The 61,200-nt window shown below is 36.9% G+C and overlaps 1 protein-coding gene across 1 annotated transcript; it reads right to left on the bottom strand.

Annotated features, from left to right (window-relative positions):
* Nucleotides 1-732: 732 nt before the first annotated feature.
* On the bottom strand, nt 733-31,445 carry C8H11orf58 (chromosome 8 C11orf58 homolog). Its single transcript, XM_036859563.1, has 5 exons — nt 31,235-31,445; nt 26,186-26,269; nt 6,020-6,080; nt 3,946-4,055; nt 733-3,216 (listed from the first exon to the last, which is right to left on the bottom strand). Exons 1-5 carry the CDS (start codon nt 31,295-31,297, stop codon nt 2,986-2,988), a joined length of 549 nt encoding a protein of 182 aa, XP_036715458.1. The 5' UTR covers nt 31,298-31,445; the 3' UTR covers nt 733-2,985.
* Between the last annotated feature and the right edge of the window lie 29,755 nt (nt 31,446-61,200).

The raw sequence follows: 61,200 nt of genomic DNA, 5'->3' as shown, positions 1-61,200 counted from the left end.
CAGATGAGGAAAGGAGACTCAGATTTAGTTATGCCCAAGGTCACTGAGTTTATCACTAAGTTGGCAGAGCTGGGATGTCACCTAGAGCATTGAAGCACTTCTCCACAGGTGTCAATTTAGGTGGAAGTTCAGGGAATTTCTGCCTGATAAAATCTCTTTAATGTAAGCCAGAAAGCAAGGACATAAGAGTGAAGAAGAAAAGAGAGGGTCACAAGTTTGAGAACAGGGGTTTTCAACAGTTAATAACAGGAAAAGAGTTGATGAAACAGTAAGGATAACATGCAGTGTTGTTAATTAACACTTAGTAATATTGATTTGTACAGTTGGTGGCCTTTCACCAGAAATAATCCATAGGAAATTGGATACATGTAGGGCTGTATTTTCCAGAAAGGTTATGACACTGGGGAGGGTTATTTGGGATACTGAGAACAATGACACTGAATTGACATATCACTTAAAAATCTGGACAGGGCTTATGGAACTGGTGAAAACAGACAGATAATGACCTGATTTGAACTTGTGTAAAGGAATACAACTGTTATGGTCAGAGGTGAGGTTTCTACATTTGTGATTTCAGAGGTAAAGTTGTTTTGGGATATTAAAAGTAGCCAAGATGTGGCTGCTGTGGAGACAGAGTAATGGAACTAAAGCCCCGTAAGTGGCCACTGATGTCAACCAGGTAGTTGCAATTTATTTCCTCAAAATTTACTGAAAGAATATGACCTATCTTTCTGCTCTCAAACTGTTGTTTAATCAGAACAGCAATCACTTCAGACTTTCTTCTGTACCTGCAATTCATCCGGATTTAAAAAATTAGATCTGAGAAGAGGATTTTTACCTATTAATACACAAAATTGGAATCTGTGTTCCTGAAAACCTTTACAATAGAAAGATCACTGGATCACTGGTATAGTCAAGCACTTGGGAGAAGTGTATTTCAGGTAAGAAATTATCAATAGTAGGAAAAAGTTGCCACTCAACTTTCCCCTCAATAGCATGTTTCACTGCACCAAAAAAAATTGTGTTTTCCCTTCTGGTACTTCAGTAGGGATAACAAAATGCCATGGCATCTCTCTTCCTTTAATCCACCCACCACACACACACAATTTGATAAGGAAAAACAAAAACAAAAACCAACCCAATGTTCATGCTTAAAAGACAGCCATGATATTTAATGTGGTGCTGGGACACTAGGCCACATGGACCAACAGACCTAAATTTATTCCAACCCTGAATTTTGTTAATGTCCAATAATATATGAATTGGAATGAGAATTTCTCTCTCTGAAGATGAAGAAAAAAGGTCTTCCAGTGTAGTTATTTTAGAAGGAGGCTCTTCTATTTACATATAAGAACCAAGACTTATAAATAACCAAGCATATTTAAATAAATTGATGAAAATACCTTTTAAAACATAATACTGGTCTCTCCCTCTTCCATTCTTAAACATATATCAGTCTTCACTTTCTACTTAAATTAGTTGTAATAAGCAACCCTACAGACTAGCTATTTGACAATCAGTGGCCAAACTGAAATTTGAACAAAGCCAAACTTGTTTAAACCAGATACTATTTGTTAAATGTTACACATTCTGCTAGCCACTGACTCAGTATTTTACTATATAGTGTAGCACCTATTATAAAACAATGTGAGAAATAAGAAAAAATGAAATGTTGGGGGTCTGATATATGAAAAAAATTTCAGGATGGATTGCATAATCCAGAAATCACTTGTTCTATTTGCTACATTCCTCGAACATTCTAAATTTCAAAATGACACAGGAATTAAAAAAAAAAAAAATCCAACACATTAAACATATACTTAAGTATCTAGATGTGTAACAGTTCAGCAAACAAAAAGGTTTAACTCAAAGTCTTTGAACATGTCAATTAAACATTAAGATTTTGAACCCAATTACTCAAAGATCATTGACTAGCCCATAATGCAGTTTGTGTTAATCTGCTGTACAAATTAACCACATAATAACAGTCAGATCTTACTCCAACAGAAGTGGCGATAAAATCATATAGCAATACTCCTTTTTGTAATTAGATAATCAGGATAACAGCACTGGGATAAAATGAAGAGAATTTCTTGTTTCAGCTTCTTGTTCAATAAGCCTATTCCTCATTTTCAGACAATGAGGATAAAGGTATCACAACCACATATGAGAAACTGCTTTCTCTTTATTTAGGTGTTAGGAAGAAAATTAACTTTGGTCACATATTACCTTAAAAAAAAAAAATCCAGTTTTACATATTCCTAAATAGATAGGACCAAATGATCAGAGAAAAAATTTCTTCTGTAAAAATTGGCCAATTTTATCAAAACTCTAACATACAGTGTCATTCAAATTATGTAAAGACTGCTTGCGATCATAACACTCCAAATATATGACAACTGCAACTCCATCCTAACCGGTGTGAAAAGTATTTGCTCTCATGTTGCTTTGGTCCAAAAGAGTAGAGCTGATTCAGTAAGAGTAAACTAAGTACCTAATCTTTTGCCAGCATTAATTTAGATTGTTACTGGCAGCAGAAATATCCATGAATAGTTCTACTATAAGAGAGTATAATAAAAGAATATTTTTATGGACACATCACAGTACCAGATAAACTTGTATAAGAGAGAAACATGAAGGAACAAAAAAAGATAAACAGCTACCACACAAAAAATACTGTTTCCCCCATAACTGTATTTGAAGGGGTAAAAAGGTAGTATTAGAAGTTTGATGATGCTAACATGAAAGGAAGTTGAGTATTGTATTTATTTCTTATTTTATACAACTCTTACTGTTTACAAAAATGGTTATAGTCATGCCCATAAAAGTGTAACCCATGGCATCTGAAAGCAAACACTCTTTGTAATTATTTAAAAGGGCCTTTTTAAAAATTATAATACAAAGGTCTGTGCTCTATAAGCAGTCCTCCACTGTGCATTATAACAATAAGGCTTACTTTTAATACAAAGACTAAGTGTTTGGGAGTTATGAGCCACTAGATTTAACAAACATCATCTTATAGTTGCTTTTTGCATCTTTTTTGTTTTTGGGATCCTCCACTTCATCAGGGTGCTCAGTAGCTTGGAGTTCTTCAGCAGATTCTTCTTTCTCTGACTCTGAATCACTTTCAGAGTCATCTGGACTTTCAGGATCAGGTGAATCATCATCATCATCATCATCTCCAGCCACATCACCTTCTCCATCATGATCATCTACCTAAAAACATCAATCAACAGCTATTAAAATACATTATCCAGTACAAAAACTGGAAAAGACCCTAAAATTTTTGTCTCACTCCCTAGCCATTACATTAAGTTTAAGATCAGAGGCTGCCTAGGGAAGAAATGAGGACTTGGGCACCTCCATGTGTTTTATACACTGGGACCTGAGTAGGATTTTGGTTTAAGAAAGGGCTCTGAAGACCACACACCTTCTCCCCTCCCCCCTAGTTTGAAAATAATATATTATTATCTTCCTGATGGAAACATTATTTTAAGTAAATAAGGCAAGTTAACCACTGATCCATGGGAATATTTAAAGTTATCAATGTTTTGCATATTACATTACTTTGGAGTAATGGACCAATAGTTATTATATGTAAAGAGATGACGTAGGAAACAACCAAGAAAACTCTCCTGAACCGGTATTTACATGAAATATTTCATGTACCTTGTATGTTGTTCATGCCTACTTAAGATGTGCCCTAATGATTATCTAAGCAGAATTTACATTAAGCTAGTATCAGAAAACATATTTCTAAAACTCTCAAAAATATCTATTCTCATTATCTACAAAGACCTAGTTTGGCATGTAAAAATATTTTAAGTAACTGCATAAAGAAAGCTTTCTACATAGGATTCTTGATTGCTAGAGTAATTTAACACAAATAAATGATAATCAAATTGGAAATTATCTTCCCACTTAATGAAAATACGTAATTACTACCTCACTGAAGCCAAGTCCACAATGTCGTCGATATCTTCCTGATAATTTACTGTCCAAACTTTGTTGATATTGAGACTCCAGTTCTTCATTAATTTTCTTGTCTTCTTCCCCTGTATGTCCAGTGTACTTTGATTATGTTTCAGTCAAATTAATAAAAATATTTGATTACACAAAAAGCCCACAATACAGATGCTATTATATTCAGGGCTGATTTCTCTAACTGTGACTAATTTTACAGTGAATTTTGTGGATGGGTTTATAAACCATAGGTAGTTACCCAATAGATAAAATAATTGAAGGATGTATTTATGATTACTTCTTTAGTAACCAACCCCCTGAAGCACAAGTTGTTTATTAAAGATGAAAAACTTAATTTTTCCCATGTAATAATTCAAACCAGATACAGGAATCTCAGAACTGCTTAAGTTTACATATTATAAATATTAATTACTAAGAACTTTGGGCATGATGTTTTAATTTATTTATAGTCTGATAATGGTTCTCCTGAAGGTTTCCTCCTAGTCATGTAGAAAAAATCCTCCAACAAACAAAAGCTTCTGTCTTTCAACAGAAATAATGAAAAGGCACACAATTCTGTTCAGAGAATGGCTAAATAAAATGACCTTGGAATGGCTTCCCTTTATGCCTTTCTTTGCATATCAGTTTACTGCACCAACATAAACTTATTTGTAATTTTACCATGCAACATTTGATATATAAATTATTTTTAACATATATTCTGTTATATGTTATGAAGCAGAATACTAAACAACCACCTATATATAAACTTACCACCCAAGAAGTATAACATTACCAATACCACTGAAGCTTTCTGTACATGACATTTTAATTTGTAAATACAAGAAGAATTTCATATTTTAAAAGAATGAATGCAACAGTTAAATATATTTCTATTCTGCCAAAGCTCAGGGACTCTTTTGCCTTTTGTAGAAGTGCAAATCAATTTGAAATAACTGTTCAACACCGGAAATATAAAACGCATACTAATTTCTAAAATGTGCTACATATTCTAGGTCAGTATAAAGTTAATTTAAATGATATAATTAAAGGTTTTCTTAAATATATCTAGGTCAGGGCTTCCCTGGTGGCGCAGTGGTTGAGAATCTGCCTGCCAATGCAGGGGACACAGGTTCGAGCCCTGGTCTGGGAGGATCCCACATGCCGCGGAGCAACTGGGCCCATGAGCCACAATTACTGAGCCTGCGCGTCTGGAGCCTGTGCTCCGCAAGAAGAGAGGCCGCGATAGTGAGAGGCCCGCGCACCGCGATGAAGAGTGGCCCCCGCTTGCCACAACTAGAGAAAGCCCTCGCACAGAAACGAAGACCCAACACAGCCATAAATAAATAAAAATTTTTAAAAAAACCAAAAAAAACAAAACAAAACAAAAAAAACAACTTTCTTTCCTTAAAAAAAAAAAAAAAAAAATCTAGGTCATTATGCCCTGTTATTAATAATGTCTAAGATTAAGGCCAACTTTAAATGGGATAAAACTTTACTTTTCAGCAGACTGAATTCAAATCCAAATTCTAATTCATTTTCAGTTTTTATTTTTAAAGTTTTTTCCCCAAAATTAAAAGAAAAATTAATTTCTTCAGGCTTTCCAATGAGTTTATACTCTTCAAAGATTTCAGAGCAAAACTCAGTGAATAAACTAAAAACCAGTATAATATGCCAACTATAACTGTATATTAAATAATTTACAAAATACATGTAAACTCTAGATACTACAGTTGGCAAGATGAGGCATAAAACCTCACTACAATTAAAATACTACATGTTGTGAGTTAGTAAAAATGAAGACAGAAACTGGTCAGTTTCTTGGTTAGAATATCATATTGATGTATATATACTCTCAAATCTTTTATGACAGTATATACTAACTGTTACATGATATATGTAACATGTTTACATATACTACATATATTTCTAATATTTATTAGTCATTAGAACTAATCAACAATTATAAACGGAAGCTAGAATATCCCAAAATATGTACAAATATTTCATATTCCAAATTTAGCACCTCCACTTTAATTATATTTTACTTTCTTACCTGTTCGGAAGTGAGATGTGGATTTGTGATCTCCTATAACAAGACGACCAGTATGTTCTTTCTGTAAGAAGGCAGGAAATTTATTAGACTTTGAGACCACTAATTCAACATAATTATTAAGTGTTTACTATGTGCCTGACAATATTCCAGGCTTATGGGATACAGTGAAGAAAAAGAACTAAATTAAGATCCCTGTCTTTATGGAACTTACATTCTTGCATGGATAGGGATGGGGAGGGGACACAAAATCAGTAAGTAAATTATAGTATGTCTGAAGGCAGTGTAATTACAATAAACCAAGCAGAGGAAGGGGATAGAAAGCATGTAGAGTTCAAGCTGGAATTTTAAATGGGATAAATAGCTAGAAAAGTGGATCAATCTAAACATTTTCTTTCCTAAAATGCCAGTTAAATGAGTTGCTTTAATTTTTCCACCTTCTCTTTCTGATGTCTCAGGCATATATCATGGAAAGAAAGCAAATGAGATTATTTAACTGAATAAAAATAATAGATTTATAATGAACAAAGTGATCGAAATTTAAAATATAAAACATAAAAATAACCATTACTATTTAACAACATACCACAATCAAATAGCTAGCTCATTACTTTTGACTACAATAAACACCCACTTTCAAACTATCAAAAAGCACAGAACTTAAAACAATGTAGTTCTATAAAACATAAAAATAAATCTCACTCAAAGTTACCAACTAATCAGCTTACATAATTACTCTCAATTTATCAGTTCCAATCCACTTTTCATGGTTCATATTTAGTTTTGAAACCGAGCAGGAGCCTGTGGGGCTCCTGGGCATGGAAGCCTTTCCGTGTCCCCAGTTTCTTGTTTATAGGGAACAGACTCCAGCCTCCATGACACTCCCTGAGTTCCAAAGGGCAGATTCGAACTATTGCTAAACAGGGAAGGGAGGTGATGCAGAGACAAGGGAGGAGCAGTCAAGAAACAACAGTGTAGCCTTTGGATAGGGTCCTGGTTCTGCCTGAAGGGAAACACATAACAATGAGTTCCTTACAGAATGAAAACCCCCAACAAATGTAAGATGTTAGCATTCTTTATTCCAGATTAAAGGAACCAGAGAAGCTCTTCAAGAGACCATCTGAGGCCAGATTAAAGGAGTCACAGAAACTCATCAGACCACCTGAAGCCAGGCCCTGCACACACCCTGATCCTTATCAGCAACCCTGCCTTTGAACCACTGCTATAAAACTCCTCACCAAATCCCTCCAGGTTGGGACACACAGTTTTGAGAGGCACTGAGTCTGCTGTGTCCCCTGCTTGCCTGGCAGAGCAATAAAAGCTGTTCTCTTCTACTTCACCCAAAACTCTGTCTCCGAGATTCAATTCCATACTGGTGCACAGAGGCCGAGTTTTCGGCATCAATTTCACAAGGTAAAGAAATAAATTGTTTGGGAGACTGGCCAAGATGGCAGAGTAGAAAGATCTTGAGCTCACCTCCTCTCACGAGCACACGAAAATCACAACTATCTGCAGAACAGCTATCGACGAAAAAGACTGGGAACCACCAGAAAAGATCTTCTACAACTAAAGACATAAAGAAGGAACCACAACAACCTGGATATAATCAAATTCCATACCCCTTGGGGTGGGTGATCCACAAACTGGAGAATAACTACACTGCAGAGGTTCTCCTACAGGAGTGAGAGTTCTGAGTCCGACATCAGGCTCCCCAGCCCAGGGGTCTGGTACCAGGAAGATGAGCCCCCAGAGCATTTGGCTTTGAAGGCCAGTGGGGCTTAACTGCAGGAGCTCCACAGGACTGGGGGAAATACACTTCACTCTTCGAGGGAGCACAAACAAAATCTCACATGCACCCGGACACAGGGTAAAAGCAGTAATTTGATGGGCACCTGGGCCAGACCTACCTCCTAGTCTTGGAGAGTCTCCTGGAGACGCAGGGTGGTGGGGGGACTGTGGCTCACCCTAGGGACACAGACACTGATGGCAGAATACTGGGGAACACTGTTGGTGGCTGACATCTTGGCTCATTAGTTCCAAGACCTTATCCCACCCAACAGTCTGTAGGTGCTAGGGCTGGCACGCCTCAGGCTAAACAACTAACTGGGCAGGAACACTGCCCCACCCCTCAGCAGACAGGCTGCCCAGAGACTTACTGAGCCCACAGCCACCTCAAGATATGCCCCCTAGACATGGCCCTGCCCATGAGAGGACTAAGACCCAGCTCCACCCACTAGTGGGCAGACACTAGCCCCTCCCTCCAGGAAGCCTGCACAAGCCTCTAGAGCAGCCTCACCACCCAGGGGGCAGACACCAGATGCAAGAAAAATATGATTCCCGCAGACTAAGGACCAAGTCTGCCCACAGCAGGCCAGACTGTACCCGCTAGCAGGCCAACGCAACCTTCAGGACACCCTGGACCCCATAACCAACTGTGTCAAGAACCACCTCCTAACCCCAAATCTTATATGTGCTCTGGGATCCAGGGGCCCTGCAGCCAGACTCCAGGAACCAGCTCTGACTGCCCACTTGTCCCCAGAATCTGGCTTAACCTGCAAATGGGTGGGCAACAGCCCCAGAGTCTTCATGAACCTGGCTCTGACCACCCAGCCAGCACTAGCCTTGGGGCCCCCTAGGGTTCTGCAAGCAGCCACTTCATGACCAGGGCCTGCTAAACAGCAGCCAGCAGCATCCGCACAAGGCAGGGCCTGGCAACCAACCAGACTAGGGGCCAACCAAGCCCACCAGATCACCCACATAGTCAGGCCACCACAACAGAAGGACCCACACAGCCCTCTTAGGAGGAGACTCTAGAGCATATAGCTTGGGTGGCGAGAAGGGAGTGCACTGCTGGGATGCACAGGACACATCCTAGAGGGCCACTTCTCCAAAGTCAAGAAATGTAACTAACCTACCACATACATAAAAATACAAATAACAACTTAGACAAAATGATGTGGCAGAGGAATATGTTCCAGATGAAGGAACAAGATAAAACCCCAGAAGAACTAACTGGAGATTGGCAATCTACCTGAGAAAGAGTTCAGAATAATGATTGTAAAGATGACCAAAGAATCTGGGAGGAGAATGGATGCCAGAGCAAGAAGTTAGAAGTTTTTAACAAAGAGTTAGAAAATTTAAAGAACAACCAAACAGAGATGAAAAATACAAGAACTGAAATGAAAAATACACCGGAAGGAATAAATAGCAGACTGAGTGATACAGAAGAATGGATCAGTGACCTGGAAGACAGAGTACTGGAAATCACTGCCACTGAACAGGAAAAAGAAAAAAGAATGAAAAGAAATGAGGACAGTTTCAAAGGCCTCTGGGACAACATCAAGCACACTAATGTTAGCATTAAAGAGGTCCCAGAAAGAGAAAACAGAAAGAAAAAGCCTGAGAAAATATTTGAAGAGATAATAGCTGAAATATTCCTTAACCTGGGAAAGGAAACAGTCACTCAAGTCCAGGAAGTGCAAAGAATCAAGGAACACACCAAGACACATTGTAATCAAGATGACAAAAATTAAAGATAAAAGAGAGAATATTAAAAGCAGCAAGGGAAAAGCAATAAATAACATACAAGGGAATTCCATGAGGCTATCAGCTGATGTTTCAACAGAAACTGCAGACCAGAAAGGAGTGCCACGATATATTTAAAGTGATGAAACGGAAAAACATACAAGCAAGAATACTCTACCTAGCAGAGCTCCTGTTCAGATTTGATGGAGAAATCAAAACTTTTACAGACAAATAAAAGCTAAAAGAATTCAGCACCACCAAGCTAACTTTAGAACAAATGCTAAAGGAACTTATCTAGGTGAAAAAGAAAAGGCCACAACTAGAAACAAGAAAATTAAGAAATGAAAAAGCTCACAGGTAAAGGCAAACATAAAGGTAGGAAATAATCCACATGCAAACTAGTAGGGAGGTTGAAAGACAAAAGTAGAAAAATTATCTGTATCTACAATAAGCAGTTAAGGGATACACAAAGCAATTAGATATAAAATATGATATCAAAAACAGTAATTGTGAGGGGAGGAGAGTACAAACGCAGGATTTAAAAAATGCATTTGTAATTAAGAGAGCAGCAACATAAAACAATCACATATACATATAGACTGCTCTACAAAAACCTCATGGTAACCACAAACTAAAAATTTATAATAGATAAACACACAAAATTATCCACAACACTAGAGATAGTCATCAAATCACAAGAGAAGAGAACAAAAGGTGAAAGACCTACAAAAACAAATCCAAGGGGGCTTCCCTGGTGGCGCAGTGGTTGAGAATCTGCCTGCCAATGCAGGGGACACGGGTTCCAGCCCTGGTCTGGGAAGATCCCACATGCCGCGGAGCGACTGGGCCCGTGAGCCACAACTGCTGAGCCTGCGTGTCTGGAGCCTGTGCTCCGCAACGAGAGGCCACGATAGTGAGAGGCCCACGCACTGCGATGAAGAGTGGTCCCCGCCTGCCGCAACTAGAGAAAGCCCTCACACAGAAACGAAGACCCAACACAGCCAAAAATCAATCAATCAATCACTCTACACTTCCAAAAAAAAAAAAAAAAAAAATTAAAAAAAAACAAATCCAAAACAATTTTGGGAGAGGGAGCTGTGTAAGAGGAAAGGTTCTCTAACCCTGGGAACCCCCTTCACCAGCTGGGAAAAATCAGCCAGGATAGAAAGTGAGCTTCACTGGCTCAGAGGACTGCAGCAACCGGCTTTAGGCAGGCAGAACAAAGAGACCAGCACTGATGGTCCTGGCCACCTCACTCTACTTACTCCCCAGCCTGAGATGTGTGTCTGCTGGTGCGAGGGGGATGGGTGCTAAAACTCAGGCTTTAGGGGACAGACCTGGGGAGAGGACCGGGGTTGACTGCGCGGAGACAGCCAAAATGTACTGGAGTATGGCCCGGGCCACAAGGTGTGGGCAGGATGCCTGGGTCTACCATAGAAGCCCCACTGGTAATGTGCTCATGAAGGGAGGGTCAGGACCCCACCACAGCAGCCTCATTCTCCTTGTGCTCACAGTGGGCACAACTCTGACTTTATGAGCTCTGGTAGTAGACAAGCCCTGGTGGTTGCCTACACACAGAGGTGGGGCTGAAATATGAGCTGTGTCCAGCCAGCAGCTTTGAGACTTTGGCAGATTTATGCCTCTGGTGCCTTTGTAAGCTCAGTACCTGGGGGACATCCAAGCAGATTATTGGTGCTTCTGTGGTTAGGGGGGGTCCAGAGTTAGCAGCTGTGGGTTTTGTAGGCATGTGCATGCGGAGGAAGGGCCGGGGTCTGGGCTAATTCCGTAGCTCCCATGGTGGGTCCAAGTGCCCAATTATGGTGGGTCCTGGTGCCTGACTTTGGCAGATATGCACTGGTTGCTTTCTGATAACTGCGCCTGAAGGGCATCTGGGCCAATTGACTGCATTCCCACAGCTGAAGCGGGGCCAAGAGCAGTGCCAACAACAGTGTACTTTGTGAGTACTCATGACAGGTGACAGGAGACATCACAGAGCATACTTTCCAGTGGACAGCTCCTGGGAGGAATACCCAGGGGCTCCTCTCCCAGTGGGAGCACTCCAGTCCCATCTACCTCACATTGCACTTTAGCAACAGATCTGAGAGCTTTTACTCCAACACCCCTGTTCAACATCCAGTGCAGGCTCTGGTCACCACAACACCAATCACACCCCCTATCAAGGGGATAAGGGCAAGCACACATTGAGGAAAGACGTGGCAGTCATCCATACTAAAAACAGCCTTTGCACCAAAAATATTAGACTCATTCAGGCTACACGGGGACATTCCCACATAAAAACAGCCCTTTAAGACCACAGTAGATAACTGTTTCTCCTAAAGTCATAGAGTCAGAGAAACATAAGTAAAATCAAGAAAGACAGGAACTGCTCCCAACTAAAAGAACAAGAGAAATCCCCTGGAAGTACAAATGATGAAACACCTCTCCAGTCTACTAGACCCCGAGTTCAAACAGAAGGTAATAAAAATACTAAAGGAATTAACAAAGACTATCAACAGAAATGCAGATCACTGTAACAAGAAACTAGAACTATAAAGAGGAGCCAATTAATATTAGAAAACTCATCTGCCGAGACAAAACTTGAGCTAAAGGCAATAAATAGCAAACTAAATAATGCAGAAGAACAAATAAGTGATATGGAAGATAGAATAATGGAAATCACCCGATCAGAACAGCAGACAAAAACACAAGTGAAAAAAAAATGAAAGCAATATACGAGACTTATGGGATAAAATAGAGCGAGTCAATCTACACATAATAGGATCCCAGAAGGAGAAGAAATAATAAAGGGGACTGAAAATGCATTTGAAGAAATTATGGCTGAAAACTTCCCAAACCAAAAGGAAACAGATATCCAGGTACAAGAAGAACAGAGAGTCCAAAACAAGATGAACCCAAGCAAACCTACACCATGACATATTATAATTAAAATGGCAAAAGTTAAAGTGAGGATTCTAATGGCAGCAAGAGAAAAAGATTTACTTACAAGGAAACCCTCATAAGTCTATCAGCGGACTTCTCTATAGAAACACTGCAGGACAGAAGGGAGTGGCAAGATATATTCAAAGTCCTAAAAGGGAAAAACCTGCAACCTAGGATACTCTATGCAGCAAGATTATCATTTAGAATAGAAGGAGGATAAAGAATTTCCCAGACAAGTGAAAACTAAAAGAATACAGCAATACAAAACCTAAACAGACATTTCTCCTAAGAAGACAGACAGATGGCCAATGTGAAAAGATGTTTGACATCTCTAATTATTAGAGAAATGCAAATCAAAACTACAGTGAGGGATCACCTCACACCAGTCAAAACAGCTATCATCAAAAAATCCACAAACAATAAATGCTGGAGAGGGTGTGGAAGGAAGGGAACCCTTCTACACTGTTGGTGGGAATGTAAACTGGTACAGCCACTATGGAGAACAGTATGGAGGTTCCTTAAAAACCTAAAAATAGAGCTACCATATGACCCTGCAATCCCACTCCTGGGCATATATCCAGAGAAAAACATGGTCCGAAAGGATACATGCACCCCAATGTTCACTGCACCACTGTTTACAATAGCCAAGACAGGGAAGCAACCTAATGCCCATCGACAGAGGAATGGATAAAGGAGATGTGGTACATGTAAACAATGGAGTATTACTCAGCCATTAAAAAGAAGGAAATAATGCCATTTTCAGCAACATGGATGGACCTAGAGACTGTCATACTGAGTGAAGTAAGTCAGACAGAGAAAGAGAAATCTCATATGATACTGCGATGTGGCACACATATACAATGGAGTATTACTCAGCCATAAAAAAGAATAATGTCATTTGCAGCGACATGGATAGACCTAGAAATTATCATACTAAATGAAGTCAGACAGAAAAAGACAAATATCATATGCTATCACTTATATGTGGAATCTAAAAAAATGATACAAATGAACTTACTAACAAAACAGAAACAGACTCTCAGACTTTGAAAACAAACATATGGTTACCAAAGGGGAAAGGGGGGAGGGGAGGGATAAATTAGGAGTTTGGGATTAACATATACATGCTACTATATATAAAACAGATAATCAACAAGGACCTACTGTATAGCACAGGGAACTCTACTCAATATTCTGTAATAACCTATATGGGAAAAGAACCTGAAAAAGAATGGATATATGTATAACTATAACTGAATCAGTTTGCTGTACACCTGAAACTAACACAACACTGTAAATCAACCTTACTCTAATATAATATAAAAATTAAATTAAAATAAAAAATAAAATAAACAACAAAGTCCTACTGTATAGCACAGGAACTATATTCAGTATCTTATAGTAAACTATCATGGAAAATAATATGAAAAAGAATATATATAAAGTACAGCAAAGTATCACTTTGCTGTACGCCAGAAAGTAACACCACATTGTAACTGAACTATATTTCAATAAAAAAATATATAAGTAAACAAAATGAGAAAAAACAGAAAAGAAACAAAAGCAGTTCTAAGAGGAAAGTTAATAGCAATACAAGCTTACCTCAGAAAAGAAGATAAATCTCAAACAACCTAACCTTACACCTAAAGCAACTAGAGAAAGAAGAACAAATAAAACCCAAAGTTAATAGAAGGAAAGAAATCATAAACATCAGAGCAGAAATAAGAAAAAAATAGAAAAGATCAATGAACTAAAAGCTGATCCTTTGAAAAAATAAACAAAATTGATAAACCTTTAGCCAGACTCATCAAGAAAAAAAGGGCTCAAATCAATATTAAAAATGAAAAAGGAGAAGTTACAACTGACATCACAGAAATACAAAGGATTGTAAGAGACTACTACTACAACCAATTATACACCAGTAAAATGGACAACCTAGGAAAAATGGACAAAATCTTAGAAAGGTACCATCTCCCAAGACTGAACCAAGAAGAAACAGAAAATATGAAGGGACTAACCACAAGTATTGAAGTTGAAACTGTGATTTAAAAACTTCCAACGGACAAAAGTCCAGGACCAGATGGCTTCACAGGGGAATTCTATCAAACATTTAGAGATGAATTAACACCTATCCTTCTAAAACTTCCTGCAGAGGAAGGAACACTCCCAAACTCATTTTATGAGGCCACCATCACCCTGATACCAAAACCAGACAAAGATAACACAAAAAAAGAAAATTACAGGCCAATATCACTGATGAACATAGACGCACAAATCCTCAACAAAATACTAGCAAACTGAATCCAACAAAACATTAAAAAGATCATACACCATGATCAAGAGGGATTTATCCCAGGGATGCACGGATTTTTCAATATCTGCAAATCAATGTGTGATACACCACGTTAACAAACTGAAGAATAAAAACCAAATGATCATCTTGTGAATGAGAAATGTGGCCTGCTACATCAGTAAACAAAGGATACTGTGGCCATCAAGCCAGCAGCCACCCCCTACTGTGCACCCTGAGGGGATTCAGGATGGTGAAAAGCATGAAACTGGCCCTAGATAGTTAAGGTGTATATCAAAGGAATGATTTCAGTGAGTCCAGACTCTTGAATCTTCCCACAGGTGGAAAAGTGTTAAATTCATTAACTTGACATGTTTGGTTTTCCATAATTAACAGTTTCTTTAATTAACAGTAATCCTTTGATGTTTCGACTACCTAGTTTTTGATGCAAAATGCGTATATATCCCGGCTCCTCCCTTACCTCTTTGGAGCAGTCCCTCAAAGCAATATGAGAGGCTGACTTTAAGTCCTCAGGAAATTCGCCAAATAAAACATAATTCTCAACTTTTAGGTTGTGTATTTTTTTCAGTTGACAGTTTTGGTGACCAGGAAGGGACTCAGAGCAGACATCTCTCCTTTGCCTGAACTCTACAAGGAACTGGGGCCTTGGTACCAGCAGAGGCCTGTTGTGCCCATCCGGCTCCGCAGAGAGTCCAGATGAATTTGGGTGAGTCTCTCCTGGTTCTTGGATCTCCCGATTACCGGCTGATGATCCTGAGTTTTATTTGGCTGTGTCTAATAGGTACCTGGCTCCCAGCTGAAAGATATTGGGGAGTGGCCCCTGCTAGTTGAAAGATACTAGGGGAGCCCAGCTGAAAGACACTGGGAGAAAGTGCCCGCTAGCTGAAACATACTAGGGTAACTCAATTGAAAGACACTGGGATTTCCTCAGTTTGAAAGATACTGAGCAGTCTCAACTGAACGGTTGGTTAGGTAAGAGGTTTACCTGACATTTTCCTCAAATTGGCTATCTTGACAAGAATGTGTCAGGATAAAAGTGCACTAATAAAATTTTATGCCTGAGAAATTCAAGGTCAAATGGGAAACAGATTCTCTCAGAGAAATGAGGGGTGTCAGAAAGCCAACCTCCAACTAACACTCCAGCCAGATTCATGTACGTACAGAGCTCATACCTGCAACTAAATAAAGGAAATCTTGCCCTGAAAATGACTAAATGGAGCTCTTGTATTGTATACGCAGCTATGTTAGAAAAAGTTGGCTTGATAAAAACATATTTTCAGAATTCTGATGTTAAAAAAACAAAAGCCCTTAAAGGGGGAACTTGCATTCCTCCTCCTGTGTCTTTGAGATGTAAATGTTTTATCTGATCTTCAGGCTGTGTGTGTGTGTGTGTGTGTGTGTGTGTGTGTGTGTGTGTGTGTGTGTGTGTGTGTGTGTGTGTGTGTGTGTGTGTGTGTGTGTGTTTTGAGCACTTGGTCTCTGTCATCCAAAAGGCACACATATGGTGTACATTTAGCAGCCAATCGAACAGACTGAGATTCTGAGCAGGCTTTTGTCTGAATTTTTGCCATCTTAACCTGCACTGCATCAGCCTGTTTAGTGAGGGCCTTTACTTTCTTAGACTATTTTTGGGAGTAAACTTTCTGGATCTGTTTAAGTCGCATCCTTCACACTCTCCTGTGGGGAAGCCTCTTGCATCCTATTGGTTTAAGTCACTATTAACATATATCTCATTAATGGCCAAATGACAGATCCTTTAAATTGGAGAATCTTCTAAATTGGTAAATTTTTAGAGAACTCTCATTATAAACAGGTGTTTTATTGATATCTATGGGAAAAAAAAAATTAAAGGTGGGAAAAAAATATATAATGGTTAACCTAAGAACTCCTTTAGTTTAAAACAAACCAAAAAAACTGGTTTGGGAAACCTTATTGTGGTTTCTGCTTCCCCTCAATGGATCTTACACATGCTAATAAAAACATTAGAATAATTAATATTAATTAGGTTGATTAACAGAAAAATAAGAGAAAAAACTAAAGGGAAAGTCTAGAGACTCTTTCCCCACAACGTAAACCTTTTAAAGGAACTTATCCTAAATGGATAAAGAAATCTTAAGATAAATGATTATTTTAAAATGGGATAAATACAATGAATGTTAATGGGATTAAACAAAACGTTTTGATACAACATTACCTAAGGTTCAATGGGCCAAATGGAACCCCCCCTCCATTGTATTGGTCCCCAATACTAAAGGACCCCAAGCAAGTCTGCTCTATTTACCCCTGTTTAAAATATATATATTTAAATGGTGGAAGAAAATTACACTGAGGTACCTGACCAACAATTACTTGGGGCAACAATTAGGCCAATTAATCAAGTTGACAAAATGGCCTGAGTCAGTTGGCTCAACCCCTCACTGGGGACCCCAGAGCCTTTTATACAAAATAGATAAAATGGTCAGAGAATAAAAGAAAGGAAAGCTTCTAGGACTCCTTGTAATACCAAGACTTGTTGATTGGGTCCTAAGAGAAACTAACATCAAAGGTGTAAAAGTTGGCAGAATTGAGATGAAAGTTTATAAAAATTGGTATTTATGTTCACCAATCTACAGAATGCTAATATAAAAGACAGTTCATAATTGCTTACTTCTTAGCATTCACTAGAAATCAAAGTTTTTAAGGGTTGAGAATTCTAATTTAAATATGAAATTAAAGCTACTAGAAATAATACAGAAAAACAGTTCAGTACACTAGAAAATTAAGAAGTGTGTTGTGAACAAAGAAGGTATGAGGAATGGATTTGCATTTTGTTAAGGGAAAAGAAAATAATTTTGTCCTAGAGCTAGTTGTTTCTAGATGAGAAAAGTAAGAGACAAAATAATACGGATATAGAAAGTGATGGAAGGATTGTGGAAAAGGAACCCTGAGAAAAGAATTTTATACACGGTCAGTACTGACTAAACTCAAAATGAATGTAATAACGTAAATGGATTTTGTTATTAAAAGTAGGCTAGTACACGACTGGATTTGGTTCCTCTGTTGAAAGAACAAAGGTTTCTTAGAACACTGCTTTTGACAACTGATTGTGTGAGTTTTCTTTGCCTTTAAGTGATCTATATTTGCTTTTGAAATATTTTGTCACCGTGGTTAAGTATTATTTCACAGTGACATATGATCCTATTTGACCAAGTGTTGATATTTTTGACAAACTTCCCAAATATCAAATTCTAAAGTTCTTGACCTCCAGCTAACTCTGGGATGCTTCAAAGGAACCAAGACACCTCAGAGAGCAATGTCAAACTAATTAGCTTATCTGGTATGATGTTATTCAGTTGGCCAAAAGTTCATTCGGTTTTAAAGTAAAAACAAAAGACCACATTTTTCATTTTCACCAAGAACTTTATTTTTAAAAAAATATTTAGGGACTTCCCTGGTGGCACAGTGGTTAAGAGTCCAACTGCCAATGCAGGGGACACAGGTTCGAGCCCTGGTCCGGGAAGATCCCACATGTCGCGGAGCAACTAAGCCCGTGCACCACAACTACTGAGCCTGCACTCTAGAGCCCACGAGCAACAACTACTGAAGCCCATGCACCTAGAGCCCGTGCTCCGCAACAAGAGGAGCCACCGCAATGAGAAGCCTGTGCACCACAACAAAGAGTGGCCCTCCTCACTGCAACTAGAGAAAGCCCACGTGCAGCAACGAAGATCCAATGCAGCCAAAAATGAATAAATAAATAAATAAACAAATATTTATTTGGCCGTGTTGGGTCTTAGTTGTGGCACACAGGATCTTTAGTTGTGGCATGTGGGATCTTTAGCTGCAGCATGCGAACTCTTAGTTGGGGCATGTGGGATCTAGTTCCCTGACCAGGGATCGAACCTGGGTCTCCTGCGTTGGGAGTGTGGAGTCTTAGCCACTGGACCACCAGGGAAGTCCCACCAAGAACTTTACTGAACAATGTATTCACTGTTTTGTTCCACTACCTTCTGCCATTTTTCAGGCAACTTCATAATTCCATCTTCCTAAAACTTTTTATCTTTTTGAGCAAAGAACTGTTCCAGGTGCCTTTTACAGTCTTCCAGGGAATTGAAATTCTTTCCATTAACAGAATTTTGTAAAGACCGAAATAAATGGAAATCCAAAGGTGCCATGTCTGGTGAATATGGCAGATGAATCAGAATGTCCCAGCCAAGCTGTAACAGTTTTTGCCTGGTCATCAAAGAAAGACGCAGTCTTGCGTTATCCTGATGGAAGATTATGCATTTTCTGTTGACTAATTCCAGATGCTTTTCGTCGAGTGCTGCTTTCAGCTGGTCTAACTGGGAGAAGTACTTTTTGGAATTAATCATTTGGTTTTCTGGAAGGAGGTTATAATAGAGGACTCCCTTCCAATCCCACCATATACACAACATCACCTTCTTTGGATGAAGCCCAGCCTTTGGTGTGATTGATGGTGGTTCATTTCACTTGCCCCATGATCTCTTCCGTTTCACATTATTGTACAGTATACGCTTTTCATTACCCGTCACAATTTGTTTTAAAAACGGAACATTTTTGTTACGTTTCAGCAGATAATCGCATGTGGAAATATGGTCAAGAAGGTTTTTTTCACTTAACTTATGAGGAACCCAAACATCAAAGCGATGAACATAACCAAACTGGTGCAAATGATTTTTTAGCGCTTGATTTGGATATTCTGACTATGTAGGCTATCTTCCATGTGGTGTAACACTGACTGTTCTCAATTAATGTCTTGATTTGTTTGCTGTCAACTTCAAATGGTCTACCTGACCACGGAGCATCATACAGCGAGAAATCTCCAGCACAAAACTTTGCAAACCACTTCTGACACATTCAATCAGTCACAGTACCTTCTCCATACACTGCACAAATCTTTTTTTGCATTTTATTTTTTTTAAAATATTTATTTATTTATATATTTTTGGTTGTGTTGGGTCTTCGTTCCTGTGCGAAGGCTTTCTCTAGTTGCGGCGAGCGGGGGCCACTCTTCATCGCGGTGTGTGGGCCTCTCACTGTCGCGGCCTCTCTTGTTGCGCAGCACAGGCTCCAGACGCGCAGGCTCAGTAGTTGTGGCTCACGGGCCTAGTTGCTCCGCGGCATGTGGGATCCTCCCAGACCAGGGCTGGAGCCCGTGTCCCCTGCATTGGCAGGCAGATTCTCAAGCACTGCGCCACCAGGGAAGCCCCTTTTTTTGCATTTTAGTTGCGTTTCTACCTTTCTTGAAATAATAAAGCATAATATGCCAAAATTTTTGTTTTTCTTCCATCTTCAATATTAAAATGGCTACACAAAAATTCACCAGTTTTGATAAAGTTTTTTTTTTTAAATGCACACTGATATGACAACTGTCTCAATACAATCTAACAAAACTGTTTCGAATGAAGTTAAAGACAACTAAGCGCTACTGGAGACAGCCTGTGGAAAAACCAAACGAACTTTTGGGCCAACCCAATACTTGCAAAGCACTGCCAAGTAACTAGTGATGAACCTTATGTTATATTGTATGTATAAATGTCATTAATACAGATATTCCAAAATTTATATGAAATTACTAAAATCTGAGATACCCTGGTATAATGTTATCAATCATAATTCTAGTTATTATTGAAATATCCAAGTTCCTTGTCAACTGCATTGTAATCAGATCTTTAACCATGCCATTTTAAGTCCTGTCATTTATAAATAGTCATTGTTTTATTCTGATGCTTTTATAAAAGGAAGATCTTCAAGAAGATTCATAAAAAGGACTTTTTAACAAATATAAGTTTCTGATAACTTTTAGATCATACCACTGAACTGGTATGACAAGAAATGTCATGTTGTAAGAAATGACAAAACTAATGTAAAACCTGACTATTTCATCCAAATCAACAGGAATTACATGGGACTGAATGAATTTATAAATATGATTTATAACTTTATGACTTTTTCGGGGAAATATATTGGCTTTTCCTCTTTGTTTTCCAGAAAAACTTTTCCTCTATTATGCTATGACCTACAAGTTGATCAAGTATTCTTTTATAAACAAAAATAAAACATATTTTTTCCTCTCTACCTGATCCTTCCATATTTGGCTTCTCCACCTGGCTCTCCTATGGACTTGATGGTTTACTGTGACCAGATTACAACTAGTTATACTAATCACTGTCTTTTTTAAAAACTTTATTTATTTTTTTATACAGCAGGTTCTTATTAGTTATCCATTAATCATTGTTTTAATTTGTTCTCTTTGTTCCTGAATTGTTTATGCTCTGTGTCTCTCTCTGCTGTACTATGACCTTATTAATGTTACTGACTATATTAATTATCCTGTCTAGTTTATAAGATTGTCTCTTACCCAATGTGTAACCAGGTCTCCAAAAAAATTAATGATGGCTAAAGGTCTTGAAACAATTGATCATATACACACACACACGCAAATATATATATACGTATATAAAAAACTCTACACAGGATAACTGTAACAGTTCAACTCTCGGTATGGAAAGAAGCAACAAGAGAAAACATTTTCTAGATCATAGCAGACTAGTAAGATAGGTGACCCAGAGAATTTTAGATTATTAACAGGTCCTAATCCAAAAATTTGAGTGGCCTATCAACAGAATCTTCGCCCGATCTAGGAATGAGCCTTCCTAGCACTGTGGGACAAAATTGGTCATGAAATGCCTCCCAAACGTTGGTTGAATTTATGATCAAGGGGAAGCACTGTGAATGAAAAATGCTGCCCTATCAGTAAACAAAGGATGTTGCAGCCATCAAACCAGCAGCCACTACAGCTACCCTCAACCGTGCACCCTGTGGGGATTCAGAATGGAGAAAAGAAGGATACTGGCCCTAGATAGTTAAGGTGCAAATCAAAGGAATGATTTCAATGAGTCCAGTCTTGCATCTTCCTACGTGTAGAAAAGTGTTAAATTCATTAACTTGACATGTCTGGTTTCCCTTAACAGCTTCTTTAATTAACAGTAATCTTTTGATGTTCCAACTATCCGGTTTTTATTGCAAAACTCCTATACATCCTGGTTCCTCCCTTACCTCTTCGGAGCAGTCCCTCAGAGCAATCTGAGAGGCTGTCTTCTAGGCTTAAGTCCTCAGAAAATTCACCAAATAAAACATAATTCTCAACTTCTAGGTTGTGCATTTTTTTCAGTTGACAATCTCAATAAACGCAGAAAAAGCTTTTGATGAAATTCAACATCCATTTATGATAAAAACTCTCCAGAAAGTGGGCATAGAGGGAACCTACCTCAACATAATAAAGGCCATATATGACAAACCCACAGCTAACATCATACTTAATGGTGAAAAGCTGAAACCATTCCCTCTAAGATCAGAAAGAAGACAAGGTGGCCCACTCTTGCCACTTTTATTCAGCATAGTACTGGAAATCCTAGGCACAGCAATCAGACAAGAAAAAGAAATAAAAGAAATCCAAATTGGAAAGGAAGAAGTAAAACTGTCACTGTTTGCAGATGACATGACACTATACATAGAAAATCCTAAAGATGCCACCAGAAAACTACTAGACCTCATCAATGAATTGGGTAAAGTTGCAGGATACAAAATTAATATACAGAAATTGGTTGTATTTCTATACACTAACAATGAAATATGAGAAAGAGAAATTAAAGAAACAATCCCATTTACCATCACATCAGAAAGAATAAAATACCTAGGAATAAACCTACCTAAGGTGGCAAAAGAACTGTACTGTGAAAACTATAAGATGCTAATAGAAGAAACTAAAAATGACACAAACAGATGGAAAGATACACCGTGTTCTTGAAGTGGAAGACTCTGTATTGTTAAAGTGGCTATACTTCCCAAGGCCATCTACAGATTCAATGCAATCCCTATGAAATCACCAATGTCATTTTTCACAGAACTAGAACAAATAATTTTAAAATTTGTATGGCCCCAAATAGCCAAAACAATTTTAAGAACAGAGCTGGAGGAATCACACTCTCTGACTTCAGACTACACTACAAAGCTACAGTAATCAAAACTGTATGGTACTGGCACAAAAACAGACAGAGATCAATGGAACGGGATAGAAAGCCCAGAAATAATCCCATACACTTATGGTCAATTAATCTATGATAAAAGAGGCAAGAATATACAATGGAGAAAAAAACCACTAATTTCAAGAAGTGGTGCTTGGAAAACTGGACAACTACATGCATAAGAATGAAATTAGGACATCCTCTAACACCATATACAAATATAAACTCAAAATGCATTAAGACATAAATGTAAGACCATATACTACAAAACTCCTAGAGGAAAACACAGGCCAAACACTCTTTGACACAAATTGCAGCATTATTTTTTTGGATTCGTCTCCTAGAGTAATGGAAATAAAACAAAAGTAAACAAATGGAACCTAATTGAACTTAAAAGCTTTTGCAGAGCAAAGGAAACCATAAGCAAAATGAAAAGACAACCTATGGAATGGGAGAAAATATTTGCAAATGATGCAACCAACAAGGCATTAATTTCCAAAATATACAAATAGTTCGTATAGCTCAATACCCAAAACAAAACAAAAAACAAAAACAACCCAATCCAATTAACATACGAGCAGAAGACCTAAATAGACATTTCTCCAAAGAAGACAAATAGATGGCCAACAGGCACATGAAACAATGCTCAACATCACTAATTACTAGAGAGATGCAAATCAAAACTACAAGGAGGTATCACCTCACACTGATCAGAATGGTCATCATCAAAAAGTCTACAAATAATAAATGCTGGAGGGGGGTGTGGAGAAAAACGATCCCTCCCATGCTGTTGGTGTGAATGTAAACTGGTGTGGTCACTATGGAGAACAGTATGGATGTTCCTTAAAAAACTAAAAGTAGAGTTACCACATGATCCAGCAATCCCACTTCTGGGCATATTATCTAGAGAAAACTAACTCAAAAAGATATATGTATCCCAATGTTCATAGCAGCAGTATTTACAACAGCCAAGACATGGAAGCAACCTAAATGTCCATCAACAGGTGAATGGATAAAGAAGAAGTGGTATATACACACACACACACACACACACACACACATATATAATGAAATACTACTCAGCCATAAAAAGGAATGAAATAATGCCGTTTGCAGCAACATGGATGGACCTAGAGAGTATCATACTAAGTGAAGTCAGACAGAGAGACACAAATATTATGATATCACTTATATGTGAAATCTAAAAATTATGATACAAATGAACTTATTTACAAAACAGAAACAGACTTACAGACATAGACAACAAACTTATGGTTACCAAAGGGGAAAGGAGGTGGGAGGGATAAATTTGGAATTTTGGGTTAACAAACTACTATATATATATATAATTGATAAACAACAAGGTCCTACTATATAGCACAGGGAACTATATTCAAGATCTTGTAATGAACTATAATGGAAAAGAATCTGAAAAAGAATATCTGTCTATCTATATATATGCATAACTGAATCACTTCGCTGTATACCTGAAACTAATACAACATTGTAAATCAGTTATACCTCAATTAAGAAAAAAAAAAACCAACTGAAAAAAAGGGGAAATTGTTCACTAAAACTGAGTGAAAGTGAGATTAAATTTGACTTTGCAAAGCAATCTTAACCAATTATCTGTGAAGATATATAGTAAATAACAAATCACCCTATTGTGAAATCATGACACATTCTCCATACCCAAAGATGATACTCCTGAAAAGGTTCAAGCATTAATGCTTATTGCCTTACATGTTATTAGCACAAAAGCCAATCAACAATTCAGTAGTTTGCTCCTTTAGATTGCAGAAGACACCTCATAACAAGATTTGAATATACATAATGGCATCAAGTTATTCTAAGATGATAGTATTGCACTGGTCTATCATACTTTCTCAGTTGGTTCTCCCTGTGACCAATAGAATACTCAGTGGCTAGGATTAGGAATGTACTTTGGGGCCACAAAACAGTATAAATCTCAACAGCCTACGTAAAAGATCAAAGCTATGATCTTTGCCCTTGTTAGCAAAGAATTTAACATATGCTATGCCCATTTATCGGCAGCCAAATTTTTTTTTTTAATTGTTCAATCTGTTCTCCACCCACCCCCGCCCTGTTTTATTGAGATACAATTGACTACTGGTAGCAAAATTTCATACATTTTATGTTAGGGTGTTCTTCCTAGGTACTTAAAGAAATGTGATCCTACTAGGTTGAGCATACCCTTAAACTATTACTTTATATATCCTTAACAAAATCTTTTATTTGCATGAACCAAGAGAAACTTCAGACTACTTTCTATGACAAATCACAAATTATTGGGAAATCTGGATTAATGTGATATTATACAAATGCTTCCTTTGTATAGGTCTTAACATCTTACATGATATCTCCCTATGCCCAAATCCACTGTTCTAGTCTGGCTAACTCTTAATCCCCTCAGATTCAGATCAATTCTATTTCTGGGAAGCTTTCTTGTGCTGCTAAGCCAGAGTGAGCTTCCCTTGTCTGTTGATTCCACAGCAATTATAATTCTATATTGTTATTATCTAGTTTCCTCCAGCACATGACAGCTCCAAACTTATGTTACTGATCTACGTGACCCCCCCCCCCATCCAGGACCTAGTACAGTGCCTGGCATGTAGTAGTCAATAGCTGTTGGTAAAATGCATTCCCACATAAATAACAAAAACAAAGGGTAGAACTTCTTTCTAAAGAGCTTAAAAGAGAAAAAAGTTTTCCTTTTTCTTCCACATCAGGTTTGCAGAAATACTACTGGGACAGTGTTAGGAAAATAAATGTACTTGCTTACAAAAAAAATCAGTATTTAGAGATCACTGTATTTGCATGTAAAAATTAATTGCTAGGAACAAGAGTTTTTTCCAACAGGTGATGTTTCCTGGCCCCTATATTTTATATCTTCTATTACGTTAATCGAACTGAAAAAGATTTCAAAATATATTGAACATTTTTAAAATTAAGTTTTTGACAAAGGCTATTCCCTTGGCTACTACTTCAAGGGCTGGAAGGAGCTATAAAATATGAAAGACCTACCAAATGGTCTGCCCAGAAGTACCCTGTATCAAATTATCAGGCTAACAGATGGCAAATCATGAACTTCCATGTTTTCTTTCTTCCACGGGAGTCTCCTCAAACCAAATTTTTTCCCTATGCAGTCTCTAAACATTACCACCCAGTGGCACTGAGAATCCTAGAAGCAGCTCAGTGAGGTCAGCTATATTTCCGAAAGCCTAAAGTAGTCATGCAGAACAGTAACATGGGATCCAAGTGTATCCATTCCTTCTCACTTAACATACATAAAAAAAGGCATTATTTTCACAGAAAAGATAAAAACGTATTCTGTCTGATGCTTACCTTTCCTGCACCCATAAGTCTCAAGAACTTTTGTTTTCTTTCTTCATTACCTAAGTCTGCTGCCTCCCAATTGCTAGATCCAAGCTGGAAAAGAAATTAGCCAATTAATCTTTTTTGCATAGTAATAAATATTTAAAAATTTACAGTCTACCAGTAAATCCCAAGCTTTTTCCCCCTGTCAGTTTTCACTATAAACTGGACTCACTCTTGCTTAGGAAGTTAAGCATATGCATAATATTCGAATTAGAATATACTCCTTTTCTGTTACCTTAAGGGAAAGTCCTTTAGTTCTTTTGCAGCCAGAGATCTGGTTTTCAAAAGTTTATACTATAAGAATTACCTGGAGGGCTGGTTAAAATACAAACTGCTGAGCTACACCTCAAGAGTTTCAGACTTAGCAGATCTGGGGTGGGGCTTGAAGATTTATTTCACTTCTAACAAATTCCTAAGAGATGCTGATGCTGCTGATGTAGGGTACCACACTTTGAGACCTACTGCCTTAGAGCCTTGCAGGGCCCTAGGGTACCTAATACTTTGAACCCAGGAGGCTGCTACAGCTGTTAACTGAACTTAAAACTCTGGCTATAGTGATATTCTAAAGAACAATACAATATCAGAGTCAACTGGACCCAATTTCAGTTTCTTTTTTGAACAGTTTCCCTATTTGTAAGGACTGAAGTGTGAGGACTTTTTTTTTTTTTTTTTTTTTTTTTTTAGGTTGGGCCTGGTCTTAGTTGTGGCAGGCTGCCTCCTTAGCTACTGCATGCAAACTCTTAGTTGTGGCATGCATGTGGGATCTAGTTCCCTGACCAGGGATTAAACCCAGGCCCGGGCATTGGGAGTGCAGAGTCTTAACCACTGTGCCACCAGGGAAGTCCCTGTTAGGACTTTTATTCTTACTTAAAGGTCTTCCAAAGAACATAGAGGAAATTTACTAAATTTTTTTTAAAAAGAATAGAATAAAACTCATTCTATCTTGTAATTATCAAATGGGTCTATTGAACCCTTTTATAAATCTGATATATATTATGAAATCCTAGCGATATTTTTCCCCTATATATTTAAACAAATTTAAGAATTATTTCATTATAGTTCATTAATCATTTCAAAATATGCTAAAAATGACTAAAATAGTAAGATAGAAAAGTGGTAGAAAAGCTTTCTCATCGTGTTGTCCAAAGTGCTGCATCACCTTTCAAGACATCACCCCTCTGTTGTATGCTTCTAGCTCTCTTTGTTGAAAATTTTAATTTCTACTCATAATGACAACCGAGTAAAAAACTGAAAACTGACAGGAGGCATTTCACAATTATTAGACGAATAACAAGGTGAACGCAAAATGACAGGTAGTGTCTAAACTAATGATAATGGCAAACTTAACTGCAATTAAACTATGAGTTTTTGGATGATGAAATACTAGATAACTTTTCTCCAACCCGGGAGTCAATGAGAGACAAAAAAGACAAAAAAAATATGGTACTTTTATCTAGAAAGCCATTCAACAGGAAGAACTTCATCTTGCAATATTTTGCAATATTGCAACAACAGCCTGGACCATCCCATTTTTCTAAAGAGGTATGTGACTATTTAATATCGTCTTTTATAATTTTACACCAAAATTTACTTGATATGGTTTGTAAGTGGACAAATGCTGAGGGCAGGTGACTAGAAGGAATATAGAAATGAAAACATTCATTGGATTGATCATTCTAATTGAGTTTATAATCTAAAAATGAAAATGTTTTGCAATTACAGAGCAAAGAAGACAAACCCCGTTTGACACAAAACTATGAGCAATGAAAACGCTTCAAAAAAATTCTTCAAGTATCATATTTTGATGATGCAAATCCAAGAACTAAAATAAAGCTAAAATCTATTAGAAACAGCTTTGAAATCTGAAATTATATGTTTCAGTTTCACACATGACAACTGATAAGCTGTTAGCTATATTCAGAGAATGCTAAACATTTTGGGTATATATATATATATATATATATATATATATATATATATATAGTGAAAAATCAAGAAAACTAGGTTTGCTATGGTTAAGTTCATATCAAAATTTCTAATACAGTTGTTTTTACTATCCTTTTATTCTCACTCCTGAATATTATTCATAAAAGACTAATAGAATAATACATACATCAAACAACGATGACCATCCCTCCTGGGCATATGAGAGTTGAAGTATTTGTACCATACTGGACACCCACTTATGGTTATTCCTTTTGGTGGCATGCTCTCATGATTTTGGCTACCTAAGTTCCAAATCTCTACTTCTTTCCATCTGACAGTTCATATTTTTTCATAGACTAGTTAGTTCTTAACTGTTTCTGGCTCAATATAGTTAAAACAAAACAAAACAAAACAAAAAACCAAAAACCAAAGTACCAGTGAAGCTTAAGTTCTGATTCTCACTAAATCACTGTTCCCTGGACCTGGCATAGAGTAGCAAGTACCTTGCTCAAGTGCTGCATTCTAAAAAGCACATGGGTGCCTGATACATTCTTAGAGATTCTCCACCAGTTACTGAAATTAACCTCCCCATTCCTCTTACTTCCTGAAAGATAGCTTTCAATTCTCCCCTCCAATCAAACCAATGAAACCATTTTTAAGTTGGCTTCATCCTTAATACCTTTATTATAGAACAGCAGTCAATTTACCTCCTCCTCAGTACACACTGTAGTAACTCTTAGAATTTATTTCTACCATTGTCAGCATTTTCCTACAACTGGATTCAATGATTTGTTACCCCCATTAAATGTGTGAGGTCAGTGGGCAAAGAAAACTTTGATTATCTTTTACATGCAGAGGTTCATTAGAAATTGTTGACCAAACTACACACTACAACTGGTTGATTTTCTAAACGTAGACATATATTTTAAAAACTTAAACATGTATTATTCTGGGGCTTCCCTGCTGGTGCAGTGGTTAAGAATCCGCCTGCTAATTCAGGGGACACGGGTTCGAGCCCTGGTCTGTGAAGATCCCACATGCTGTGGAGCAACTAAGCCTGTGCGCCACAACTACTGAGCCTGCGCTCTAGAGCCCGTGAGTCACAACTACTGAAGCCCGAGTGCCACAACTACTGAAGCCTGCGCTCCTAAAGCCTGTGCTCTGCAACAAGAGAAGCCACTGCAATGAGAAGCCCTTGCATCGAAACGAAGAGTAGCCCCCGCTCGCCACAACTAGAGAAAGCCCGTGCACAGCAACGGAAGATCCAACGTAGCCAATAAATAAATAAATAAAATCTCTTAAAATATATATTATGCTTAAAAGATTAAAAACACAAGCACTTAAAGATAACTCCCAATTACCAACAAAAATAAAATTAATATTAAAAAAACTGACTAAAAAAAAAAAAATCACTGTCAAGGAACAAGTTACTACTGTATTGCACTAAAATACAGAATTAGCAACATAATCCTTTTCAGATAATGTGTTAAGGTCCTAGGACCTAATCTTGAATTGCAACTGTAACCACCTCTTTCAAAGGGAATGCTTATAGGATTGGAAAAGGTCTTAAAGGTCATCTAGTTTAAACTGATCCCATCAAAAGCTGTAGAGATTTAATTACTCAATCCCTTTAACTTTGTTAAATTACCTAATATCACCTAGAGTTTTCTGTCAAACTAAAATATTATTTCTTTGATTCTAGCAAAACAGGTGCTTGACATTCTAGCAATCAAGTCACAGTTAAATACCAGGAGGAAAACAATGTAATAGTTTTTAAAAGGGCACCCAGGTTACTCAAAAGCCTAGATAACATTCCTGGTAGGTACTGGCCTACCATATTAACAAGAAAAGATCTCAAAGCCAGTTGTAGGGGGGAACAGCGGGAATGAATAAATCTCACTATATAACTATTTACCCCCAAATCTTTACTGATTACTAATCTTTCTGCACAGCTAAAATCAATTTCAGTAAAGAGCCTTACTATTCTGGACCTAACCCCACCACTTACCCAAAGAAGGATGAGTCTTAACATCATCTCATTTGCTACAACTGATGCACTAACAGTGTTCAGTAAGCTTTTTATGGTTCGCAAAGTAAAATATTATGAAAGGCACTCAACTGCACTATAGAAAATAAACTCTACACATTCAGAAACTGACAGCGCTTTAAACAACCTAAAGAAAACTAGATGTCCTCCCTTCATCACTCTTAACTATGACCTCTCCATCGCCCCCCCCCCATTTCCCCATCAACGTTTCCATGGCATTTATCCATTGTATGAAGGACCTAGTTTTACGTTTACTGGTTACTGCAGCGTCCATAACACCGCGCTAGGAGCTAGTACAAATACACAAAAGGCCTAGGATAAACACCACAGTTATTCATCTTTGAATTCCCAACACCTGGCGCAGCAGTAAATATTTAATGGTTTACTTTAAGGAATGAATGCTTTGCAATTTAAACTGGCAACTGTAGGGGGAGGGAGGAGAGGGAAGAGAGGTACTTGACATCGAAACGGGCTTCTACGTCTCAACGTCTTAGGCCTCAGCACGGTGCGCCAGTACCAAATTATTCCCCTGGTACCATTTTTCCGTTCAATATTTTCTTGGTTTACTCTTAACAGTACAGTTAAGCTTAACTCTTAATAGTACATTGCAAAAATAATCCCGGCCAGAAAAATCTGTCCAAATTTGCATGAACATCTTGACTTTATCACAGGAGCATTTTAAGCCTAAAACAGGGAGGATCTTGCCGTTTCTACTGAATATAAAGGCCCCATAAAGAAGCTTCATCAGCCCCCGAACAGGCAAACATGGTCCCTTGACTAAGCTCTTTCACTTCTCAACCATTCAGGATTTCCTTCCTCGATTCCCCTTCCTACGCAGGCCTCCGGCTCTTAGCGTGTGGACCTCTTCAAACATTCCAACTCAAATTAAGAAAAAGGGATATTTCCCATTCTTCTGGGTCCTCCCCCTCGGCCCTCCCCCTTCAGGTCACCTCAGGCGCTTCCTCCGTCTTCATCTACCCTTCCCGGCCTACCCCAGCCTTTAGTAGGCCTCAACCCTCCACCACTCCGCCATTGTTATTTACATCGTCGTCTGGGGAGGCTGATCGCTTCACCCCGTGCGGATGGGACTCTCTGGCAGCACTCATCGTTGCAGAGACCCCAACGGGAAATGCCGAACCCACTCGCCGTTCTCCTCAACCGCGTCGCCAGCAGCCTGCAGTCTGCCACCAGCCCAAGCAGCGCCACTCCACAACGCAGAGCCTCTCCGGGTCTTCTCCGCCACTGTCGTCACCGCCGCGGGCGCTCTCCACCCCGGAGCGCTCTGGGAGTTGTAGTTTTCTGGTTCACCACATACCGCCTGAACAAAGGAGATGGAGGGTTGACTAAAACTACAAATCCCAGGAAGCCCGGCAGCGCAGCTCGCGCTGTGTGGCGGGAGTGCCCGCCGAAGCTCCGCCTTCCTCGGCTGGTGGAGGGAGCTTTTCCGCGGGTGGATATGGCGGTGAGCTTTGGGCTCAAGCTTCGTCGCTACAGAAAGAGGCTTATGCTGGGTTTTCGCATTTCCCTGTGAGACGCTGCCCCATTGACAAATGCATTCGTTATAGTTAAGCACCTAGGTTTAAAGGTAATGTTTGAGGCTTATTGAATCCTCACGAGTACAGTCACCGCAAGACAAAAACCGTTCAGAAAAAAATATGGCTCCTACCGTTTCTCCCGTGGTGTTCTCTATAGCTCGTAGGTGATTTCTAAATCGGTGGGGCAGCTTTTAAAAAACTCCCGACAAACGTTTTCCCGCTTTCTCATTCTCACTGAAATGAGTTCATATTGGTGTTAAATGCCAGTTAATTGGCCATTACTGTAACTAGGGTTCATTTGAGGGAATCCTGTAAGCTTTCTACGCGGCTTTATGTGAAGTGGGAGTGACCCTCTTCAACCTCGCTGCTGGTATGTAGGCTTTGTACTTTGGGGGCCTTAGCAAAGTGAAGTCCATCTCTGCGAAAAAGCCCTGTATCTTTTTCTTTTATTTTTAAGAGATACTTTTAAAAAAAATTGAGGTGAAATTCACATTATAAAAAATTAACCATTTTAAAGTGTACAGTTAAGTAGCACTTAGTACATAAACAGTGCTGTGCAACCGTCACCTCTTCCTAGTTCCAAGACATTTTCATCACCCCAAAAGGAACTGTCAATACCCATTAAGCAGCCCTTCCCCCTTCTCCCCTCTCCCCACCAACAACTGTCAGAAAGAAAGCACTGAATCTATAGGTATTACTAGGATACTGGAGTTTAATTCATGGAGTGTCAAGGTATCTGAAGTTTTAACTAGGCCTGAACCTGAACCTCCTTTTTCTTTACTTATTCTGAAGCTTTCTGACCTTGTTCAGAATTTTAATTTTGTTTTAAAACAAAAGTAAGTACAGTCTTTACAGACAATACAGATGAAGAGTGCATTTTGGTACTGAGAGAAGCCTGTGAAACTACTTAACTATTAGCTTCTGATCTCAGCAATTACTCTAGTTTGACTGCCTGTGCAGAAATAGTATTACTTTCCTAGATTTCAGATGATCACTGAATCTTTTATAGAACTGTGACTAGTGGAAGAGAGTTCTTTAATTTATGCAGTCATGTATTCAAAGTTTGCTCTTTTATTTTGGAAGCAAAGGAATAACAATTCTAATTAGGATAATATTTTTTAAAATCTAAGGTAGGGTCATATATTATAACCAAGCAAGGGTATCTTTATCAGTTAGTTCTGTGGTAAGAATAAACCTTAAATCAAGGAGGAGAAGAGTAAACCCATGAGGAGAAAAGGTATTTTTGGGAAGTGGTTGCTTGCTCTTTACTATTAATTAAATTATTTATAATATTTTGCCTAACTCCATGATTCTACCAAATTTCTATTATCATAACTACAATGACATACAGTTAAGTTACAGAATTTTCTAGGATGGACTACAGTTCATACTCAAAGGGTTTGACAGACTATAATATATATAATTTAGAATCCTTACTTTTGTTATCAATAAACAAATAGGATGGCTGAATAGGTAATGTAGACTTCTGAAAGAATTATGAAATAAAAAAGGGCCATCAGTAAGGTTAGTAGTTAGTAAATAGTTATAACTTTACTAACTGATGAAAGTCCAGAAAGTTTTAATGAGCTAGTGACCTTTTATTTCTTCACCAGAATTGTTGGTACCTGGATGGCTAAATTTTCAAGTTATCATAAAACAAGATTAAAATCCAAGAAGTAACGCAGGAGATAATAAAGTCTGGATCGTTTCATCAGATTTTATTCAGTTTCATATACAGAAGGCTATAGGTAAGGATGAAATTATGCAGTGTAATAGAACTGCATATGTGGCAGAAAAACTCGGTAATACTCTTCTTCCTTGTTTTTTTTTTAAATTTTTATTTATTTGTTTTTGGCTGTGTTGGGTCTATCGTTTCTGTGCGAGGGCTTTCTCTAGTTGCGGCAGGCGGGGGCCACTCTTCATCGCGGTGCGCGGGCCTCTCACTATCTCGGCTTCTCTTGTTGCGGAGCACAGGCTCCAGACGTGCAGGCTCAGTAGTTGTGGCTCATGGGCCTAGTTGCTCCGCGGCATGTGGGATCTTCCCAGACCAGGGCTCGAACTCGTGTCCCCTAGCGTTGGCAGGCGGATTCTCAACCACTGCACCACCAGGGAAGCCCGATCTTCCTTGTTTTTAAAAACAAGAAGAAGATACTCTAAAATACCTTTTTCAGGATTGTAACTGTTTCATCTTCATTTTTTTTGTTTCTGTATCTTCTAGAACAATGCCTGCCACAGGGTAGTTAATATTTTTTTAATTAATATAGGAAATATGAAATTATACAATGTAACAGAGTTGTATCTCATATAAGGCCCAGAAACTCTGCAGTTTCCTTCTTTCTTGGGTAGTAAAATAAAGACAAGGAGAGGAGACCCTGTTACTAATAGGATTTTAAAATAATTTTCCTGAGTATAGAGACCATGCCTTCCTCAGTTTTGTATATTCAATGCTTAGCATGTAGTAGGCATTCATAAATGTTTGTTGAGTGCATACATTGATATTCCTCAACTAAGGGGAGTCATAACTGAACATAGTTAACAAACCTAAAGAAGAAATAAAAGCTCTGTACAAAAAAATCTGCTGTTTTACCCGAGACTAAAAAAAATTTCCTGGAGCCATTATTATAACTTATATATTGAATATCCACTATGTGCTATATACTTTGCTAGGTGCTTTTTAAATAACTGATCTCAAAGCTTCACAACAATTTGCAAGAATTTTTATTTTATAGATAATGAAGCTTAAGAAAAGTTAAATACTTGCCCATAAGCATAGAGCTACCGAGCGAATGGCTCAGCTGGGATTGAGTCCTTAAGTCTGTCAAACTCCAAAAACCCATGCATTTTCCACTGTGCCAGTATAAGTCAACATTTATATAGGGTGCTTAGTATGTGTCAGGCAGTGTGCTAAATTTCTGGAAAACCAGAGTAAATAATGGGTAATCCCTTACCTCAAGGAGTTTACAGCTTGGTGGGGGAAGAATGATTAAGTGGCACCAGTAAGTTACAGCAGTTCATTTTAGCTGAGGGAAAAGGGGAAATTCTTCCTCAAAAGTTTTTGAGCTAGGCCTTGGAAAACAGTGGAGCCAGGGTGGGGCATGTATTTGGGCATGGTTAGTGTCTTGTGTGACTGAAACCTGATAAGCACAAAAGTATCATATTCCGAGACAAAACTCTGTAGCCTGATCAAAGCCAGCCTGATCAAAGCCTTGAGTTTCAGTCTTCCACTATGTCTGTTCAGGTTCAAATCATCTGTTTAATAGATTTATTATATCCTTCTCCCATCCTTGAATAGTTCCCCTGTTAAATCCATTTTACACATCATGGCCGGATCCATCATCTGAAAATGGAATGTAGACACTCTCCTGCTCAAAAATTTCTGGAGCTTTCCATTTTATACAGATTTAAGTTGATATAATTAAGTCTATAATTAAGGGTCTATATTCTGACCTCAACATCCATTCCAATGTTATTTTCTACTGCTACCTTTTATTTATCTTGGTTAGTCTGTCATCACTATTTACAACAAAAATATATGTGCTATCACAGAGGTATGAACAAAGATACATGTCTCGCTGGCTTTTCTAGGCTGTAAGATTCTTTTGGATAGGATCTAAGATTAGCACCATGTCTTGTGTATAAGCCATGATTCAATAAAATTTTATTGTATTAATATATGAATGGATGTGGTGAGAGAGGAGCAGGTTTATGTGGTAAAAAGTTTTTAATTTTAGACATGTTAAATTTAAAATATTAGTGGAATACCAAGTGAAGTTGTCTAGTAGACGGTTAGAAATATGGGCTTCAAAGTTAGGAGAGAGCCATAAATGTGGAAATCACCCATCTAGATATGATGGGCAAACTAGTAGAGTGATTGCATTCACCCAGTGAACATGTAGAAGACAGTCACTTGGAAAAGGAAAAAAAAAAAAAAAAAGAATGAGGAAGAAGAGCCTGAGATTAAAAGATAGTTTTTTCTCCAAAATCACTTTGCTGTTCTTGCCAATTATAAAAGTAGTATGTGAATATGAGGCTCAATAAATTATGGTAATCCATGCAGTGAACTACCATGTAGCCATTAAAAAGAAAGAGGAAGCTCTGCAGGTACTGATATGGGACAATCTCTAAGATACATTGTTGAATGAAAAAAGGAAGATACAAAACAGTGTATATGTTACACTGTATTTGTATTAAAAAGACAGAAAAGAATTAATATATGTGCATCAAATATGTCAACAAAGATACCCAAGAAGTAACTGCTACTATTTGTAGACTCCATGCTTGTGGTGGTGGCTGGGGGCTGAGTACACTGGTAGCAGCAAGACTTTTCACCATCCTTTTTGTATCTTTTGAATTTTAAATTACCTGAATCTATTAGCATATTAAAAATTAACCATAAGTGAATACATAAGTAAATAAAATTAGATTTTAAAAAAGTCAGAGTCACAAAGGTAAGCAGACTTACACGAAGATAAAACAACCCTTTGTAGAAAATGTGGAAAATGAAGAGGAAATAAAAATCACTCATAGTGCCATAGTTGTGAGGTAACTAGTTAACATCTAAATGTAAATCCTTCTAGTTTCTTTTTTCTATTAATTTGGAGGATATACATTTTGTTTTCAATATTATTAATGGTTATAGTTTTTAAAAACTATAGTTTTTATATAAAAACTTTAGTTTTTACTCTAATCAAGATTAAAACAATATCTCAGTGTCTCCTGACTCCCCTGTCAAATGTGTGAAGAATTTAACACCTTTCCTTTTGCCCTTTTCTTCCCTCCCTCACTTTCAGGATAATATAATTTAGGATTTAGGTACCGATTTTTGTTATTGCATCAGTTTTTATTTTACAAATATTTTCCATCAATAACATTTTGGCATAGCCTTTAGGCTTTTTATTTATTTATTTATTTATTTTTAAAATTTTATTTATTTATGGCTGTGTTGGGTCTTTGTTTCTGTGCGAGGGCTTTCTCTAGTTGTGGCAAGCGGGGACCACTCTTCATCGCGGTGCGCTGGGCTGTCACTATCGCGGCCTCTCTTGTTGCGGAGCACAGGCTCCAGACGCGCAGGCTCAGTAATTGTGGCTCACGGGCCCAGCTGCTCTGCGGCATGTGGGATCCTCCCAGACCAGGGCTCGAACCCGTGTCCCCTGCATTGGCAGGCAGATTCTCAACCACTGCGCCACCAGGGAAGCCCTAGGCTTTTTAAATAACAGGTTTATTGAGATATAATTCACATACCACATAATTCACGTATTTAAAGTGCACAATTAAATATTTTTGTCATATAGTCAGAGTTATGCAATTATCACCACAATCAATTTTATCATCTTCTAAAGAAACCATGTATCCATCAGCAGTTTTTCCTTCCACTTCCCCAAGCCCTAGGCAACCACTAATCTACTTTCTGAATCTATAGATTTGCCTATTCTAGCCATTTCATATAAATGGAATCATACAATATGTGGTCTCTTGGGATTAAGTTTGACTTAGCATAACGTTTTCAAGGTTCATTCATATTGTGGCATGTATTAGTACTTTATTCCTTTTTATAGCTGAATAGGATTCCATTGTGTCATATACCACATTTTGTTTATTCATTAATCACTTCATGTGCATTTGGGTTGTTTCCACTATTTGGCTATTATGAATAATGCTGTTATGAACATTTATGTACAAGTTTTAGTGTGAACATGTTTTCAGTTCTCATAGGTATATGTCTAGGAGTGGAATTGCTGCGTCATGAGGTTACTCAGTGGCTATCTTTTTGAAGAACTGTCAGATTGTTTTCCAAAGTGACTGCGTCATTTTACATTCTCACCAGCAATGTTTGAAGGGTCCAGTTTCTCCACAGCCTGGGCAATACTTGTTATTATCTGGTTTTTTTTATTATAACTATCCTAGTAGATGTGAAGTTACCGTTAGTTTTGAAACCAAATCTTTGAGATGTTTTGTGATAAAAAATGAGGTGTGCAAAACACCAAGTATACCAATGGCTATGTATATGAATGACATTGTATTAAAGTCCAGAGAGAAAGAGATAAAATCTTATTAATTTACACCAATGGCTCTCAAACTTTAGTGCGCATTGGAATCACCTGGAAGATTTTTTGTGAAAGCTTATATTGTTGGGCCCTACCTGAGTTTCTTAATCAGTTAGGACTGTGATGTGTCAGAAGGTTTTGTAACAAGTTTCTGGATGCTGCTGCTGGTCTGAGGACCACATGTTTAGAACCAGTGATTTGACAAACATGTTGGTAATGCTTCCTTTGTGCCCAGTTTCTTCCTTAAGTGTTTTATATATGTTAATATCTCATTTTACAGGTGAGGAAATTGAGGCATATACAGATTAAGTAACTTGCCAAGGAAATGGAGGCATATAAAGGTTAATGACGTGCTCAAGATCATGTATCTAAAAACAGTAGAGCTGATGGCTTGCTCTGGCGAGGTTGTAATGTTTATGTTCTTAATCACTATGTTATGCTGCTACATGTAGAGTTAATTCACACATGGCATACCGGATATTTATTGAATGAAAACTTGCAAATAATCAATTTCCTACAAATTTGTGATGCTCAGTTCCAAGAAATAATTGTTCTCTTTCAAGACAATAATCTAAAAAATCAAGGATTCCTTCAATGTGCTTGTGTCTAGTAGTTAATCACTTCATTCATTACCATGTCCAGAAATTATTAAAATATTTTTATGTTTATGTTTTTATGATATTTTATGTTTTATGTAAGGTAGGACTACTGTGAATTATAATTTTTATAACAGCAAGTTTTGTTGAATATCTAAGTAGTTATGTGACCTTGGAGGGTCACTGAAATACTTAGTCAAACTATGCTTCTATGATTTGGATTTAGTTGTTCCATTGTAATACTAAGATGATGAAAATCATTTTTTAGTTGAGAAGGGGAATTTAGTTCAGCAGATGGAATTTTCTCAGTTTTAAGATTTTCTCCCTTAAAATTTTCTCAACTTTAGAAAAGTTACCGATGGAAAAACGAGTTGATCATGCTTTATTTGACAGCTTGTTTCTCTATGGACATTTGAGTTTGGGACTATGATTTTATATTGAATTACTCTTCATTTCTTTTTTTTTTTTTTTTAGAGGACTAGTCATCAACACTTGGTTGTTTTTCTTTTTTAATATTTTATTTTATTTATTTATTTATTTTTGGCTGTGTTGGGTCTTCGTTTCTGTGCGAGGGCTTTCTCCAGTTGCAGGGAGTGGGGGCCACTCTTCATCGCGGTGCGCGGGCCTCTCACTATCGCGGCCTCTCTTGTTGCGGAGCACAGGCTCCAGACGCGCAGGCTCAGTAGTTGTGGCTCACAGGCCCAATTGCTCCACGGCATGTGGGATCTTCCCAGACCAGGGCTCGAACCCGTGTCCCCTGCATCGGCAGGCAGACTCTCAACCACTGCACCACCAGGGAAGCCCCCAACTCATCATTTCTTTATACAGTTTTTCCTATTTTGTATATCAGTATTTCATGATGTTTTATAATTTATTAATGTTTTATCATTTAGACTGGTCTGAAGTTTCTAAAGCTTGTACTACCTCAAATATTTTGTGATATACCTTGACCATATACACATTAAATTCAGCACACTTTACTAAACATTTCTAGGGGATGCATAAGAAAGAGAATTAAAGAAATTAAAATTTTAATTGTAATAGTTTTAATTCAGTTTACTAATTAGTAAAATGTATCAGAAAAATTTGTCAAAGACTTGGAAATGGACAAAAAAAAATCACTGGGTTTCTTTTCAAGGGAATGCTGAATGTTTAGGGGCCCTAGAGGGTTTATCTGATTCTATATGAGTGTGTACTTTTTGTCATGTTTGATTGACTAGGCTATTTTACAGCTCTGTAGGGATAAAAGTTAAATTGTAGAAAACTGAAAACAATGCAGATGTTTTCTGCCCATAACAATGTAATTGATTCCTGTTCTTGGCAATGCAAAACAATTTTTTTCCAGTAGAGAATATAAATCTCTGTAAGTCAGATTCTATTATGAATTGATTTTCACTTCTTACTGGTTTCCTCGTTAATATGTTAAATAAAATCCCTGGCACTTAACATTTTAACTCATGATTGCTGTTCTTGTTGTTTGTATTTATATGAGAGTCATGATTTTACCATTTTGGAAATTATACTTTAGAATTTTTAACTACTTATAAAATGCATGTGTAAATAGTTAAATGTGAGCATATATGTACATGAATTTTTAAGAAGTACTCATATGATGTGCTGAAAGTATTAAAACAGCTCTTATTTTTTAAACTAAGAGTAGCATTTTCCCTTATTACAAACAATGCATGTACACGTAAGATAAATTAAAATATATTCATAAGCAAGAAGAAAATTAAAAACATTTATGATCTCACCGCCCAGAAATAATAACTGTTATGACTTTGGAATTCAGTGTTTCAGACTTATATTTTGTGTTTATTTAATTTTTTTCTAAAATAGCATAAGATTGTATCCCGTATTGATTTAAATGATTTAAGCCTTTTTTTTTTTTAAACTTAAGAGTATATAAATGAGCACCTTTTTGACATTTAGTTTTTGAAGATTGTATTTCAGCATTTCTAAGGAGAGGGAGCTAACAAAGCTTCTTGTCAGCAATTTTAGTTCTAATAACTTTGCAGGTGACATGTCATTACGTTAAAAATGAAAGGATGTTAAGTAGGCACATGAAAGCACCAAATACAGAAAAAATTAAAGCAAAAATATTTTAATACTCTATATTCGAGAGATGGTCACTCTGTATGGGATCTCAGAAGTCTGCCTATACACATTACCATGATGAATGAAATCTTTTTTTTTTTTAATTGTTTTTGTTTTATTTTAGAAAAGAAGCTGGCATGGAGGTTATTGGGGGATTTTAAGGGTGGGGAAGAACCCAAGACTACAAAGGAAATGAAGCCTGGAAAATCAGTATAGTAAAGCAGTCCTATCCTAGCTGTTAACATTTAAAAAGCCCTTTCAAGGACTATAGAAATAAAGGCTACAAATGTCTGGAGCTTGAAATGGCTTTTATACTTTTGAACCTGTTATGAAAGCTTTTCTTAGAACTCTCCTTCCTTCCCCTCCCCCAAAACAAAATAGTTAAAAAAAAAAAAAAGAGATTAAACAGGAAAAGACCAGACATAAAGGATGTTACCATAGTTTATTTTAAATTTCTGATCCAGAAGAATGGCTTCTTCTTAAGACAGAAAGAAAGAAAGAAAGAGAGAAAGAGAGAAAGAGAGAGAGAGAGAGAAAGAAAGAAAAAAAGAGAAAAGAAAGAACAAAGAGGAAGAATTGCTTCAAAGTCTGAAGGAAACAAAGAGAATAAGTGGTTATAGCCTTGAATCTTGTGAATTGCTGGTAGCTTAAATGTAGCTGCATTTCCAGCAGGAATCAACACTTTCTGATTTTGTTGCTACTAAACTGGTTTATGCACAAGTTACAAAAGTGAAAGAGAAAGAGGCAATGTGCATTGAGACTATTCTGTTTTTAATACAGTATTTGGTTGAACACAAATGTTCTGTATGTTTTCATAAAGAGTAAGTTTTTAAAAAAATGTTCAAAGGACATGGATTGCTAGTTCTTATAAAATTCCTCAGCAGATGGCTGAGTATGACTTTCCTTCCTTGTTTTATGATTTATTCATTATTTTATTATAACAGAAAAGGAAGAATGAACGACCGACTTGTAGTTTTTGTCTGTTTAGCATTATAAACCATCAAGATTATAGAGGGACTCCAAGTCTCTCTAATGGAGTCTAACTCTACTTAAAAACTTTTAAAGTCCTTCCACGTAGTATGGAAGTTCTGAATTTTAGTCCTATCACTGCTATCAATTTAATCACGGCCATGTCACCTAAACTCTCTTAGAGCCAAACTAGTTTATTTTTCTTCCATCTGCAAAGCTCTGTAATTCTGTGAATTTAAAAACTGTGAAAGTATTGTTAAGGATAAAATCCTCTTTAAAAAGCAAATCTCAATTTAAAAAAAAGATTCCTAAGTTTCAGATGATGTCTTAATTTAACTAGTAATATAAAATGAAATTTTAGTGTGACCACAGAATTTTATTTTTTGAATTTTTTTTATGGAAATACTATAGATATACAGAAAAGTGTACAAATTCTGAGTATATAATTCAGTTGTCACAAAATGAACATATCTATGTGACCACTGCCCAGGTCAAGAAGTAAAACATTTTGGGACTTCCCTGGTGGTGCAGTGGTTAAGAATCTGCCTGCAAATGCAAGGGACACAGGTTCGATCCCTGGCCCAGGGGCTCTAAATCCTGTGAGCCACAACTACTGAGCCCGTGTGCCACAACTACTGAAGCCTGCATGCCTAGAGCCCATGCTCTGCAACAAGAGAAGCCACCGCAATGAGAAGCCCGCGCACCGCAATGAAGAGTAGGCCCTGCTCACCGCAACTAGAGAAAGCCCACACGCAGCAACGAAGACCCAACACAGCGAAAATAAATAAATAAATAAATAAAATGGTTAACTTAAAAAAGAAAAATAAAATATTTTAAGTGCCCCTTAAGTCTTCCCTCCCAGTTACTACCTTCTCTTCCTTCCCAAAGATAGCTATCTTGACTTTTAAGAACATAAATTAATTTTCCCTGTTTTTGAGTTTTATTTAAATAGAACCATACAGTATGTATAATTTTATATCTAGCTTCTTTTATACAATGTTGTATTTGAAAGTACGTGGTAAAATTTAAAGTGTTGCCATGATCATGATCATGATCATCATCACCATAAGGAGAATTTAGTTTTTTGTAAGAGGAGGAGGGATAAACAGTTTAGGTACAGTAGAACTCTGTTTATTACAGTTGGGCCAGTGCTGTACTATAGAAATAAAAAGTAGTCACAAATATGAGTCACATATGTAATTTAAAATTTTTAGTAGTCACACTAAAAAAAGTAAAAAGAAACAATGTTAATAATGAATTTTATGAAAATCAATATATCCAAAATATTACTGTTTCAACATGCAATCAATATAAAAACTATTGAGATATTTAACATTATTTATACTGAGTCTTCGAAAATCCAGTGTGTACCTTATTTTTTTTAATTAATTAATTAATTAATTTATTTATTTTTGGCTGCATTGGGTCTTTGTTGATGAGTGCCAGCTTTCTCTAGTTGTGGTGAACAGGGGCTACTCTTTGTTGTGGTGCACGGGCTTCTTATTGCGGTGGCTTCTATTGTTGCGGAGCACAGGCTCTAGGCGCATGGGCTTCAATAGTTGTGGCATGTGGGCTCAGTAGTTGTGGCTCGCGGGCTCTAGAGCACAGGCTCAGTAGCTGTGGCGCATGGGCTTAGTTGCTCTGCAGCATGTGGGATCTTCCCTGACCAGGGCTTGAACCCGTGTCCCCTGCCTTGGCAGGTAGATTCTTAACCACTGCACTGCCAGGGAAGTCCCCAGTGTGTACTTTATACTATAGCACATCTCAGTTAGGGGTAGTCACATTTCCAGTAGCCCAATAAGCCACAGGTTGCTATTGGCTACTATATTGGACAGCACAGGTTTGGCGCTTTCCATGATAGAATGGGAGAGTGCTCAGTGCTGTACAAACTTGATATTATTAACTCATGCTTTTAGCTATATTCCACTATAATGTATACTAATAGTGGGTTGTTAGTTTATGTTTGAGATATAGGATTTTGAGTTTCTAAAGTGCATAAGAAAGAGCTCTGAACTCTACCACTGAAATTTATTTTTTGAAACTTTTCCAACAGGACTATTTTGCCAGAGTTTAAATGACAACTTTTAAATCAGAACCTTGAACCTATAGGAGTCCAGTATATTCTGAAGTAATTTGCATACTAATGAGCAGCAGCAAGAGAGACATTTGGTGGACTAAAAAGACCTAATGAAAATTAAGAGACACAGGCACTTCCCTGGTGGCACAGTGGTTAAGAATCTGCCTGCCAATGCAGGGGACACAGGTTGGAGCCCTGGTCCGGGAAGATCCCACATGCTGTGGAGCAAATAAGTCCATGCGCCACAACTACTGAGCCTGTGTGCTGCAACTGCTGAAGCCCGCGTGCCTAGAGCCAGTGCTCCACAACAAAAGAAGCCACCGCAATGAGAAGCCAGCGCACTGCAACGAAGAGTAACCCGCACTCGCAGCAACTAGAGAAAGCCCAAGTGCAGCAACGAAGACCCAACACAGCCAAAAAAAAAAAAGAAAACTAAGAGATACAACATTCAGAGCAACTGGTAGGTAAATAACAAAGGTTATATAATAACTGTGAAATTTTAATTAGGGAAAAACAATAGACATGACTGACTATATGGAAATAACTTTGCTGTAAACTGAATGCTTATGTCCCCCCAAATTCATATGCTGAAACCTAATCCCCAATGTGATGGTATTTGGAGGTAGGGCCTTTGGGAGATGATTAGGTCATGAGGGCAGAGCTCCCTTGACCCTTCCACCATGTGAAGACACAGCAAAAAGACAGCCATCTATGAACTAGGAAGTGGGTTCTCACCAGACACCAATCTGCCGGGGCCTTGATCTTGGACTTCCCAACCTCCAGAACTGGTAGAAATAAATGTGTGTTTTTTAAGTCACCGAGTCTATGGTATTTTTGTTATAGCAGTCCAAATGGACTAAGACAAACTTTGAAAGTTTAGCATAGTAACTTTAGGGAAGTTGGAACTCAAATAAAATTTCCATAGAAGCAGATTGTTTTTTTGAGAACAATGCTATAAATAATGTCTTGTTCACTAGGATAGCCTACATAAATCTATCTGAACTGTAATATAGCTGAAATAGTTATCATTTGCAGTAATAAATACTATTATAATGCTAAAAGTAAAAGATTTATATTTTATAGTTTTTAATACTTTTGAAAAATTATGTAGAATTCTTTAGAAGATGAGGAAGGAGGTAGATGATGACAAAGCTGTTTTTAAGGACTAAATGGTTAATGATAGAGCTTAATTTTTCTAAATTTTTATCATGGAAATTTAAATATATATACACAAGTAGACAGAATAGTGAGTATTGATACTCTGTGTTTAGTAGGGAAGTAAAAGTTGTTGGTGAGAAAAGTTGGATCAAAGTTTTCTCCATCAGTCACCAGGTGACAGTCGCAGCTTGAGATGGTTTAGTAGCTATTTGATTTGGGTTCTGGAGGAGTGGAAGGAGCTGGAGGTAGTATGTAGTTGTGACAGTGTAGACTGCATTGATTCATGAACTGCGTAGGTAGAGATATGGCTAAATGCTTTCAAACCAGAAATTAGATTCCAGAAGTAGGCAGTATAGGATTCCTGGGTTTGATTGTTTCTTCTTTTATCTGTGGTTATTACTAACTGTGCATATTTTGCTTAGTTTCTTGTTTAGTTTCAAAATTACATGAATTTTATATTTTGCATGAATTTTAGAGAATAACTGGCTATTGGGAAAACTTACAGTAAATTTTTAGGGACAAAGTATGATTCCCTAAGAAAGTTTATTCTAGATGTATTATCCATATGAAATAAAACTTTTTGTTTATATTGTGAAGTAAGTGATTTATGTAATGTAAAATAGAGAACCATTTGTCTATATTTTCAAATTTTTCTTTAAAAACAAAAACAATTATGTAAAAGATTTTGACAATCAATGCTTTGTGTACCACTATTTTATATACGTATGTGTATGTACAAATATATAGATGTATATCTATTCCTTTCTTGCATTATCTGATGTTGTAAATGGTTGCAAAAGTTTTTAGTGGTATTTTTGGCCACTTTGTGGAAAACTTCTTAGTCATATTTTTGGATGGGGCTATCAGCATAAAACAATGTGGTCTAGAAGAAAAAGCCTGAATCAGAAGTAAGAAAGCCTGGAGTTATTGTGGTTCTGTCACTTATTATGGTGTGATCTTGGGTAAATAAATTGTCTTTCTGGATCTCAGTTTTTACTTGTGTAAAAAGAGAAGTTTGGACTAGATAATTTCTAAGATCCGTTAAGGTGGCAGCATGATATAGTGAAAAGAATATTGGTTTTAGAATCAGACACATTTGGTTTTCATTCATTCAGCAAGTATTTATTGAGAGCTATATTGTGCCAGGCACTGGAAATACTAATAAACAATATAAATCAATCAACTAATTAGTCTCTACCTTTATAGAGCTTATGTTCTGTTTTGGTAAACAACAAAAAGACAAGTACATAAAACAATTACAAAATTTAATAAGTACCATAAGGAAACAAACAAGGGATTCTTGACAGCGTGGTTTGGGACTGTTTCTTCGAGGTTGTGACTAAGGAGGAAAAAGAGCTAGAATTAATAGGGAAGTGTCTTAGGTAGAGGGAACAGCATCTGAAAAGGCCTTGAGGCTGGGAAGAACCTAGTGTGTTCTGGGTGCTGAAAGAAGAGCATTGTGAATTAGAGTGTAGTGAAAAGATAGGAGAATGGCATAAGATGAGGTTGGAAGGATAGGCAGGATTTTGTAGATCATGCTATGGAGTTTGGATTTTATCCTAAGTGCCATGGTAAGCCTTTGCAGCGTTTTTAGCAGAAGACTGATTGATGTTTTAAGAAACTAACTCTTATTACAATATAAAGAATGGATTAAGGAGGTTTGAGTAGAAGTGAAGCTTTTGCACAGTCCAGTTGAGAAATAATGAGGACCTGAGTTAAGGTGGTATGGTGGAGATGGAGAGACGTAGAAAAATTTAAGATATATTTTAGAATTAGAAACAGCAGAACTTTCTGATGGATTGGACATTGGGGATGATGGAAAGGAAGGAATAAAAGATGATTCTTAGGTTTCTGACTTGAACAGTTGGTAGACAGAATTTCTCTTTACTCAGATGGGGGAAGATGAACAGATTTGGGTGAGTAGGTATCATGATTTCTTTTCCGATTTCTATGTTGGACACAATAAGTTTTCAATGTCTTTGACATGTTTAGGTGATGATGTCAAGAAACAGAGTAGATAATTAAATATTCAAATCTGAAATTCGTATGAGTCAGGGCTAGAGATACATATGTGGAAGTCATCAGCATAAGGATAGTATTTAAATCCATGGGAATGGGTGAACTATTCCAAGAAAAGAGACAAGTCTCAGGGGACTTCGGCCTGGGTCTGGGGAACCCTAGAACTTACAAGTCAGGTAGAAGAGGTAGATTCAACAGTGGAGACTAAGAGGTAGTGGCTAGCGAGGATGAAATAAACCAGGAGAGTATGGTATTCATAGGTGAAGAGATCAGTGTTTCAAGAAGGAAGGAGGTGTTGATTGTGTTGAATGCTGACGAGAAATGCAAGTAAGATGAGCACAGAGAAATGACCACTGGATTTGGCAACAATTGATTTGAATTCTGGCTCTGCTACTTTCTATCTGTGTGAACTTGAACACTTCATTTCATATTATCGAGTCTCAATTTTCTTCGGAAAGGGGAATAACAATACTTCTCTCACACAGCTCTTGTGAAGTACATGATGAACTAACATGTCTTTACCTGGAGTTGTGCCTGACAAATCTGGGATACTCAGTTGATACTAATTTCTTTCTTCTCTAGGTGTGTGATGCCTTTTGAAAATTTAAATAGAGTATACCTATCCCTTGCTTAAAGATGTTAATTTGTTTCTGAAAATTCTGCTGTTTAGTGAAAAGCCATAAAATAAAAAATATTTCCATTAATTTTAATGGTAAAAATTATGATATGTATTATCCCAACGCAAGATACCCAGGCTCTTTACAGATAGAAAAATATATTATTTGAGGAACAATGAAAACAAGTTTGTATAAATGATAGATAACATTTGAAAGCAAATAAATGTAGATTATACATAAACTATAAAATAATAAAGTTTTATTGTATTTGTTGAAGGAGGAGAAGAAGAATGGATAATGGATGGTGGCTGGTGGAAGAGGAGGTATTCATTCTTTGGAAGGTATGTTCTTTCTGTACCATTTCCCCATCAACTTTTTAGCCTTTTAGGGGCTCATAATTATCTCGTCTTCACATGAATTTAATATGAACATATGGCACACTTTTAGAGTTTTACAAGATGCTACGTCTTCATTGTTCATTAGCAAGGCAGAACATTTTGGGTCATGGTACACAATGCAGAATTTTCCAGATGATATTGTCTGACTAGAAATTGTTAAGTTCAGTAAACTAGTGAGTATTTTTGCCTGAAAGTATAATATCAAAATATCACGTCTTATGGTATATTTATTTAGTGTGTTTTTGGGTGAAAAAGTTATTCTGGGAAAAAAAAAAAGATGTCATTTGAAAAGTAACACTTTTTTAGAGCCATTTTAAACTAATAAGCTAATATCTGATTTAAGTCCTTATTTACTGATCATCTACCCCAGGCATGGCTATGTTAGACTCTGTGAGGATAACTAAAAAGTTTATAATTTAATGAGTGGCTTTTAGCAGGCAGAATTTTTAGGTAATTCTTAATTTTAAAGGAAAAATCGTGAAAAAGCAAAGCCACTTTTTAGTGTCATCTCTCTCTAATAATGTGAAATGCTCTCTCAATTGAACAAAATTTGAAAGCCTAGTTTATATTAACTGGAAATGAGAGAATCTCATTACAAAAAAAAAAGTTTTTTAAAATTTTCTTTTAGTTGACATCTAAACCCCTAAACTGGGAAACAATATTGTGGGGAATCATAAAGCCACTCTGGGTAGGAGTATGCATGTACCAGAGAACCACTGTCCAGGAAGGCTGAATTTCCACTGCATGCTGAACTTATACATCTAAGGCACATGTATTTCTTGGCAAAAATCTAAATTTCCTGCCAAAATCTTGGCATAGACAAGCATAAGATCAATGAGTTCCAAGATAGGGCTCTGTGCCTTAAATATCCATGTGTAACTTCTTTTGGCACGATGCTTTCAAAAGAAATATTTTTGGTAAATTATTCATTTCCCCCTCCAAACTATAAAGTTGCTATATGGTAACTTTAATCATCTATTGTGCAACTGTTATTACTGGTTTCTGTTGTTTAGACCTTAATCCCAGAGCAATAGCATGTGCAAATTGAAAATCAACCCTCAAGACTTCCTTATGTGGATATTACAAACTGAGACTTAAATGTATTTCTCTCTGATCATTTTCTTTTTGTATGATATTAGGTTTAGTATCCAGGTTAGTAGCCCATCCAATGATGGGGTTTATAGGCATCCCTAAACCTGAAAAAATGGTTGAAATGAACTCAGGGGCATTTTTTACTTTGCTGAAAGTAATTCTGTGTGGCTTATTTCAATTTATTTACTTTTTTCTCTAGAATTACTGTAAAGATTTTCTATTTCACTCATTACAGCACAGTGTTTTTCACATTTGAATAGACTGCATCAACATGAATTCTTTATAAGGACCTTAAAAACAAACTTTGCCAAGTCCCAGAATACAGAAGTGAATTCACATCCCAATACTCAGCTGCCTCATGAATAAAGGAGAGCCTGTGCCTGACACTTTGAAGCTGTAGCTGTTAAACCATACAGAATATTTACCTCAATAAATCATTATAAGAAACTAAGGTACAATTATACCCACAGAGAAAAAGAATTCAAAACACTGATTTATGTGTTTCAGTGCCTATTCCCTTTTCCCACTGTTTTGAATTTTATGCGTGTTTGTCATCTTTGGCTGCTCCTATGTATCTTTAAACTAATGGGTTCTGATTTTTTTTAACATTCCTCATTAAGTTTGTTATTTTCTTAGACACACAGACATGATTTGCATAGTGCACAACGTTTTACATTTAAAATTAACTATATCTCTTTTCTTAGGGCAGAAACAAAAAATGGAAAAAGTGACTTACTTTAAATTAAACACTGACTTTGCACAATTTGTGAGTGTTTAAACTGAAATTCCAAATTAAGGATTTCATTTAGCATTTATTTTGGAGTACTGAGAAAGAGTAAGGAACTGGGATGTAAACACGAAGAACCATCTTTTATTGAATTATTTTGTTTTTTTAAAGTGGTAATAGTATATGGAAAGATACATTTGTTCACCAATGTGTATTTTGTCTTTCTGAAACTAAAAAAACCCAGAAGCAAAATAAACCAGTAATGTGGAAAAAGGAATGACCGTGAGGTTGACAAAGAATCAATGCACAGATAGGAGGAATTTTGCCTGGAATAATTAATTATGGTCACCCAGATGTAGTAGGAAAAAAATGGTTTTATAATGGTATGTTATAAATTGAAAGAATAGAAAAAGTATTTTAAAACAGCTAAATAATTTATCAAAAAGAATAAAATGTTTCATTGGTTTAATTTAAAACAATTTAAAGTTTATAATTTTAGAAAAACAAAGTACATGCTATCTCTGAGCCTTATCTATAGAAATAAGAGGCTGAATTTAGTTTATTGAAGTTAGGTGATCAGTTTGGGTCACAGAGTTGTACTTTTAAACAATGTAATGTAATCTAAATGTTACCCCCTTTTTCTCTCCATGTAAAATTGAAGGTATTAGTTGGATTAGAGTCAGAGTTTTAATGAATTCTTTATTATCCAAGCACTCATGCATATAAGATTTCTCTTATTTTACCTTTTCAAGTGGTAGGAATTTAAGGATACATATAGATTGTAGGTTATCTGAGATTCTGGATCTTCTCTTCCCATTCTCCAGTATTACAACCTGTTTATTTCCTTTCAATCTGAGTAAAATTGATGGTTCCTTCCACAGCAAATTAGACTTGTTGGTTTGACATGGGAACTGTTTAAAGGTGAGAGGTTAAAGTGGAAGTTATATAATTGGCAAGAGAAGTTAAGGCACTTCATTGAGATTTATTCATTCATTCAACAAGTGTTTACTGAGTACCTGCTGGTGAGAGAAAAACGGAAAAATTATAGTTGTATGACAGCTATTTGCAAGGTGTATCACAGAGTGATACTTTTGAGCAAAATTAAAATTCCTCTGTGTTATAATTCACAAGTGATGCTCCATGGGTAAAATTTTAAAGCATAAGCTATCAGGTTTGAGCACGTTATAAAAACGATGAAATAAACAACTAAGCACAGATACATTTTTTAAAGTAAGTTTGTTTTTGATGGGGGGAGAAGTAAAAGCCAAACATATATCAAGTTTATTTTATAGCACTCAAGCTTTCCATTAGCATTCCCCTCTACTTTCCAGCTTATATTTCTAGTTTATATTATTATGAAACACTTTGAGAAACTCAAAAGTGAAAAAGGCCTTTGTAATTTAAATAAGGATTTGTAATTAAAAATTCCTCTGGGCTAGAACCTGGCACAGAGGTCTCTTTCTATCTTGAATAATTTTTTTCATAAAAAATATTCACCAGCCATTTTTTTAATCAAACAAAATTTAAAAGAATGTTTCTGGCAGTTATAAAATAATTAAATGTTTCATTACCAGGTGTTCAGAGAATCTTACAATGACCAGATTACAAGTATAATTTAATCATTTAACATTAACATATGAAATATTTTGTGACACCCTCATGGTCATTAATCCATATTTGTGAACTATATATTTTCCATGTATTATATTACACTGATCAGTGTGATTTGATCATGTAGTAACACATTCTATGGACACACTCTATAACTTATTAAAGCATAAGCAAATAAGGTATATTTTTAATGCTGCAGGAAAGTAAATTCAAATTTCATGCCATTTGTGACCTTATAATAATTGTTTTATTTATTATTTATTTATTTGCTAAACATTCAAGGGAAACCTATTCCTTAAACAGATGTATGGAGAAGAATTTTATATATATGTTTATTGCATAGGTAGTTTCTTTGACATGGACTGTTTCAGTTGAGATGTAAAATCCAATATTCAGGATTTTTCTTTCCTTGTTCATAAAATATTACAGTACAACACAGGCTTTCTGAAGGTGTCTGGGACATCAAACACCTTCAGAAGATTGGGGACTCAGGAAAACAAGAAGGCTGGCCAGTGGGCTTGGAATAGGGAATCTTCCAAATTCTCCATGCCTAGAGGGAACGAAGGATACTAGTGGAAAAAAGTGATTGAACTTCAGAGCTAGCCAGTGTCCTTGGACTGGAAAAAGGTCTGTAAGAGGAAGGTTCTGATGTTTGTAGAAGTGTTTTCCAATGGTCTGACTCAGAAAGTCATATAGAGTAAGTTTAACAATTTACATAGTCAATGTGTTTTCCTCAAGTAGCATACTCATTAATTGCTGGTACAGGGATATAGGCTCTATTTCATAGAAGGGTTAAAGCACTTCAGAGAAATTATCTCTTCTAATAAACACCAGCATAGTGTTTTTAAAAAATACATGGAAGCTTTTCTTTAGAATATAAAATCTTAGATGATAAGGATTCGGGAGTTTGTTTTAAATATATATAGTGGCTAGCAAAATTGCATGAACATTAGCATATGTAATTGATATTTTATAATAAAAAATACAATTAGACAGATAATCCATCAATTCTTTTATTAGTTTGTAAATCATTTGTGAATTTTCTCAAATTATTAATAAAATATTTTCTTCATTTCATAAACACTTTAAAATAATTAAATTCTTTAAATATTTAAATTTATAGACTAACTCCAGGAACTAGATAAGTGTGTTTTAAAGTCAATAATAGGGAAAAAAATATATGTCACATCTGAAAAGTTTATTCTCTATTTAGAATTTATAATGTAGGAGATGATAACATAGTATGATATAGTTTGAAGTGCTCTGAAATTGTAATAGAAGACATAGGTTTTTGTCTTTGCTCTACATTAGGGAAGTAACTCTCTAGGTCTCAGTTTTAGTTGGTTAGTTTTTTGAGGCATGCTGTGTTTTTAAAGTAAACTTCACACTAAAAGCTACAGCATAATGAGTAATTAACTGAAAGAGAATAATAGTATACAAAGTTAGAAAACTCACAATCAAGTTTATAAAAAAATCAAAAATTTTTTCAAGGAAATCAAAACATCTAGGTATATGCTATCCAATTTGGTTGCCACTAACCACATTTGGCTATTTAAATTTCTATTTAAATTAACAAATATTAAATAAAATTCAGAATTTAGTTTCTTAGTCTCACTTAACCATGTTTCAAATTCTCAATAGTCACAAGTGGCTAGTGGCTAGACAGATATAGAACATTTCCATCATGGCAGAAAGTTCTGTTGTACAGCACTAATCTAGGTGCTCAAATGGTCTTGATTTCTGTAGTGGTCAAGGGGCATTATAGGTATAACCTATAATCCAGATTTCCTACTGTATATCATTCTATCACAGGCATGTAAGTTGATATCTGCTTTGGTCAAATGGATTATTTTTGGGCTTGGGGCTAGTGCTGCCAGTCCAGAGAACTCCCAGTATTTATTAGCTTGGGGGAAATCCCTTGAATTCTCATATGCTAAGGAAAGACCATGGGTTGGTTGGGACTGAGAAATTCAGATCAAACTAGACTTCCTTTTGGAAGTATATGTATATTATATATTTATGTTTGTATTTTATTTTATTTTTAAGTTAGTGAATACTCCTACCTTGTTCTAATAATGATTCAAGGCAACTTCTCCTTAGAATACTTTTCTGTTATTTTCTCCAAGGCAGAATCAGTTAGGTCTATTCAACATATATTTATTAAGCGCTAATGCTCAGCTGGATATAAAAACTCTGGGAAATGTTCAGGTCTTTGAAGAACAACTCCTGCCATTAAGGAGTTTGTAATATGAATAGGAAAAAAAAGATATTTTTACATGAAAAGCTTAAAAATGGAAGATAATTTTAATTAGGTCCTGTTTGTTTATTTTTGCTTTTGTTTCCTTTGCTTTAGGAGACAGATCCAAGAAAATATTGCTATGATTTATGTCAAAGAGTGGCCTGCCTATGTTTTCTTCTAGGAGTTTTATAGTATCCAGTCTTACATTTAGGTCTTTAATCCATTTTGAGTTTATTTTTGTATATGGTGTTAGAGAATGATCTAATATTCTTTTACATGTAGCTGCCCAGTTTTCCCAGCACCACTTATTGAAGAGACTATCTTTTTTCTCTATTGTATTTTCTTGCCTCCTTGTCATAGATTAATTGACCATAAGCGTATGGGTTTATTTCTGGGCTCTCCATTCTGTTCCATTGATCTGTATCTGTTTTTGTGCCAGTACCATACTGTTTTGATTACTGTAGTTTTGTAGTATAGTCTGAAGCCAGGGAGCATGAGTCCTTCAGTTCTGTTCTTCTTTCTCAAGATTGTTTTGGCTATTTGGGATCTTTTGTGTTTTCATACAAATTATAAGATTATTTGTTCCAGTTCTGTGAAAAATGCCATTGGTATTTTGATAGGGATTGCATCGAATCTGTAGATTGCCTTGGGAAGTATGGCCATTTTAACAATATTAATTCTTCCAATCCAGAAACACAATGTATCTTTCCATCTGTTTCTGTTGTCTTCAGTTTCTTTCATCAGTATCTCATAGTTTTCCGAGTACAGGTCTTTTACCTCCTTATGTAGGTTTATTCCTAGGTATCCTACTTTTTTTGGTGTGATGATAAATGGGATTGTTTTCTTAATTTCTCTTTCTGATAGTTCATTGTTAGCATATAGAAATGCAACAGATTTTGGAGTGTTAATTTTGTATCCTTCAACTTTATCAAATTCACTGATGAGTTCTAGTAGTTTTCTGGTGGTGCCTTTAGGATTTTCTATGTATTGTATCATGTCATCTGCAAACAGTGACAGTTTTACTTCTTCCTTTCCGATTTGGGTTCCTTTTATTTCTTTTTATTGTATGATTGCTGTGGCTAGGATTTCCAATACTATGTTGAATAAAAGTGGTGAGAGTGGGCATCCTTGTCTTCTTCCTCATCATAGGGGAAATGCTTTCAGCTTTTCACTGTTGAGTATGATGTTAGTGGTAGGTTTGTCATATATGACCTTTATTAAAATGAAAAGGTAACCTACTGAATGGGAGAAAATATTTGCAAGTGATATGACTGATAAGAGGTTAATATCCAAAATATATAAACAGCTCATACAACTCAACATTAAAAAAAACAAACAACCCAATTAAAAAATGTACAGAAGACCTGAATAGATGTTTTTCCAAAGAGGACATGCAGATGGTCAACAGGCACATAAAAAGATTCTCAACATCACTTATCATCAGGGAAATGCAAATCAAAACCACAGTGAGCTATCGCCTCACACCTGTCAGAATGGCTATCATCAAAAAGAACACAAATAACAAACGTTGGCAAGGATGTGGAGCAACGGGAACCCTTGTACACTGTCGGTGGGAATGTGAATTAGTGCAGCCAATGTGGAAAACAGTATAGAGGTTTCTCAAAAAACTAAAAATAGAACTACCATATGACCCAGCAATTCCACTCCTGGGAATATCCAAAAAACCCAAAAACACTAATTTGAAAAAATACATGCATCCCAATGTTCATAGCAGCATTATTTACAATTGCCAAGATATGGAAGCAAGCTAAGTGTCCATCAACAGATGAATGGATAAAGAAGATGTGATATATTATACACACACACACACACACACACACACACACACAATGGTATACTACTCAGCCATAAAAAAGAATGAAACTTTGCCATTTGCAACAATGTGGATGGACTCAGAGGGTATTATGCTAAGTGAAATAAGTCAAACAGAGAAAGACAAATACTTTATGATATCACTTATATGTGGAATCTAAAAAATACAACAAACTAGTGAATATAACAAAAAAAAACCAACCAGACTCACAGATATAGAGAACAAACTAGTGGTTACCAGTGGGAAGAGGGAAGCAGGAGGGGCAATACAGGGTAGGGGATTAAGAGGTAGAATCAAGTTCTATATAAAATAAGCTACAAAGATACATTGTACAACACAGGGGATATAGCCAATATTTTATAATAACTATAAATGGAGTATAATCTTTAAAAATTGTGAATCACTATATAGTACATCTGTAATTTATATAATATTGTACATCAATGGTACTTCAATGAAAAATATTTTTTTAAAATTGCATCCTTACAACTCAAAAAAATGCAAGATAATATGGGTTAAATGTGTAATAAATGGTATAGCACCGTATGCATTGTAGAAGTTCAATAGAAGTAGAGATCTGTGAGTTTGAGTGGTTGAAGAAGTTAAGGAGGAAAGGGACTTGAGCTGAGATTGAGTATGTTAGAAAGAACTTTCTAGTAAGGAGATTCTATGAGCCAAAGATCATATGTACGAATCAACAGGTATGTTTGGATACTGTATTAATGAGGGTAGGCTAGGCTGTGTAACAAATAGCACACACACTCACACATTCCTCGAAGTCTAGAACAAAAGAGTTCTGCCCCTTTGCCTGCTTTTCTCTCTACCATCTTTGATTCCTTCCTCTTCCTTACTTCCCTTAGCTAATTAATCCTGTATTCTGTAGATTCTTCCTTTCCAGGGGGTTATGAGTGACTGCCTTTATTTCCAAAAATGCCCAATATCTCAACCACAATAGAAATTTATTTTTCATAAAACAGTCTAAGTCCTGGTCTGGTTGGTCCTGGTTGGTTAGTGGCTTTCTTTCATGTAGTGATTCAGGAATCTAGGCTCTTTTGTGGCTCAACCATTCCTTAGATCAGGCAGAAGGGGAGAGTGTGGAACAGTATATCTAGTAATTAAAGTTTTGTCCTAAAAATGGGCTTTATCACTTCTGCTTACATTCCATTGGCTAGGATCAGTTACGTGGTTAGTTACATACTCCAAACAGCAGAGGAGGCTGGGAAATGTAGTCTAACTGTGCTCAGGAAGGATATTTTGTGATCACCTAGCAGCCTTTGTCATACACAGGAAGCCAATAAATCTAGTTTGGCTGATTTGGAGGGTTAGTGTGGGAGAGCAATGAGAAGTAAGCCTGGAAATTTAGCATGGGGTCACATTTTGGGAGACTTTGACTGACAGTCTAAGCATCGTGAACTTTATAATCATTTGCATGCTGTTGAAAGCTTTTGTACAAAGGAAAGATATGGTAACAGTGGGATTTTACAAACATCAATCCAATATACAGAATGACTTGGAAGAGGAAAAGGTTATTAGAAAGGAAAAGGTAATCCAAGTTATAGATGACGAGGACTTGGCATATGGCAGTAGGAGCGGAAATGAAGGCATAGATTTGTAATTGACTAGAAAGAAACGATAAAATATGATTAATGATTAGTTTGTGTCCTATGGAAGAGGGAGGAATTAAAGTGGTGGGGAGAAGGGAGAGAATTTTTCTTTTTGTTCTAAACATTCAAAGAAGTATCTGTGTATGTGGTATTTGCTATACCCCTACTATTTCTTATTTATCTTAAAGAATTCATTTGCAGTCTTTTAGACTGCTTAAGGATCTAGGGCATATGTTAAAGGGGAGATCTCTGGACCTTCTTTCCAGAGATTCTGATTTAGAGGTGTGTCTTTTTTATAAGCATGCTGAATGATTATGATGCAGATGTGGTCTGCAGACTACACTTTGAAAAACATTGCCTTAATATATGTATTGACTCATGGCAAGTTGATGCTTTACTTTTTCTGTAGTAAGCGATTGGGAATTTTCTATAGGCTGATAAGACATACTTGAGTCTCTAGGTTCTGAGTAGAATGATCAGAACCATTCTTGACAGTGTGTTTTCCCTATTGTCTCAGTACTCTTGAGACAGTCTCCTTTTATTTCCTTCAGCTCCCTGAAGTGTTGGTATTAAGAATCAGAAGTGTTTACCATCCTGTCCTAAATTAGTCCAAGTGATTCTCCAGCCAGAGAAATAGAAATAACAATTTGCTCACTCTATTTTCAAAATTTTACATTTTTGTGAACTGCATTGATATTAGCGTGTTGTCTGAATTTTGTAGGATTGTTGTGATGCACACACTTCTCTGAATATCTCAATCAGAAAGGAGGTGTGCTGATTGTTCCCCTTCCCAACATATGTGATTTTGTCTTCTTCATTCTCCATATGCAGTGTATATGTATAGAAATGACTATAAAGATACATATCCAGCTTTTTTTTCATATAAATTTATTTTTTTATAAAATAAAAAAATAGGGTGGGTCTGCGTTGGGTCTTCATTGCTGTGCGTGGGCTTTCTCCAGCTGTGGCGAGCGGGGGCTACTCTTCGTGGCGGCGTGGGGGCTTCTCATTGTGGTGGCTTCTCTTGTTGCGGAGTACGGGCTCTAGGCACGTGGGCTTCAGTAGTTGTGGCACGTGGGCTCAGTAGTTGTGGCTTGCAGGCTCTAGAGCACAGGCTCAGTAGTTGTGGCGCACGGGCTTAGTTGCTCTGCGGCATGTGGGATCTTCCCAGACCAGGGCTCGAACCCGTGTTCCCTGCATTGGCAGGCAGTTTCTTTTTTTTTTTTAATTTATTTATTTATTTTTTTGGCTGTGTTGGGTCTTCGTTTCTGTGCCAGGGCTTTCTCTAGTTGTGGCGAGCGGGGGCCACTCTTCATCGCGGTGCGTGGGTCTCTCAGTATCGCGGCCTCTCTTGTTGCAGAGCACAGGCTCCAGACGCACAGGCTCAGTAGTTGTGGCTCACGGGCCCAGTTGCTCTGCGGCATGTGGGATCTTCCCAGACCAGGGCTCGAACCCGTGTCCCCTGCATTGGCAGGCAGATTCTCAACCACTGCACCACCAGGGAAGTCCTGGCAGGCAGATTCTTAGCCACTGTGCCACCACGGAAGTCCCCATATCCGGCTTTTAACAGCACTCTGAGAGGTGGAATTGGGAAGTGAGGGAAAGAAATGGGGGCTTTTATTTTTTATTTTATATTCTTCCATACTGTTTTTTAAAAACCTGAATATATGTCAATTTTAAGAACTTGTCATTTGCTTTTCATCCATATTAAATAGATGTAATAGTAATAGTAGCTACCACTTATTAAGTGCCTCGTCTCTACCTTCACATTATTTTACTTAATATTCACAAAAATTCTGCAAGATAAGTATTAACATTCCCATTTTACATAGCAAACAGAGATTTAGAGTGTTTATAAAACATGCCAAAGGGCATACCACTATTAAGTGGCAGAGCAGAGAACTAAATCCAGTTCTCTCTGACCCAAGTCCACTTTTTTTTATGGCTATACTATGAAGGTCTTATTTACCCTAATTCCTTTGGATGGCAGGAAACCTGTTTGCGTGAGTGGCAATGGTTACAGTCCTCCAGGAATCTTTTAGTAATTAAGAAGACCAATTACTAAGAAACAGTAATCAGTGGAAATGCAGAGTAGGGGCTAGAGGAAGGCTGCAATGCCTTTTGCCACTATGAAGAGGCAAAAGAAAATTCCATGGAGTATCCTAAGACTGGAGTAAGTTAGTCTGGTTATTTGGTTGCCAGATATTTGTTGTCACTTTGTACAGATTTTTTACCAGGCCTTAGGGACTGAATATCTCACTCACTGTGGTTCTGCCATGAAACAATTCCACTCAGAGGAAAAAGGCTTTAATGAAATGATTACCTTCAGATTGCTGGCAGGGTTAAGAAAACCAATAAGAAAGGCTGAGGCTCCCAGAGACCAGCAACAGGAGGATGCCATTAACATCCTCAGGCCTGAAGGTACCAAAAGATGAAACAGTGTTATTGGAGCCCAGAGCCCTAGAGGAGGATCTGCTGGGCAGGAAGCATTGTTTAGGTATGCAACCACTACTAGAATTGGGGCCCCATAGCAGGATGAGAATGGAGAAGAAGTACCCGGACTTTCTTTTCTTTCTTCCTGCCAATCTCCTGCAGGTGCTTCTTACTGACCAAATAATAAACAGAAACCATCTGACAAGGAGCCCGCGCGATACAGTTTGTGGTTTCAGCCAAACAGGGCTCCAAGTGGAAAATGGGTCCGTGGTGGGGCAGAGCAAATGGAGAATAAACAGTACATCCCTTCATTGCTTTGCCATTGTTTCCAAGATAAAGACAAAATTCTTTACGTGGCCTACAATGCCCTACACAGTTTCACCCTTGATGACCAATTCAGTATCTTTTCATTCTCTCCACTCCAATTTTACTTGCAGCTTATCAGTCCTTTGTTCTTGCCATGTACCTATCTGCCACAAATGCCTTTTCACATGCTGTACCCTTTTCTTGGATACTTCCTTCTCTTTCCTCCCCTTTCACCTAATTAGTGCTTACATATCTTTCAGATCTTAATTCAAAAGTTTCTTCTTTTGGGAAGATATCCCTGACTTCTCTGACCAGACCAAATTCCGTTTTTAATAAGTTCTTTTAGCTAAGTGTACCTTTTCTTTATATCATGCATTATTGTAGTAATTTACATTTACTACACTTGTCTGATTGTTTGATTAATGGATTTCCCCATACTAGACCAAAAACTCCATGAAGGAACTGAGTCTGATATTTGCTTACCAGTATAGTCCTAGTGTCCACATAATGTTTGGCACTCAGTAGGTAGTTAATAAATATTTGTCAGAAGAACAAATGAAAATAAAATATGAATAGAAGCCTCCAAAGGATACACATTCTGTTTGTTGACGATAATACATGCATAAATAAAACAATATAAAGCAAATACAGAGCAGCAATTGAAGCTGTTAAGGCAAGATGGCAAAGATTCCACAAAGCTTCTGTACTCTAGGTATTTGTATGTCTCTCATTCTCAAGTCCCTTGCTTGCAATCGGACACAAATGTTTCTTAGCAATGTATTATATATCTAATGAACACCTAGCACTTATACATAGTAGACATTCATTAAATATTTAATTAATGAATGTAGACAAATTATCAACAATAAAGTAGGCTGAGAATTAGTATGTATAAGAATCATCTGAGGGACTTACCTGGTGGTCCAAATTAGTATGTATACGAATCATCTGAGGGACTTCCCTGGTGGTCCAGTGGCTAAAACTCTGTGCTCCCAATGCAGGGGGCCAGGGTTCGATCCCTGGTCAGGGAACTAGATCCTACATGCTACATCTAAGAGTTCGCATGCTGCAACTGAAAAAAAAAAAAAAAAAAAGAGCCGCCATGTTGCAACAAAAGATCCCGCGTGCATCAGCTAAGACCCAGCACAACAACAACAACAACAAAAAATCATCTGAGCATAATCACTTTAAAAAAATATAGGCTTCACTTCAGATATACTGATTTCAATAGAACTTGAATAGAGCCCGAAAATCTGGATTTTAAATAAGCACCCCAAGTAATTCTGGTGCAGGTGACTTGAGGATTACTTTTTGAGAAATATTAGACTGTAAGCTCCTTGGTGGCAGCATAATGTTCTGGTTAAACATGCGTTTGGGAGTCACAGTTTCCTGGGTTTGAATCTTGTCTCGTATACTAACTAGCTATTGGGTTGGCCAAAAAGTTCGTTCATCTTTTCCCGTAAGATGGCGCTAGTAGCACTTAGTTGTCTTTAACTTCATTCGAAACAATTTTGTTAGATAGTACGTGACAGCTGTCATGTCAGTGTGCATTTTAAAAAAGACTTATCAAAATGGGTGAATTTTTGTGTAGCCATTTTAATATTGAAGATGGAGGGGAAAAAGCAACATTTTCGGCATATTATGCTTCATTAT

Source organism: Balaenoptera musculus, chromosome 8, assembly GCF_009873245.2.
Source record: "Balaenoptera musculus isolate JJ_BM4_2016_0621 chromosome 8, mBalMus1.pri.v3, whole genome shotgun sequence".
Classification (NCBI taxonomy): Eukaryota; Metazoa; Chordata; class Mammalia; order Artiodactyla; family Balaenopteridae; genus Balaenoptera; species Balaenoptera musculus.
Note: the sequence above shows the minus strand (reverse complement) of the source record. Positions and strands in the feature narration are given on the sequence as shown.

Coding starts and splice junctions, on each gene's coding strand:
- C8H11orf58 (XM_036859563.1), bottom strand. CDS start 31,297: ATGAGTGCTGCCAGAGAGTCCCATCCGCACGGGGTGAAGCGATCAGCC. Junction 26,270..31,234: donor CAGCCTCCCCAGACGACGAT/GTAAATAACAAT, acceptor TTTCTTTTCCAG/CTTGGATCTAGCAATTGGGA. Junction 4,056..6,019: donor CACATCTCACTTCCGAACAG/GTAAGAAAGTAA, acceptor CTGGACATACAG/GGGAAGAAGACAAGAAAATT.